Genomic DNA, 72089 nt, shown 5'->3' with positions numbered 1-72089 from the left:
ATCACATCACCATGGGTGGGTGCGTGCCATCGTTGGTATCACCAACTATCGCAACTTCATAGTCACGAAGATGTTGGTTGACTGTGGGGCCGGCCTGAACCTGATTTCGCCCAATGTTAGCAAGTGATTGCAGATCCCCGATTCGGATCTTGAACCAACGGTCTCCTTCCAAGGAGTGTACGGGAGGAGATCTCATCCAAAGGGGAGGATAACCCTTCCGGTCACATTTGGTTGTGAGCTCAATTTTTGGACACAAAGGGTCTTCCTCAACGTCGCCAAGATGTCGCTGCCGTATAATGGGATCCTGGGTGATCCGTCACTAGAAAAGGTCATGGTTGTGTCCCACCATGACTACAACACTCTTAAGATGCCACGACCGACGAGCATCATCACCATCCAGTTGCAACATTTGTTGATGAGGCACTCGCTGCTGCCATTAAAACCCTGGGGGGAGAACAAGTCCAAGACCTCTAGCAAGACTCTGAAGAAACCGAGAAGCGCAACGCTGAGCGCAACAAACCCATCGACGACTCACCTGAGACTTCTATCACCGGGAACAAGAAATGTAAAGGGACCATCCCCAAGACGAAGCAAGTGGTTGCACGAGAGGACGGCAAGGGTGGTACTTTCACCATAAGTGCCACCCTCGACAACAAATTGGAAAGCGCACTCATCTCCTTTCTACGGGCAAATGTCAACATGTTTGCCTGGAAACCGTGTGACATCCCCGGTGTTCCGAGGGAGGTGATCGAGCAACACTTTGTCGTTTGTCCTCATGCCTGCCGTGTCAAGTAGAAGGTTTGAAAACAGGCACTAGAGAGGCAAGAATTTATTGCTGAAGAGATTAAAATATGGAAGCAGCATCGCTGGTCAGGGGTGTGCTCCACCCAACATGGCTGGCAAATCCCTTGGTGGTCTGCAAGGCAAGTGGGAAGTGGAGGTTCTGCATTGACTTAACAAATGTCCACAAGGCTTGCCCAAGAGAACCCTCTCTCTTGCCGCACATCGACCATATAGTGGACTCAACTGCTAGCTGCGACCTGTTGTCCTTCCTTGACACCTACTATAGTTATCATCAGATCTTCATGGCTGAGGAGGATAAAGTGAAAATAACATTCATCACCCCTTATGGCACATACTACTTCAGCCGCATGCCTTTCGGCTTGAAGTGTGTAGGTTCAACATTTGCAAGGGACATCTAGATTAGTCTGGGATAACAGTTGCATTGAAATGTGGAGACCTACATGGATGACATCATAGTCAAGACCAAGGACAACACCACACTGGTACGAGATCTAGAAGATACCTTTGCGAACCTGCACAAAATCAACTAGAAGCTTGTCGGCGTTCTGCGAATGGGGGTATGATGTCAGCTGTGCTTCCCCGGCAGCGGCGCCAGAAAAATGTTGACTCCGTAACATCAGACCTTCCCTTGCAACGGCACCAGAAGAATGCAGCTAGCACTCTACGGCAATCGAAACTAGAAGAATGTTGTTGACGGCCCACCAGCGCGTGGGATCGTAGCAGTTTTCGAGGGTAGAGTATTCGACCCAAATTTGTTGATCGCCAAACAGGAGGTGAGAGAATACTCTCGAGTATTAGCATCTGAATTTGTCAGATTCAACCACACCTGAAAGATTAGTATCTGCAAGCAAAGTAGTAACAGGAAAATAGTGAGTAACGGCAGTGGCGAGGAACAACGGTAGTGACAGCAGTAGCAAGTAGCAACAGTAGCAAGCGACAGTAGTAGCAACAGTAGCAGCAGAGCAAGACAAGTAACAACAGTAGCAACAGTAGTAACAGCAGTAGAGCAAGAAAAGTAACAACGGTAGCAACAGTAGTAGCAGCAGCGGAGCAAGACAAGTAACAGCAATAGCAACAGTAGTAACAGCAGCAGAGCAAGACAAGTAACAGCAGTAGCAACAACAGTAGTAGGACAAACTCGTAGGCAATGGGTCGGTGATTTATTTGGATGATATTCATCATGCAACAGTTATAACATGGAGAGATATGTGGCTAGCTCCAGTTCGTCAATGTGATGTAGGCATGCATTCCGTGTGTCGTCATACGTGCTTAGGGAAAAGAACTTGCATGACATCTATTGTCCATCCCTCCCGTGGCAGCGGGGTCCAAAAGGAAACTACGAGATATTAAGGTTCTCCTATAAATAAAGAACCGGACCAATGCATTAGCACTTGGTGAACATATGAACTCCTCAAACTATGGTCATCACCGGGAGTGGTTCCGGTTATTGTCACTCCGGGGTTGCCGTATCATAACACATAGCAAGTAACTACAACTTGCAAGATCGGATCTAAAACACACATATATTGGTGACAACATAATAATTTCAGATCTGAAATCATGGCACTCGGGCCCTAGTGACAAGCATTAAGTATGGCAAAGTAGTAGCAACATCAATCTCAGAATATAGTGGATACTAGGGATCAATCCCCATCAAAACTAACTCGATTACATGATAGATCTCATCCTACTCATCACCGCCCAGCGAGCCTACAAATAGATTACTCATGAACGACGAATAGCTTCATGGAATTGGAGAGGGAAGAAGGATGATGATGAAGATGGCAACGATTTCCCCTCTCCGGAGCCCAAGACAGACTCCAGATCTGCCCTCCAGATGAAGAACAGGTGGTGGCGGCCCACCCCCTCAGGTGGAACTTGGCGTCGATATTTTTCATATTTTCCAAAAATGCTCCCCGTAAATTTTCAGGACGTTTGGAGAACTTTGATTTCTGCACAAAAATAACACCAAGGCAATTCTACTGAAAACTGCGTCAGTCGGGGTTAGTTTCATTCAAATAATGCAAATTAGAGTCCAAAACAAGGGCTAAAGAGTTTGGAAAAGTAGATACGATGGAGACGTATCAGGGTACCCAGAGCTGCGTGCCTGTGGCCCAGGGCTGGCCCACTTCATCAAGGAAGCACAATCGGGCACAACACCACTCAAGGCAAGGTTCTCGCAATGGCCCGAGCCTCACGAGGAGGCGCAACACCCATACCCGCAGGGGGCATCCTCAGGACCACTCCGGAGCGACGGAGATTCTGAGGCAAGACCCGGCCTCAGGAGTAAAGGATGACGCAGGAAAGGACATGCGAGTAGCGGATTGTAGGACGATGGAGTTTCACCTTTCGTGCAAAGGAGGGAAGGACGTACGCGGGTTCCCAAGGCATCTTCCAAAGGTTTCCATTCTCGTGCAACAAGGCCACCACCGCCCGCCAGCATGACGGACGTCATCCCTGGACCCGTCCCTGCTGCGTTGGCAGTCACTTTGCACGCAAAGACTACCTTTGGGTAGGGGAGCATGTTCCCCTGTTCCCCTTCAAAATTAGCCATTGTGGGATCCCTTCCCGCCCTTGTGATAAGGGAAGAGGACCTGGGCCGCCACTATATATAGAGGATAGGTTATTTCATAGAGGGGGGGGTCCGATCCATTCATTCGCACACCCACACCAGACAAAGGCCACCTAGCCACCGGAGGCCCTTGAATATGGAACTAGTTCATCCACCAACCTCCAAGAGAGGCAATCCACCAAAGCAGGAGTCGGGTATTACGCTTCTCAGCGGCACGAACCTGGGTAAACTTCCGTGTTCTATGTCTTGCTCACCATCGAGTGAGTTCTCTGCCATCCCCAGCGAGTAGCGAGTTAGGTGAGGCGAGCCCAAGAGAGATCTTCACAAACGCCCCTGAGTTCAAATCTTTAGGGTTTTGCGGAGCCCGAAATCCGACATTTGACGCGCCAGGTTGGGGTCGTGGCAAGGTTTCCTCCAAGCTCCACCTTCACCAAGCTTCGTCGCTCTGATGGCTTACGCTCGTCGGGCTCTCACCGAGCGCCGCGCCACCGCGTTGCTTAGACGGCGCCCATGGGCCCCGCCGTCACGCGCCGATCACCATCGCCCATGGCGAACGCCACCATGGGCCCCAACGCTCAAAAACAACAAGGTTCCTCCCAGGCGGCTACCGAGCAGCCCGACGGCCGCACGGCCACTCCGTCGCTCGTCCGGGATTCCTGATCGGCCTCGCGCGCCTGGCTGGAGATGCCGCATGGCCACTGAGCTGCTCCACTTTCGGCCCGGCACTGACCGCCACAACAAATGGCTCCAGCGCATAGAGGAGCTCGTCGCTGCTGTCGGTGATCCTATGGCGTTCTCCTGCTCGTTTCGACCCCAACCGTCCCTGGCACGCACCCCAAGCCCACGCAGGAAGTGCATCCCCGTGACAGGCCTCATGAACCCAGGGCGGGGACAAGAGATGAAGCAAGCTGTCAGATGGTTCCTCGGAAACGCGTCGAAGCGTGCGCGCTCCCGGCGCTGCAAATCCCGTGCCGCGAGCTTGCCCTGCTCGAAGCAGACCCATTGGAGCACCAGGGCCAGGTCGCCCTTGCGCGCGCTGCACCCGTAGGGCCAGTGGGATGCCTCGCCATCGCCCGGCCCTGAGCTCTACCCAACTACGTGCCCCTGCAAGTTCAATCCCGACCTACCCCCGAGCTATGATGGAACCCTCGACGCAGCCGATAGGGCGGTCGGAGGGGGCGACAAGGTCATGGCATGCTGCTTCCCCATGGCGCTCAAGGGCGGCGTGCTCTCTTGGCACCTCAACCCCCCAAGGCCGTCCATCACCTCGTGGGATGATCTACGCGAATGCTTCATCGCCAACTTCTAGGGCACCCGCGACCGCGCTCCCAACGTGAACGTCATGCGGCATATCAAGCAGCAGGAGGGGGAGACTCTGCACAAGTTCATATAATGCTTCACGGCCATGCGCCTCAAGATCCCCAAGGCATCGGACGAGGCCGTCATAACGGCCTTCTCCGACGTAGTCACCGACCTCAAGATGAAGGAGGAGCTCGCCATGAGTGATGAAATGAGCACTGCACTGGATATGTTCAACCTGGCAAACAAGTGTGCCAGGGCTGAAGAAGGTCGCGTGGTGCTCCTCGGGCCTCAGGTAGTGGAACCAGAACAGAAGAAGACCAAGGCCAAGTAGGCGAAGCGCAAGGCCTTGGTGGTGCTCGCATCCGAGCCTGAGGCGAAGCACGACAGAGGGGGAGAGCACCTGTCAGGAGGGGGGCCAACTTGCATCTTCCATGGCACCAACGGCCATGCTACCTCCGAGTGCCACGATCTCCGACTGGTCTGTGACGAGCACTTCAGCACGCGTCCTGGACGGGGAGATAGAGGCCCTGCGCACGGTCGTGGTGGAAGTGGAGGCTGCTGGGATGACCGGGAGCGGCGTCAAGGGTGGCATGAACATCCTCATGAAGAACGTTGGCGTGGCCAGCATCAGGAAGACCGATGGCGCGGCCAGTCTCAGGAGGACCATTCGCGCGACGATCTTCAGGAGGGGCAACGACGCGGTCGGCCTCGTGAGGTTTGCCCTCGTGAGGCTGGGCACCCTCCGCTGCCTCCGCCAACCAGAAGGAGGGCCGAAGACAGACAGAATCATGGGGCTGGGGGCTTCCAGGAGGTTAGGGTGGTGGCCTCCATCCTAGGCGGAGCCCAGACCCCGGCCTCGAACCGCGCCTTCAAGCAGTTCGCCCGGTAGGTGAATGCCGCTCTCCTGAAGCCTTAAGCGATGCGCCACCTCAACTGTTCCCGTACCACCATCACCTTCGACACAAGTGATCATCTCAGGTGCTCGTTCATGGCCGGCAAGCTCCCCATGATGTGCACCCTGACCATCAGCAACGTCCTTGTCACCAAGACCCTTATCGACAGTGAAGAGGGGCTCAAGGTCCTCTTGGTCGAGACCTTCGAGACACTCCAGCTGCTGTACGAACAACTCATGTCGACCAAGCCCTTCTCAGGAGTCACAGAAGGGTCCACCGTGCCCATCGGGCAGGTGCGTCTACCAGTCACATTCGGTGAGCGCAAGAACTACCACACTGAGATCATCGTCTTTGACATCGCGCACATTGAACTACAGTACAACGCGATCCTTGGGTAACTGGCTCTCGCCAAGTTCATGGCACTGACCCACCATGTCTACAACGTCCTCAAGATGCCATGGAGCAGCGTGGTCATCACCATCGCTTGCAATGAGAAGGATGCCATCTGTACACTCGAGCGTGCCTACCGCACTGCGACGGCGGAACGCTCGGACGACGAAGAAGACGAGCCACATCGCGAGTACTCATGCAAAAAGAAGAAGTAGCTCCCCCCATGGAGCACCCTGGGACTTTGGGCTCCATTCCCGGGGACGGGGTCTTACCTCCCATCGCCTAGGTAGGCGCGCTCGGTACCCCGTTTGGGTCAGGACTTGGGGCTCCCAACGGGGAGGTTCCCGGCCTGACCAGCGAACGAGGGTGGTGCTCGAGCACAACCTGAGGGTGCATGTCGGCGTGCGTGAGTCTGTCATAAGAGCAATCCAAGAACATCGAGAGGCCGAGGCCGTGCGAGGCGGGGACTGCCCTACATCACCAATCGCAGGCAGCATCGTCAGCACGGTCGATCGGCCCCGCATTTGCATCAACGCACCCGCAATCGACAGTCGCGTTTCAAGGCCCCTTTTAACCCGCGCGAGCTGACCACCAGTGGGTGTGCCCAGGCGCCGGCACCCTCATGCCCTTCGGGCTAGGGAACGCGACTGCTACTTACCGGGGGCTCAAGCAGGCCATGCTCATGCCTTGTTTGCTGGGGCGTGGTGAGGAAGAGGAGCAGATGCTCGGGCCAAGTGAAGGTCCCGAGCCTCGTGAGACGGCGGACCCGTCAGGGTCAAGATCGTGGAAGCAGCAGGTCGGGCGACGACGGCGCCCTTGACACTTCAGCGGCATGGCCACCAGGTGACTTTTTGTTTGCTGCTGCGAGGTAACTTTTGAGCTCACTCTGTGCGAGGGCGCTCATAGGGCCATGTGGCCTCTACGAGTACAGGGCACTCCCCAGCCGCCACTTTCATTTACACACCCTTCAGTTGTTTATATCGCGCCACTTCGAATCCTAATGTTCTACATTTCTTGCATGTTTCTGTGGTCGCCCCCCCCCCCCCCGCTTGGGGGCTCCGGCCGAAGCTTATCCTTGCGCGCCTCCTTAGGCAGCAGACACCCTGCCTCACTCCCGAAGAAGAAGAAGTCAGCAGGGTTTACCAATGACCGAAAAACAATCAGGCGCCTATGCCCCGGGGTTAGGGACACTCGTGAGGCCAAACCGTCCTCGCGACCTCCCAGATAGACCCCCACCGTGACACTCTCATGTAATAACGAGCTGCGGCTCTATATGCGCGGGCCCCTTGAGGACATGGAGGGGTCCCTCCCGTGCTGATGGAATGACCTATGCTCAGTGCTAGTTGAAGACTTAAAAGGAATCAGGCGCCTATGCCTCAGGTGTAGGGACACTCGCGAGGCCAAAGCGTCCTCGCGACCTCCCAGATACACCACCACCGTGACACACTCACGTAATAACGAGCTGTGGCCGTATACGCCCGAGGCCCCCCGAGGATGCTGAGGGGTCCCTCCCACCCCTAATGGAAGCCCTATGCTCCGCGCTGGGGAGAAGACGGAGGCAATCAACTCAGTTTGCCAATGACTATGCCCGCAGATGGCAAGGAAATCAACACAGTCCACAAATGACTATGCCCGCAGCTGTCAAGGAAATCAACACAGTCCACCAATGACTATGCCCGTAGCTGGCAAGGAAGTCACCCTAGTCCACCCGTGACTACGCCCACGCCCAGTGTGGGGGACAGACAACTGGAGGTACGGAGCCGCTCGTACATCAAGGGGGACACCTGAGCATCGCGGCTGAGGGGCCTAATTGCGCCCGTAGCCCCTTCCCTCTTGCATCGTCCTGGAATCCGGTTGGTTCAAGGAAGTGGAGGTACGCGTGGGGTGGGCCCTGCCAACACGGAGCCCAGTGCACTCAACAAGCTATTCGAAACCTCTTAGGGAGAACGCTGGAGTCACTCGTACGTCAAGGGGGACTCGTGACCATCGCGACTCAGGAGCCTGAACTACGCCTGTAGCCCCTTCCCTCTTGGGCTACCCAGACGATCCAACGGCGGTGGAGGTATGCGTGGGGCGGCCCCTACCAACGTAGAGTGCTGAAGGGCTTTGGGAGGGACATTGGAGTCACTCGTACGTCAAGGGGGACTCCTTAGCATTGCGACTCAAGGACCTAACTATGCTCGTAGCCCCTTCCCCCTTTGGGTCATCCTGGTATCCGGTCGGTCCACTGGCGGCGGACGTACGTGCGGGGCGGGACCTGCCGACACTGATTGTTGAAGGTGTTCTGAAGTTTCAAAATCCTCGCCACGTTCCCCTCATGAGCGCGGCTTGCACGTCAAGGGGGACTCCTGAGCATCCCGACTCCGGAGCCTAACTGGACCCATAGCCCCTCACCTCTTGGGCCTTCCTGGAACCGGTCGATTCAATGGCGGCTTAGGTATGCACGGGTCCTGCCCTGCCGAAACAGAGTATCACAGCAAACATGAAAGAAACGAGGCGACGAAAACATACAAGCAGTCAGCCAGTTAAGCCTTAACAAATTCTTGAAAACACAAATGAGTTTGACGCCTCCACGAGGCAAGCTGTGCGTTGCAGGCAAAAACAGGGGGGAGAAATCAGGAGGAACCGCCACCGCTGGTCGCTTCATCTTTAGGGGGCTTATCGTCGGTGTCAGTGGTGTCGCCTTCCCCGCCATCGGCTTTCAGCAGCATCCAAAGATGGGGGAACTGCGACGTGGGCGAGCCTCTTCACCAACGCCCACACGGGGCCCTTCACCGCCCCGCAGCACTGTCGCGGGCCTCAGTAGGGACATGCCAGATTAAAGAGTTGAAGACAAACCCCCACTCACGAGGAAGAAGGTGACTGAAGACGCGTGTCGCGGCCTCAGAAAAGTGGTCGCGGCACTCACTGTCCAATATCTTGTCCACCTGGATGACGGCATCCTCCAACGCCACGGCGAGCTCCACCGCAAGCACGGCGAAGCCGCCCTCTAGGCTCGTCGAACACGTCCTGGCAGAGTGTGTGGAGCATCATGTGAAGCCTGAGGTCAACGTCAAGGAAGCCGACCAGCAATGCGGCCTTCTTCTTCTCAGCCGCAGCGAGGGCTTCCCGCTCGGCATCGAGAAGGGTGTTCTTCAAGACAATCTCCTTCTCCTACTCATTCAAGCACGCCTGCTTCGTGCCCAGGCAAGTTTTTTCCTGGGATAACTCTTCTTCCCGGGTGGCGAGCTTGGTCTTGAGGGCCTCGAGTTCTTCCTCCCGCAGGCGAAGCTGCTTGGCTAGCTTGGGTTGTTCTTCTTGGAAGGCCTTGAGGCGAACCTCCGCCTCTTCGTAGCGTTTTGCAGCCGTCACGGTCTCTTTCATCGCCTCCTCACGTGCGGTGCGAGTGGATCCGGCTTCCTCGAGCACCTCCTCGCGTGCAGCGCAAACGGCCTTGGCCTCCTTCTCGGCCTCCGCCATCACGACCGCGACCTTGCCCAGGGCAGCGAAGGCCATGTTCAGGACGCCCTGGACGTAGCCCGGAGTCCTTTGGATCTCCTCCTGAGTTGCCTCTAGTGCTGTCGCGGGAGGTGTTGTTAGGGAGGCAGCGTCACGAGGGATAGGGAGCTCCGTTGGTTGCTCGGAGATTGCGAACATAGGAGCATCAGTGGGCTGAGGGGCCTTAAGAGTCTGCCCCTCGGGCAACGGCGCTGCCACGACCGCCTCAGGATGCTTCGAAGGCTTGGGGGGCTCGGCGACCAAGGCCTGAGAGGTCACCACGCGAGCATCCCCTTCTTCATCGGCATGCGGCGACGCGTTGGGGATGGCTAGTGGTGCATTTGGAGTCCCCTTTGGCTTGACGCCCGCGTTCTTCTTCTTCGCCACCAGCAAGGAAAGGCCCCTGGACATCAGGCAAAAAGGGAATCAGCCATACATGGAAGATGGACGCGCAGGGCATGCCCAGACGAGTCACTTACTCTTCGAAGTCGACTCATCTCCTCTTCCTCTCCGCCCTGGCGATGGTAGGGGCGACAGGGGCCCCGATGGAGGGGGGCGAGCCCGGCGCCTCAGACTTCCCGCCGGTGGAGGTAGGATGCGCCAAGGGCGACCTAGCCCCGTGCTTCCGGGGGGCGAGCACGCTCGCGGACCGTGTGGCGCGCGGGGCCGACGCGGGTCCCCTAGAGATCCTAGTCAGGCGCGAGGAGATCACCGCGGAGACTTCGCCAGTTACATCATCATCTTCAAGATCCACAGAAGGACAACCTGTGACGGGAGAGGCGCGCTCGCCGGGCAGTCGTCGACGGTCTTCTCCGAGTCCTTCCCACCGGAGGTGTTGTCCGATGACACCTCTACCGGAGCAGAGCCCTCGGGCGGAGGAGCCCCCGCTCATCGAAGATAGGCAGCGCGGCGATCTGATCATCCTCGTCGTGGAGACGGTAAAGCGGAACCAGAGCATCGGGAAAGTCACCAGGGTCACCGCCCAGCAGGGTCGCCACGACCCTGTTCAGCTCCTCAGCAGGAAGGTCCTGGATCCGGAGCCTGAGCTTGTCATCACCGATCTAGTAGTCCCACAGGGGCCTGGAATGGGCCTGAAGGGGCGCCAGGCGCTGCGGCAAGAATTCCTTCGCTATCATCCCACCGGTCAGCCTCTTGGCGTTGATGTCGCGGGAGAAGCACTCCAGGATGGGTACGACCCGTGGGTCACAGAGCTTCGCTGATCTCCACGCAGAAGTCTTCTACGGCATCCCCTTCGGTGCCTTATGCGGAGGGTTGGCGTCCTTGTGGTCCATGAGAACCCAATGGTGCTTGAAGATTTCCACCTTCTTCCCGGCCTTGAGGAGAAAATTGCTGCTCTGGGCCGCTACGAAAGAGAAGCATGCCGACATATGGGCGTCGTCGTGCTAGAGTAGGATGAAGGAATGGTGGAAGAGGGCTACTGAAGTCCGCACGCCCAAGAAGGCCTCGCAGTAGAAAGCAAAGACGTACACAAGCAAGATGGAGTTGGGCTGGAGGTGAAGGGCCTGGATCCGATAGTGGTTCAGGATGGCGGTGAAGAACGAGGAGAAGGGCGGCACCGGCCCGACGAAGACGCTATGGAGGAAGAAGGGGTATACCGCCTTCGACGCGGACGGTTCGCTATGGCGCTGGGCCAGATCAGGCTCCGCCCATGCTCGCTGGACTCGGCCGCTGTCCATGGGAGCATGGGAGCAAGATCCACATCCTTGGAGAGGGCGCACTCCAGGAGCGCAGGAGCCGGGGCAGGACCTTGCGTCTCTGGCTTCTGCTTGTCGGTAGTTGCCATCACTGAACCGACAAGGGAACGACATGATGCTGGATCGGGGAGACGCCGGTTGGACTTGGAGACCGAGGAGGAAGAGCCAGTGCGGGAGAAAGGAAAGCAATAATGGACCAACACAATGAGTCAGGGTCCTAATAGCTCGGGTGGAGACGGAAGGCAAGGGAGACCCTACATCAGCCACATGACGTGCACCGGCCTAGCCCACAGGCATTTAGGGCCCACGGCGCCTCAGGCCGTCCCCGAGGCTTCGCCCAGAAGCCAACACGAGCACGTCGTTGGATGGGGCAACTATCGGTGTTCTGGGAATGGTGGTACCCTGACCTGCCTGCCAGTAGCCCAGGGCTGGCCCACTTCATCAAGCAAGCACAACCGGGCACGGTACCGCTCAAGGGAAGATCCTCGCCAGGGCCCGAGCCTTGCGAGGATGAGCAGCACCAAGACCCGTAGGGGCTCTCCTCAGGACACTCCTGAGTAGCGGAGATTATGAGGCAAGACCCGGCCTGAGGAGTTAAGGATGACGTGGGGAAAGGACAGGTGAGCAACAAATTATAAGACGGTGCAGTTTCGCCTTTCGTGCAATGGAGGGAAGGACGTACGCAGGTTCCCAAGGCATCTTCCAAAGGTTTCCATTCTGGTGCAACAAGGACACCACCGCCCACCAGCACGATGGACGTCATCCGTGGACCCGTCCCTGCTGCGTTGGCAACCACTTTTCAGGCAAAGACCATCTTCGGGCACGGGAGCATGTTCCCCTGTTCCGCTTCAAAATTGGCCATTGTGGGATCCTTTCACACCCTTGCGATAAGGGAAGAGGACCCGGGCCGCCACTATATATAGAGGATATGTTATTTCGTAGAGGGGGATCCAATCCATTCATTCACACCCACGCCAGACAAAGGCCACCACAGCCATCCGAGGCCCTTGAACACTGTACTAGTCCTTGGCAACCTACTGGATTGTTGAGTGGGCCCCCGAACTGGCCAGTTTTTATCTAAACTTTCAAAGCGCGACAACCATCAAGAACCAAGCACTTACAGAGCTTGTTGTCGAATGGACAGCAACACCAGATGAACAAATCCCCAAAATAGCCCTTCATGGCAAGGAAACACCCCAGGCATAGGTCATGTACGTTCATGGAGCTTTCTCGTTGTAAGGCGTCGGTGCGGGAGTGGTTCTCATAGCACCCACCGGAGAGCATCTCAAGTATGTGATCCAAATGCACTTCCCCGGGAGGTGTCGTCCAACAACATAGCTAAGTACGAGGATTTGCTTGCTGGGCTTTGGATAGCAGTAGAGTTGGGGATCAAGAGGTTAATATTCTGAGGGGACTCGCAGTTGTTTGTGCGCCGATTAAATAAGGATTATCAAATCCCACTGATGGAAGCATATGTTGATGTACACGTCCCCAGGACAGAGAGCGACATCGCTAACGACATGTCGAAATGAGCAGCTCATAAGTCGCTAGTGGAGCCAGGCACCTTCATGCTCCGACTCACTCAGCCTTCGATTACACCATCAGGGTGGCAAGCTAAGAAGAGGAAATTCAGCTCCGACGACTATTCGCCGGCAGAGCCACCAGTGGCCGTCAAGAAGGTTGTCGGGGGTGACGTAGTGCTCGGCGGTGAATGCCAAGCTCTAGCGGGAGAGGCGGTCCTTGTCGTCGAAGCTATCACTCATGCGGAAGAAGAGATGCCTTTAATAATTGTGGTCTAGCCACCGGCTCCGGCATAGGCGTAGCACATTGTCCAATACCTCCAGACATGAGGCCTCCCTGAAGAGCAAGAGGAAGCCGAAAGAGTAGCCCGATGGCCGAGCATGTATGAGTTCATGGACAACGATCTATATAGGAGGATACACAATGGTGTGAAATTAAGGTGCATCCCTGGGGATGAAGGACAACAACTCCTGGTGGAGATACACGAGGGGATTTGTGGCCCACATGTAGGATCATGAGCCCTTATTGAGAAAGCATTCTGGCAAGGCTTGTACTGGCCCACAACACTTCAATAAGACTTGGCAATGGTGACAACATATGAATCATACCAATACTGCGCCAAGAAGATACACCAACCAGCACAAGCCCTTCAAACCCTACCGCTCTCATGTCCATTTCCGATCTGGGGGCTCAATATCGTCAGTCCTCTCCCCCATCAAAAATTTCACGAAGTGGACCGAGGGCTTCAAGTTCCTCACCATCGAGTTCTTGTTCTTCACCATTGAAAATTTCATGAAGTGGACCGAGGTTGAGAGAGTGAGAAATGTAACGGCGCTGCCAGCAGTCAAGTTCCTCATAGGGATTGTTTGTCGTGTTAGCGTCCCAAACAGGATCATCGCCGATAATGAGACGCAGTTCACCACCAGCACATTCATGCAATAATGTCAAAATATTGGCACAAAGTCTGCTTCTCCTTAGTTGCTCACCCCAGGAGCATCGGGCAAGTGTATAGGGCAAATGCTGAAATGTTGCAGGGTCACAAGACGAGGACTTTCGACAAGCTACGCAAGCACGGAAGGCATTGGATTGATGAACACGAATGGTTCTTTGGTCAATTAGAAAGATGCCAAATTGAAGCACCGGCGATACACCCTTCGCCCTAGTCTACAGGGTGGAGGCAATTCTCCCGTCGGAACTCACGTATGGGTCATCGAGAGTGCAGGACTTCGATGAGGGCTAGAAAGAGCGGCTACGGCATGATGGTGCCACGCTCCTCGAGGATTGTTGAGGAAGGTGACCTTGTCCTTCGACGGATTAAGTCCGCGAAGGAATCAAACAAGTTGACGCCGAAGTGGGAAGGCCCTTACCTAGCGATGGCCATTTTATCCATGGATCTGAATACCCGTGGGTACCCGACCCGGTTGGGCAAGGGTATGGAGCGCATTTCATTCCATAGATCTGTTGATCTGGATACCCACGAACAATCGGGTTGGGCACGGTTGTAATTTTTGCTCCATAGATATCCAATGGATACCCGTATGACCCGTATGGTAGTGATACAAAACTAAAAAAATGTTCAACCCCAAGTCACTTGCGGTCAAAGAAGGTCAAAGTCCGGCCCATGTTCCCTAATCCCCCACAACTCCACTAACATGATTATTGAACCTAATCTTAGTTAACGAAAGATGATGAGTTAATTTTTTCTTTGGGAAGGCTTCATGTTGATTTTCCGATGCCCATGGAGCTCCATGGGTATTGTTATATCCAGTGGATTTGGGCATGGACACAATTTGTGCCCATGGATGCTTTGGTGGATGGGTAGAGGGTAGGAAGATGGGCCATGTGTTGGACTTGTACCAGCTCCACCCACCCCAAACCTGACACATTCCCATCCCTACCCTTACTGGGTACTACAAGTCACCTGGCCTGGCAAAGTCCACATGGAGACCGAGGATGGCACCTCGGTGCAAAACTCGTGGAATATCGAGCATCTTTGCAAGTTTAACCCATGAGGCGCGGTTGTCGGGCTCCCCGGCAACCACTTTTGTACAAGTCTCATAGCAATGTGTGTCTTCCTTTGTACAAAGCGAGGTGATGACCCTGTGTGGAGTTAATAAAACTAGATATCCCGCAAGTTTTTCTGCCCAAGTACATATTTGCATTATTTTCATTTTAGGTTATTTCGGTAGTTCATTGCCAATATAAGATCCTTTTCAAATCACTAAAAGTTCCTAACACAGCCTATTTTTCTCTTCCTTCTTTTTCTCAAAAGAAAGAAGGGTTCTCCTGAAAGGGCGCTCCCCACGCACAAGTGATGTCGGGGGAAGGAGCAGCGACACGGGAGATGCGTTCGAGGTAACCACTCGGTAGAGGAAGGAAAAGGTAAGTAAATTCTTTCCCTACTACATAGTTACCGCATGTATGAGAAGACCTATGCATGGTTGGGCCCTTGTCATAATTGTTGCGCACCGAGGGATGGGAGCATGACCAACTCCCCGGGTGGTCGCGGCAAACATAACGAGTCAACGTTGTCGGGTGTAGCACCGCTAATAGGATGCTCGGGATCTATCCTTAGAGGCGTCCCATGGCAAGATGGTGCACACAAGCAAGCTTTCCCGTTAAGCGTCGAGGTCGGAAGGGCGCACGGGCATAACCTTTGCATTCGGAAAGAAGTCAACACACATAGATGCAAAGAAGCAACACAAATCCTTGACACCAATGGTACCCAATATTTTTCTTTGATTTTATTTCAGGACTACACTGGGTACTGGTCAAATACAAAATGTGCACCCCGAGGTTAGCGCGACTGTGAAGAGGTCAAGTCGGAGTACGATTTCCTCCAACGTGACCGTCGGCGTCTGGTAGGACATCTCCCACTATGATGTGGCGATTGATCCAGAAATGGCGCCATAGGAAGGGCCTCGCTTTCCCGATCCCTCCACGACACCGGACACGCTACTCGGAGTCGTCGCCCTCCAGCTTGATGTCATGGACGTTGTTGTCGTCATCGCTGTTGCTGGAGGAATCAAAATTGTTGTCACTCCAACTTTTGGTGCAACACTCTAGTCGGACGAGAGTCGCTCCTAACAACTCCACGGATAGGGCGGCGGAGCCGCCAAACCTAAAGTGGAGAAGATGCCCGAGCTGAGTTCCTCGGAGGAGCGAACAAATTTCACCCCTACGTCAAGAACATGGCGCTTCCAGGGGAGAGGTCAACCCCCACCCACATGGGCCCATTGCAGCAACCGTCCGCCGGGAGCAACAAGCCACGGGATCAGCTGCCATCAATTGCCCTCGCAAAAGAGTTAGGAAGTCGCAGCCAACTCCGGTGCCGCCGGGGGCAGCACGACAAACTCTTGTTCCTCTTCCCCGCATGGATCCCCGCATGGGACTGCAGGAGAGAAGCGCCACCACTACTGCCACGATTCGATGGGGCCTCACCCATGCGACCTCGGGACGGCATCCTTCCGTTGGAGCTAGAGCCGGCCCCCGCCGCCATCACCATAGTGCGCATCAAGCTCTGGGGGCTGCCCTCCCGGCGGCCTTGCAACCTCGGGCACGCCCACTACCCCTCGCCATCGTAGAGGGAGCGCGCTGGGAGAAGTGGTGGAGAAAGGAAATGGAGGTACTGAACAGCGGAGAGGACAAATAGACCACGGATGAGCTGCTCCCACTTGGATCCTTCCCTATTTATAGGGCCCAAGTGTAAGTAGAAGGAGAGGGGGCTCACTCCTCACAGTCCAAGATGAGTGTGCATTGGTTCATGCGGCCCAAGCGGCTGTCCACTTCCACCAATACCAAATCACCCGTGCGATGTGCATCACCCAAGGCATAGTAAAGAAAGAAGGTGTAATGACGCCATTTAATGGTGAAAGGTGGACGAGCGCCACATTATTTCCCGACTACTTTCCCAGAGGAATGTCGGGGGGCTGGCCTCCTATTTACCAACGTCACTTCTCACTGCTAAGCATGTTGTTTGGGCGACCGCCCCTCTCCACCAATGTCATCCCACGCGGGACTACACATTGTTGGAAAGGTCATCAAAAGTCATCATAACCGCAGGGAAGTGTGGCCACGCATGCATGTGCACTGTTTTGGGACTATCCCAACAACGTGGCGAGCGTGCGTGTATGGCCCAGGCTTGAGGGATATTGTCGGTGTACTAAGAAATGGGTTCCTTAGCACCCACACTTAGTCACGGGCAACTACAGGCCTCAGGCCCGCAACTCCTTGTTGAGTTCACACCGACACTCGATGCAAGCCAAACCCAAGGCTGAAATGGGGTGGCAAGACTCTCACCAGTCAATCAAGCCACCTACAAGAAACACCCGGCAAGATTCCAGCCCGTGAAGCCATCGCTCCACGTCACCAGATGGCTGATTATTTACATCACCTGAGGTGTCGAGTGGGCAGACGGACGGGCGGGGCTGGGAGGGGCACGTTGCCACAACTTCGGGCTTGATGCACGTTTAATGACACCCTCCCTACGGCGTAGTAGGAGAATAGGAGGTAGCTAGGGGACGACACAGAAGGAGAGCCAAGCCTTGTCGAGGAACGTCGCCAGTGCGCCACCTTAAGGCGCATTCAATGTGCCTCTCCTAGTCCTTTAGAGCTAGGTCTTTCCCACTACCTATCTTGACAAGAAGTCTTTGTAGCTTCAGTACACACTGTACACCCAGGAAAATACCATTATGTCCATCGTGGTGACCCCTTGAACTATAAAAAGAGGCCCGTGGTTACCTTTTAAGGGGTCGACACTCTGTTCAATGGCACGCATAGCTGCAGTTCTCGAGCATCATTGCATAGTTGTTGCGCTCCTCTACTCGAACCCACATAATCAAGCAACCATAAACTGGACGTAGGGTCTTATGCTCCCGAGCAGCCCGAACCTGTATAGATCCCACGCGCAATCTGATCGACTGGTGCTCTTTGTGCACTTGGAGCCACCTGCAGAACCGTAAAGGGACCTCTAGGTCCCATAGATCATCGTTTCTCCCCCGACAACAGGTGGCCCGCACCTGTCGTCACTAACCCTGTGACGAGAGGGTAGGGGAGCTCAATGTTCACGTTCCAGGCTATGGTGAGGTGAACTAGGGGCACGACTGGACATAGGGGGTTGCTGCTGATCGGGGGAGGTGGAGGAGGTCGCCACAGCCTAGGGGTTCGCCGGCGACGAGGGAGCCACGTCAAAGAGGCTTGCAAAGAGGTCAACAACATCGAATCTTAGCTGCAACCGAATGGGGGAGAGAGGGTTTTGCATGAGAGAGTTGCGACGGTCGCGGGTGAAGAAAGAACAGATGTAGAGGAGGATCGTACTGCGTATTCTTTGGGAATCCGTAGCTTCTCGGTTCGGCTCAATCCCGAGAACAAAGTGGGGGGGGAGGATAAATTGGCATCACATGAGCTTGAATGGGAGTGGGGGAGAGGGTCCATATGAGAGAGATGGCCTCGGGTGGCTTTAAATAGCCATGGGGCCGAGCACCGTGGACGTGGTGCGCCGGAGCTGTCCTGCGAGGCGTTGGAGGCCACCGGGAGCTCGGCTTTGAGTCAGGGGAGCTCGTGGGCGTGGTTCACGTCGAGCGAGAGAGAGAGGGGGAGTGAGGTGAGTCCATGGGCTATTACTTGTGGAGCTTCCATTTGGCCGAGCTCGTGGTGTGCGTCACGCGGCGGAGGGGATATAAAGAGAAGTGGACATGGGTATTGTGTGTCCCTCACGTTGAGGTAAGTCAGCAGGTGAGAGGGGGAAGCTTGAGGAGGTCGGGAGCCTTGGAATGGGGGCAGCTATAGTGTGGGAGCGCACTGTAGCATGCTCCAGAGCGTGCGTATTGCATGCCATGGCATGTAGCACGCATTCTGGGCATGTCCCCCTTGTCCACTAGCTGCTGGTGATTGTCGAGATGCCCTTTGGATGCTTAGATCATAACGAGAGGAGTAGACAGATTGAAATGAGGGGGGAAGAGATCCTGTCAAGGCTGTCCATAGGTAAAATTTGCGGTTTTACCCTATCAATCATTGAGCTGCTGAGGAGAGGGAGTTACTCGTGTGCACGATAACTAGGAAGACTTGTGGTAAAAAGATGGGGTGAAGGAGAAGGGTCGAATTGCAGAAAATAATTAATTTACCAAATCACTAGAAAGTGTTTGGTGCAGTTTTGGAAAATATAAATTTGCCCACTTATTGTGATATTTAACAGGGTCTAATAATGAAACATGGAAAACCCTAGAAATAGACATAATCAGGTTTCTGTAGATCCAACCATGCAAAACCATTCCTCCCAATGCATAACTTCGTGTGGAGGCATAATTTCATTATTAGAGAATTCCCAAAAAGTTTCGGATTAATTGAGAAAACTTGGTAATGTAGAGTTGCTAAAATTTGGTTCTAGACAAAGAAGGTTTTGGAATATTTTGGTGAATCAAATCAATTTGGATTGAGATAAAACTCAGCAAGATCATTACATATATCATATGTGACATCCTAGAATTTTCTTGGAATTATTTGACAATATTTCTTATAGAAGTATTTAAATTTTTTGAAATAGGAAGAAAGTAATTTGGAGGGTTTTCTCCAATATTTTGAACATGACCATGTGTTGAAACTCTTATATATGGAAAATATATGTCCATCGAGTTTCTGTAATTTTCTCAAATATTTTGGAAGCAAGAAAATATTTTTTCTTCACAAAACACCATTTCTGGCATTAGAAAAAGGTATTTAATTAAAATAGAAAAATAACTTACAAAATAAAAATTTACGGTTTTGGAAAGTCTTTATGATAATAGGATCCAAATAAAGAATTTGGGGCAAACCATCTACCGTAATGTGAGGACTTGTAGTTCAAACCTCAATTCATGTGTTTTTGAAAACTTGAATTAATGAAAAGATTTTTGGGTCAAAATATTTTTTTATTAAACTAATTTTATTCCTACAAATCCTTGCATGCATGGTATGGTCATTGGGCAAGGATTTGTAGCAAGAAGATGAGTTTTGAGAGAAGGGAAAATTGTGTGAATAAATATTCAAATAGACAACAAGGAAATAGAAATCAATTCAAGGACACCAAAAGTTTTAAATGGTTCTAATTATTTATAAAATCATAATATGGCCAAGTGGTACAAATATAGGGTGTGACACGAGTGATCATGGAGTACGTGAAGACCCAAAAGCTAGGCTCGGTCTAATTTCTACAAGCATGACGAGGTACACCTTGATGTGCAAAGCATGTGGTAACAAGATGATCAGTTGGTACTCCATCAACATGCTGCACCATATATACACTTACACCAGGATTAGGGTGATGGACCTGATTGTAGAGACAATTAGAAGGATTGCTTCTTACCACAAGAGGTCTTGTGGATATGCTCCTTACATACAGATGTTGACGAACTCCAAGATAGGGAAGAATGTGTATCTACTTGATCATCAACACCTTACACTCACGCGAGACTGCAAAGATAATGTTGTGGTGATGAATCCAAGTCATCCCACTTTAGCTACTGCATAGGCACGGTTAGAGGCTAAGGCCCACGGAGAGGCAACCAGAGCCGCTAGTACTCTAGTGATGAGATCCAAGAGTGATCAAATGGCATTCATTAGCAGCACCATCCAAGGGAGGGATAAGAACATCAAAGATATTCTGTTGAATCAGAAGAGTCTCGAGACGATCGTGGAAACCAAGTTTCATGACTTGGACATTAAGGTGACTAAGCTAAGTACAACAGTAAATTAGTTGAAGCATGAGGTTGATGGAGTGCCCACTCCCAGCTCTAGTAGTGATGATGATGAGGGTCCTTGTCATCAGACTTCTACTCATGTGGGGACCCCGACTTACGAGTCAAGATTGCCGAAATGAACGTGCTCAGTGATCCCATAGTTCAATGCTCACCAAACACACATATACGGAATATTAAGAGTCTTACATCCGTACATACCGTTTAATAAAATAAATGACCATTGCGGTCAAGTCTTACATATATAGGGCCTTGAGGGCCAACACACCAAACTTGAACAATAGCGGAAATATTGGTTAAAAGCGTAAACCCATGCCATCAGCCTTAACCTAGAGGCATTCTGACTCGGAAGCATCCTAGCTCGCAGGAACGTCACCAAATTACTCCTCACGTTATCCTGATCTCTCATACGTGGTCAATAATATAAACAATGGCAATCCAATGAGTACTTTGAATGTACTCGCAAACATCCCATGATATGGATAATGCAGTTGGTATGGTAATTAGTAATATGCAGTATTGGTGGATAACAACTTAACTGTAAATAAACATGATCATAGATGGATATGCAACATAAGCTAGATGGTATTTAGAAGAACATGTTACAGACATCAACATATTTGTTAAGGGCAGAACACTCCGGGTTCACCCGATATCCCAAGTCACCGAACTTGGTCATATCAACTCTTTCTCAGATAACACCATTAATCACACACACACAAACACACTTGGTTTATGTGGAAACGACGAGACATAGTTTTAGCAGGATTACCCAATTGTCCTTGACCGTGGACATGGCTATTCGAATAGATTTACACTCTGCAGAGGTTGTACGCTATACCCACGAGATCCGGGAAACTTCTGTGTCATCCACGACTCGCGATATTTAACATACCCGAGGTAAGTACCCGATCAATGCCTTTCCCTGGATGATACTAGACAAGAGGTCCAGTCAATTGGTACCCAGCCCACATGATGTACATCTTGCGAGCACCGACTCTGGACAGTATCATCCATGCTGGGACCAACTGTCGTGGTTTTGTCACGACGGATGTCCTCGTGAAAGGACTTAGTGAAGGAGCCATGGCACCTTGGTGGCGACTCAAAGGGGGTAAGCGAAAGCAAGACTCAGATTTACCCTGGTTCGGCCCCTCATGTGAAGGTAAAAGCCTACGTCCTGCTTTGCGTTGATTGATGATGGATTCGATGACAAGGAGGGCGTACCTCGCATCACCTAGCTCTCGATGATTTCTAACCTGCCCTATGTGCCCCAAAGACTCGCATTTATATACAGGTCGAGGCCCAAGGGTTTACAAGAGTCCCGACCACGCTACACATCGTGGTCTTTCATATTTCTAAGTCGCCGTGCTTTCCAAGACTGGAAACCTCCTTGGCAGCTTACCTTCTGCATCAATCCTGAACCGCTATCCGGTTCATGAGCCCTTGGGCTAAGGTTTGTATTAGCAAAGTATGAGCCGCCCCTTCCGTGACCCGGCCTAGTTAGGGCGGGTTACACGGTAGGTAATATCCCCAACACCAACGGTGTGCCCGAAACATGTAAAAACGGCATAGTCACCCTACCTGGCACGACCGTATCACGAGAGTGACCACACATCACTCCCGCCACTAGTAATGTGGCTCTTTGCTAGCACCGACCAGAGTAATCAACAAAGCCCCGTCCCATAAAGGGGGTAACGTGGTCGTACATGTGAGGTTGGGACGGTCGACACATCATAAATCTACACCCAGTGCACCACTTCTCCAAAAGTGGCCACATATCTGATCATCACCCTCGGGCATTAGTGTCACCCGACGGGGTTTTCATAAACATTTGATATATACCATCAGCATGCTCATGCTTCTACTATGCTTAGTTCTACTTGTCAACATGATATTAGTGTGATCCTCATAGGTTGTAGGATCATGCTCAAAAATGCAAGTGCTCCCGAGGAGCCATCTGTAACATCATATCGATGATTTACCGAATACTTATGATCACATGCTATGGAAATATTTGTTCTACTTAGCATGCAATATAAAATATGCTCATACATAGTCAAAGGGATGCTTGCCTTTGCTCACATAAGTCCTCGGGGTCTTCGAGGTCTTCTGATCCAACTCCGAGTACTCCATCTACTCCATCAACTACTGTCAGAAACAAACACAGTAAGCCAACAACAAGCAGAAATAGAAGTGCTACATAAATAGGAGTTCTATTTTTCTTGGACCCCTGTGGTCATAATCAAAATACCTGAAGCTTGTTATAGGAGATTTGGACCATCAAGGATTTTTGAATGGATGAAAGGAACGATAGGTGATCTTAAAAGAAGCCTACAGAAAATATCATGATAAAAATGAGTGGAGGTACTCATTTAACAAAGTACAATTCTAGAAACATTTGGGAAGTTGTTTCACTGGATTTGGACTAGAGGTAAATATTCTAGGGATTTTCTAATATTGGATAAATAGCAAAAGAGGGCTATTTATTTATTGCAACAGAAATATGCCATATGAAATTGTTGACCAAGGCTTCAAAAATAGGGTATGATATAATAAGGCTTTGGAATTTGGGATCCCTCCATTTGGAGTTGATTTGAACCCTATAGGGTTTTGCAAAGGTGGGGTTTAAAGTATTCAAATGGGCATTTGAATATTAATTCCCACAGAAAGTCTTCTGGAAAAATGTGCAATGCACATATATGGATAGGTCCTGATTTTTAGGACGTGCTGAAATTTAAATCATTAATATTGGAGTTGATATGATTTAACTAACGATTTTTGCAGTTCCTGATAAAATTGAAAAAACAAGAAAGGCTTGGACCAGAGGGCTATAACTGCCCTAGGCGCTGGATAGAACTTGGGCCGGCCCATCAGCTCAGCCTCGCGGGCAGGCCGACCATGTCGAAGGCGTATTCGAAAGAATACGCCTTCACATGGGGAAGGCAGTATTTAGCCGAAGGCGCGGCCACTTATTGCCTAAGCTCCAGCCGCGGAGGATGACAAGGGGCCCTGCTTGCCACGGGTCTTCTTCCGCCTCTGCTTGGACAGAGAGGGAGCACGGGAGCGGGAGGCAGGCCACGCCGAAACTTGCCCCGGTGGTTCCCACGATGGCTTGCGATGCCGCAGCCACCGTCGAGCTCAGGGAGGAGCTCCAGACCCGTCTGGTGGCCCAGCCCCGTAGGAGAGCTTCGGGGAGCCCTGGCCAAGGCGGAGGCCGCAGGGGCTTGGACCTGGCTGGGGATGCTTCGCCGATGGGAGGGAAAGGAGGGATAATAGGGGGGTTTGCGAAGATCTCTGAGGAGCTAGAAGGGAAGGAGGTAGCAGCACGAGACCGAAGTGGAAGCTGCTCCCTCAGGGAATGCTCCGGCCATTGGAGGGGTAGGAGGAGGTGGAGAGCCTGGGAGAGAAGGGGAGGTGCTCAGGAGGTTGCTGGGAGGGAGGAGAAGCTTAGTGGGAGCCATAGAGGCTCGAGGGAGAGGAGATAAGAGGGGGAGAGGGAGAGAGAGAGTTTGAGAACTCTCGGGTGTTCCTGCCATGCTCCCTAGAGGGAACTTGGAAGCTATTTGGTGATGGGGACTGCTTGGAACGGTCAAAAGGAGATGTTGAGACATGCTGAGACATGGAGTTGCTACCTGATTCGAGCTGTGGGGCAAGGTTGAGGTGCAGAGCACGAGTTTAGCATGCCAGGGTGGTGGTCACCATGGCCACCTGTGCCTACACCGGCAGCTTGACCCTTCAAAGGTGTCTGGGATGTGGGGCATGTTATCTCGGGGGTGAGTGAGAAGTTTCGTCTCTAGTGGAGTTAGTTTGAATGGTTTTTGACTAAGGTTAAGTTTGTAACAACAAACTTAGTGCTAATAAAAGTGGGTCTCAAATGGAGAGTCCCGGGAAAAAACAATGGTTGGTTGTGTTAGCTATGCAAGGACTACAACACTGCCAAGTTTGAGCTCAAGAAGAATAGGGTAGCTTGTACTTGGTGTACAAAGCTACTTTTCAGCCTGAAATCTAGTTGTAGATGTGTTGCTCATTTTCTCCACATGAGCATGCCATATCTTCGTTTGAAATGATTCCTTGGGATGTTAGAGACCCTCTGGAAACAGGTGGGGGCTTTGGAATAAAAGAAGTGGGGCAACAAGGGTAAAAATGGTGATCCAAGGGTAAAAATCAGAAGTGGTTACATGGAGCCTCTCTCTAATAATTGACCAGAGGTCAGGCAATGCTACTGGAGGTAAAATGTAACTATATAGAGCTGTGGTAAAAGTTTAAGATCAAGGGTAAATGTGGAAGGGGCCAAACTAGCCATTAAGGTGAGTGCACAGAAGGTGTTTGATGAGTGTCAGAGCTACCAGATTGACTTCAATCGATATGAAACTTAATAGGATCAAATAATAGATGAAAATAAGCTTGAACACCAAATTTGGGATTTGGTGGAGAAGGTTTCCAATGTAGACTTGGAAAACCCATGAAATGGGCAGAAATAGCCTTCTGCCTCAAAGCTATTGAAATCAATTCCCACAAATCCAATATTTGGTTTGGGGGCATTATTTGGGCATTTAAGCATGCCCAAAAAGTTTGGGGTCAACTGGAGAAACTTTATAATGTAACGTCTCCCAAAGTCACAAATCAACAAAGAGGGTTTTGGGGGGCTTGGGATAAGTTTTCTATTCCCCTTGATGCACCACTTGGTGTGGCTGCATTATTGGAGTATCGGAACATGTCTACGAAATTTGAGCACAATTAGAGACACTTCGCAAAGTAGAGTTGCTCAAATTTGGATCTGGACAGATAGGGTTTTAGAATAATTAGGGGAGTCAAATCAACTTGGATTGAGATGAAACTTGGCAGCATCATCACATATATCATATGTGACATGCTAGAATTTTAGGGGAATTAATTGAGAATATTTCTTATAGAAATATTCCAAAAGCTTGAAATATGGTTTTGAAGGGGTTTGCCCAATATTTTGAACATGACCATGTATTGAAACTCATATATATGTAATATATATGTCTAATGAGTTTCCCTAAATTTTCTTAAATATTTTGAAAGCAATAAAAATAACTTTCCTTCATAAGAGACCATTTTTGACCTCACAGGAAGGCATTTAAATAATATAGTAAAATAACTTTTAAAATAATAATATTGTTGTTTTGGGAATACATTTTGATAATGGGTTTAAATAAAATAATTGGTGCAAAATAAATTCCCTAATTTGAGGACTTGTAGTACAAATCCCATCTCACGGGTTTTGAAAGCTTAATTCAAAGAAATGCTTTTTGGTGGAAATAATATTTGGTAAAAATAGATTCTGGTTCGACACACATGGCATGATCATTAGGCAAGGGTTTGGGTCACGGAGCTGAGTCTGGAGAGTAGCGGGAGCATTGGATTCCAACACAAGCAACATGCAAGCAAGCAAACATCACATCAAGCATCATAAGCATTCACAAAAATTTTAATTGGTCCTAATTTTTGAGAAAAGTAAAACCAGTTATTAAAAACAGGGTGTTACAACTCACTTCATGATTGAGGCGAGATCTGTTGCAGTGTCAGTTCCACAGTCAAGACCATCTTCATCAGCCCGAGCATCATCTCCAACAGCTCCTACACCTTGAGTGTCTACACCACCACCTCATAGAAAATCTGTTGAAGCCTTGGTCGACGCTCTCCTTTCGACTCATTGAACAGCTACCGAGGGAGACCGAGCCTAGAGAGACGCGTAGCTCTATATCCTTGAACTTTTTGGTAACTTTTCCCAAGGGGGAGAAGTGTATAGATTATTAGGGATTCGATCGAGAGAGAGAGTGTGTTGCTCTCTTTGGTTTCTCAAATATTTGGTTTCCTTTTGGATGTGTTAAACATTGATGTGTTTGATCATATGCTTTGATTGTTGATACTTTTATGTCCTATCCTTGACATATGTACGCGATGATCATTCACTCATTTTTTGTTGTTATGCGCATTGTAATTCATTCATACCATTTATGCGCACAACCAAGATATATGTGCCATGGAAGAGTGACCCATGATCCCAATCGATTGTGCATTTGCATTCAAACCAAAAATTAAAATATAGCATAAATTTAGGGGAGCTATTTCTTATCACATACTTATCAAATAGACAATGATACTCATTGATTATATCTTATGTCGAAGCATTGATCTATATGTTGTCATCAATTATGAAAAAGGGGGAGATTGAAAACACAACTTCTTCATAGGTGGTTTAGGTAATTAATAACAACATATATGTCATTGGACCAATGATTCTATCTAGTATATTTCAGGAAAATTTCAATTATGAATTGTCTAAGAATTGTGAGGAGAACCCCTAGATGCAAGGGAGATCTATTGGCAACAAGCTTGAATAGTCTACATTTTATATTTTGTAAGAAATCCAATTTGAGTCCATAGGAAAGGCAATACTATTAAAAGGGGATGATGTGACTATGATGATCTAGTTTCTCGAGTGCTTAGAGGTTACCCACCAAAAATACTCATGATATTCTCCCACAAATATTCTGTCCAAACCACTAAGTCAAATTCGGTGCCACCAAGTTTTCCATTTTGGCCCCACTGTGTTTACCCTAGACATATCGAGAGCAAAATCCTAGAATCTTGGTACTACCAAGTCCAGTTTTGATCCAACCAAAAATAGTGGCCAACATACTGATGTCGATTTGTTTAAAACAAGAATTTCTGATTTTAGCTAATCGGTGTCACCAGTTTGCTATCTGCCTAGGCCAGCCAAATTGGACCCTCCGAGATTTCCATATGGTCTGACCGAAAAGCAAAAGGTTGCCACAATTTAGACTAGTCGGTGCAACCGAGATTTTTCACTTCGATTTCACTGATTTGGGAAATAATGTTGTAATATTTGATTCTTGGAGATTCATAAATATGCCCCTCCACCAACCTCTCTTCATAGGGGAAGCACTCAGCACGAACCAACACTTGCCCCATCCGTTGTTTTGCGAGAAACTCACCTACTCATGTGTTGAGATCAAGATATTCCATTACTACCATATGAATCTTGATTTCTAGCCTCCCCAAGTTGACTTACATCCAATCAATATTTTCTACCCTAGCAAAATACGTGAGAGAGTGATTGAGTGTTGAGGAGACTATCTTTTCAAGCGCAAGAGCAAGGAGTTCATCATACTACCACATCTATTACCTTTTGTAGAGTGATGTCTGCTAGATTGGTTAGGTATCGCTTGGGAGCCTCCAACTTCGTGTGGAGTTGAACCAAGAAGTTTTTAAGGGCGAGGAGATCGACTACTTCGTGAAGATGTATGCCGAATGAGGCTATTCCTTCATGGATGTATAACATGGTGGAATAGACAAGGATTCTTCTTCGTGGATCCTTCGTGGGTTGAGCCCATCATGGACTCTCGTGGCCGATACTCTCTATGGGTTTACGTCCATCAACATGGACGTATGATAGCACCACCTATCAAAACCATGCCAAAAATCTTCGTGTCATCTTTGCATTTGATCTTCCTATCCCAACCTTCTACTTACATGTGCATGTCTTTACTTTCCGGTGCTATACTCTTGGACATGCATGTGTAGGGTGTGCTTCACTTGCTACAATTGCTAAAACTTTCCCACAACTAAAATTGGGAAAACGCTAAGTTTTTATTTTGTAAAGTAGTCTAATCAACCCCCCCCCTAGACATACTTCGGATCCTACACCATTCTAACCGTGGAAATTTGGACCAAAATTTGCCACCATATCCCCATTATATCTTCCAATTGAAAATGAAATTCATGTTCATCACACAAAAATTTTTGGCACGAACCGTGTGCAATGTAGTATCCAATCTTACGTTGGAAGCTTGGAGACAAAAATTTGCGCGTTCAAGGTCAGCACACACACATGATATAGCACATGATTTGTTTGTGATATATAGATATCAAACACTATTCTGAATAATTTGCACGATCAAGTGCATCACACACGAGGTAAAGTACATGTTTCATTTGCGATGTTTAAGTATCGCACACTTTTCTGAATAAGCTATTATGTCCGATGATACTTTCCCTGACTGTTTTCGCTTCACCGACCAAAAAAGTTGCGCTGCTGCGGAAATATCTATCTCCTTGACGCCCCGGTACCAATCAAAATCCACATTTCTCCCTTTTCCTTGTTCCTTTCCTAGTTCAAACCTTCACTGCTTGCTTGAAGTGTCGCCTCCTCGCCAACAACGCTCCTTCCTGCTGCTCGACCTCGTCCATCTTGTTAGGTAATATACACCTCCCTAATAGCCCTTGTCTCCCACCCCATCCTCCTCAATCCCACATGGCCCGACCGCCGACACGACACCTTCCACCCAAATCACCGCCTCATCCTCCAAATAATCGCCGTCAAAAGCCATGGTGCACTCACTATAGCCAGAATCTCGTGAAGTATTTGGCAGCGGAGAAGCAAATCACGGCTGCATGCACAGATGAGGCAACGATGGCTGCCATGCATGCTGACCCCTGGATCTTGGAGAAGCACCTCACCATCAAGGCCACCATTGATGGCTCGCGCACGGCCGCCACCACACAGTTGGCTGTTATAAACGATAGCCCATGTTATTTTTTCAAGGCCACCTTTGATGCATTCGACGACGACTCCAATGTGTTCTCTTAGAGTGCCCATGCTTACCTCCCCTCCAAAGCTAGCATGTTGGTACCGGGGCAAGATCAGCCCACTCACCACTACAAGGGGTGCACCCATCGTGTGGAGGCGTTGCCCTCTTCCAAGTTGAAGGAGCCCATCGTCATCAAAAGCTCCGATGATTGGGGAATAGCTTGTTTTTCTTAGCTTTATCACTAAGGACCTATGTTCCGCTAGCTATGCAAGTTAAGCATGTTTGGCTTACCTGTTGCATCTGTTGCTCCTTCCTTTCATTTGAAAATTCCAGTGAAATGCCCAATGTAATGCTACTTGCAATCTTACCTTCTAGTATATGTTCTATTGTGCAATATGGTGCTTAGTTAATTGTTTCATTCATTTGTTGTGGCAATCATTTAACTAGTTAGTTCCATTCTGCATGTTCAATTGTTGTTGGTACAATTTTGTAAAGTTATGCATGTGAGAAATAAATTGAATTTAGATGTGCTAAATACATGTGAAACATATATAGTTTCTTTATTTCATAGTTCTCAACATGATTGGTTTAGATAACTAGCTTTTCCATGTGGCTCGAATTAATATATTGGATCCGCAATATGTTTATTTTCCATTAACATATTTCACTCATAGTATGCCAAATATCAATTATAACGTAATCAATACTTGTCTTAATAGGTTGTAGGTGGAAATAATGTGAGACACTAAAGTTTACCATCGAGGTTTGCACATACATGGTCCTTGGGCTAATACCACATTACTGTGCAATTGCAGGCACCATTCTAATGTTAAGGTTTTTAATAATTTGTTCTTGCACATGTAGGTCCAACAGTAAGAGGTTTAGATCCACTATTTGACCCTTTTTGCATGCGGGGAAATCAGGTGTCCTTGAATATCGGTCAAATCAAGAAACTCAGAATGATTTTTAAGATAAAAAAAACTAGCTATGAAAAACAACAAGATGTTTGCAAGCACAATGAAGAAGACATCAGTCAACTATAGAATGGTACCATCTCTTTAACCTTGTCCTTTTACCTTTGCGCCATTTCAAATTCTAGAAAAGATATTTATTAATATGTTTGTTTTTAGTACTTTCCAAGGCAGTTCATCGATGATTATGTCTCAAACCACACGTATGGTCAAGATGCATGGAAGGTATTCATACATCACCCACTGTAAAATCTTGATGTCTTCCTCAAGAGGATGATGCATGGGCAGACAATCATCCACGGGCACTGGCCTAAAGTTGCAAGGACTTTCAACATCACTAAAGGCTCAGTATTTGCCTTCCACTTCAATAGTTTTCTAGATGAGACTCATCTCTCCATTTAACATCTATGATGATACTTAATTTCCAAAGATTTTACATGTTAGATTTAAAACTTTGTACTATTGTGCAATTGGGTAGCTAGGTAATATATTCCTATACAATGTTGTAACCTGATGAAATTCAATTATGAAATCATGGTTGCCATAATACGAATATGAAATATATTTTATGCTTGATATGAAATATTAATTTTATTACTAAATGTTTTATAAATAATAGAGCAATTAGGCTGATAACTGTGGTTCCTATTACAGACGGTTTCTAAGACAACACCATGGGCGATGACCTCAACAAACCCACAAGGTTTCTAGAAAGTTAGCATGTTGGATCAGTGAAAAATCACACACAAGTTCCGGTCGACAACTCTGTATTAGGACACCCTATCACAAACGTTGTCACACAACAAGTGTGTGTGATGGACAGGCCAATGCCAAATAGTTACTTCTAGGAACCGTGAGTGATGTATTGAACAACACAATCTACAGAATTGTGACTACTGTCTGTGATGGCCAGCCCTATCACAAACGATGTGATGCATAAAATTGTGTGTGATGTGTTGTACAAATGGAGGCATGTCTTTGGGATTCCCTGTGTGGGATGCGAAGCACATCTTGCATGACTTATTTAGTATGTTTCTTTGTGATCGTCCTCCTAATCGCACATGCTCTATTTTTTCCTGGCGTGTGTGACCGTACGGAGGCATCACCGACGTATCTGTGTTGTGTGGGATAGCCCCCCAATCTCCCGCACGTGCAATGTGATGGTTTAGAATTACATTGCGGAAAGGGGGTAAAACCGTTTGTAAAGCACGCGGCTGCACTAGTGTGAGATTGCCACCATAGTTTTCTCTCATGTTATTGGAGCTTTTGACATCTCTCATGTGAAGTGTGCTTTCCTTCCTTGTTCGCACCATATGCCTAGTGCCATGGATATTGCAGTTGCTGCATCATATTACTGATGCACTTGTGATCCTCATGGTTATGTGCAAGAGAAGAAAATCATCATGATAGATGATGTGTTTATCTACCATGCACATACATTATTTCCTTTTTGTGTGCAAGTGTAGGAAGCTTAAACTACATGCCAACCTACGCTTCACGTGAGTTGACAACTTGAGATCTTGAGAGCGAGCCACGCTACAACGACATGCTTCTACGTCACATTTTCTTGTGTTTTGGCATTGTGAATAACGCACAAGGACATGCTTTTGAGGTGACATCCTTCTTGAGCATGGATGTGCTGGATCATCCTACTTGTGTTGCCTGCACCATGACATATATTGGTCATCTTGGACCACCTATTTGCACACATGTTAATGTTATTTCTTCTGCTCATGATTGCCACATTGTCATGCCTCATGACACATATACCTTGTATGTTGCATCCAACTTGTGGATTAATTGCTCCTATCATAAGTTGGGTTGCAACAATATCATCTCTTTTCATATGCCAGGCCACATTGCTTTCTACAAGCTTGCCTTGATTGCCTCACACATATTGAACAATTGCTCTTTCCATTGTATTGCATGCCCCAATATCTTCACTACACCATTTGCACAATATGCTTAGATTGTCTTGCCCCATCTGTTTAGACATTTCATTTTCCTTGGTGTTGTGAATGATTCGTATGCATACAATAGACCATTTTTTGAGCACTTTGTGCATGCTTATTATTACTTTGAGCTAGATGCTTGTTCACTTGTCATACGTATTTGCATCCCTACCACACTGTTGCACGCTTTTCTCATAATGATTATGCTTGTGCTCAGTTTATGTGCTTACATGACTTGCCTCATTCCTATGTCGAACCATGTTTTATTCATGATGCCTTTACTTGTATGGTGAATAACTGCTTTAATTCTTGGTTTTCCACTCATTCTGACCACATTTGTTTTTCCAAGTGTTTGTCGTGTTTGCTCCTTTTGAACGCATTACTATATGGTGCAACATTAGAGACTGCCCATTTCGAGCTTGACAATGATAAGTGCTTGGTGATTGTACACTTCTACACGGTGATGCCATCTCTTTCCCATGGTGATTTGGATTTTGATTCGAGGACTGCTCTTTCTTAAGGAGGAGGGGATGATGTGGAGCATCCTACGGACACACCATGACGAGACTTCATTTGGCAAGTAACACCTTGGTACTCGTGATCCTTGTTGGGTTTTTTGTGAAGAGGAACGGGTTATCGCAACACAAAGTAGGTAACTATTTCCCTCAGTTATGAAATCAAGGGTTATCGAACCAATAGGAATATCAACCACAATTGTCTTCAGCGGCTTTACAGAAATGAACAAGCACCTTGCACCCAACGCGGGCAAGAGGGTTGTCAATCCCTTTGGTCTCATTATTTGCAAGCGAATGACGTGTGTAGCTAATTGTAAAATGCAAAATAAAATAAAAGCAAATAAATGGTAGAAAGGTATTGGAGGTTTTAATAATATGTTGTGAATAGACATGGGGACCATATCTATCCCTAATGGCATCTCTCATAAAAATAGCACACTGTGGGTAAACAAATTACCGTTGGGCAATTGATAGAAGAGCGGATAGTTATGTGCTTTTTACGGAAATGATCATGTAAATATAGGCATCACGTCCATAAACAAATAGATCGGCTCCTGCCTGCACCTATTACTATTACTTCACTTCAAGAGCTCTTCTATGCTTCCCTATCTACATATTAAGTTCATGACAAACCAACTAATTCTTGGAGTAAGATGACATGATGTAGACACATCATATGGATCAAAGCGAAGATACGATGCCACACCTTGTTTTCACTTGGTTTCAACTCTAGTTTTTTCAAATTGGAGTTTATTGAAAACTTTTTTAGCAAATGCCATGAGTGCCATGATTTTCATTGTTTGTGTGTATGATTGAGCGTGTGGATCTAAAAACAACATTTTTATAACATAATACTATCAAAAAGAACCTTTTTCTCACTTTGATTAATTCAAAACCTTGCTTTGGGGTTTGCACTAGAAGTCCCTGATTCCAAGGGGCTGCCTTCACCCAAAGATTGAATTCAGATTTTAGCACTATTGTAACTCTCCAAAATCATAAAATGATTATTTTATAAAATATTTTTCTATTTTATTTGCATGTCCTTTTGTGAGGTCATAAATGACATTTCTGATAGAAAAATTATTTTTCTGCCATAGAAATATCTTGGAAAATTTGGGGATACTCATATGACATATATTTTTTATACATAATATTTTCAACCCCTATTTATGTTAAAAATATTTGAGAAAACCTTTGAAAACCTATTCTGGTTCTTTTGACCTTTTGAAATATTTCCAAAGGAAATATTCTCAATAAATTTCCAGAAAATTCCAGCATGGTTCCCAAGCTATAATTGGTGGTCATGCCAAATTTCACCTCATTCCAAGGTGATTTGGTTCACCAAATAGTCATAAAACCCTTCTTGTCCAGAATCAAGTTGAAGCAACTCAACATAGCAAAGTTTGTCCAAATGGCCTCAAACTTTGCAGAGTGCTCAATACCCCAAATGAGGACACCTTGGCAAGAATTGGATTTGTGGGGATTTATTTGCTCGCATACACCTTTAATAAGGAACAACTGTCCATTTGGGGGTGTTTTCAAGTTTACATTGTCAAACTTGTCCAATGGACCGCAAATTTGGTAGAGCATCCTATTTTTGCCTAAACCCAATCCTGTTAATTTTCAGCATCATTCCTAAAGGCTAGCTACCCCAAACCCAGATCAAACACCTTCAGCCAGATTGGTAAAACAACACCTCGCACTCTCTGCACCCACACCCTTCTCTCCAAACTCCCAGCACAGGTTGCCAGCACCACTCCTCAACTTCAGGTGAGTGGCCCCTCTTTATTTTGATGTGAGTAAGCCAAAATCACCAATTTAGTTTCTGGTTCAAAGCTAACAACATCTCTTTAGGCCTCTCCCATTGACCAGGTCCAACCTTGTTTGTAAAGGTCCGTTCGCCGCCTTCAAGGGCACCAATACTCGAATCACGGCACCTCGCATTGTAAAGGTCAGGTCGCCGCCTTCAAGGGCACCAATAGTGGAATCAAGGTCCAACGGAGATGTACTTCCTGTCAAAGGGAAGGAATTTCGGTAACACATCCTCTTCTCCACCGGTTCCACTTGCGGTTATCTCTTACGTTTATTTTGTACTTGTTGTAGTTGTGGTGAATTATTTGCTTGCACTTATTATCATTGTAGTTAGTATCCTATAGGTTGCTCACCTAGTAATTCATATAGAGAACCTTTTGTTGCTAACGTCAATTTGTTAAGACAAGCTATAAATTGGTAGTTGCCTATTCACCCCCCTATAGTCAACCATATCGATCCTTTCAGCAGTGCATACCCCGGGGGTAGTACTTAAAACCAACCTAGAATGTAGAGGAGTTGGGATCAGCATTAATGGGATAAGCTTCATAGCAGATCTCATCGTCCGTAAGTCTCACGGCTTAGACGTGGTCCTTGGTATGGACTGGTTGGCCAGGCACCAAAGCATACTCGACTGCACCAAGAGGGCTATTACCATAACAAGTGACCAAGGGGTCAAAGTCAAATATGTCCCTAAGCTTTCCTCCGCTCTAGTCCCTCAGGTTAATTGCCTTTCAAAAACAGAGTTGGACCGAGTACCAGTGGTATGCAAATACCCGGACGTCTTTCCTGATGACCTGCCTGGGATGCCTCCTAACCGAGACATCGAGTTCATCATTGAGATCATGCCCGGATCAAGGACTATCTATAAGAAGCCCTGTAGGATGGGATCTGAAGAGCTGGCAGAGTTGAAGAAGTAGTTGGATGAGCAACTCAGGAAGGGATTCATCTGTCCGAGTGCATCACCTTGGGGATCACCTGTTCTATTCGTGTCCAAGAAGGATGGGACTATCAGGGTCTACGTACATTACCATTCCCTCAATGAAGTCATGATAAAGAACAAGTACCCAGTCCCCAAGATTGAAGACCTATTTGACCAGTTAAATGGTGCCAAGGTATTTTCCAAGATCGATCAGGGATCTGGGTATTACCAACTAAAGATTCGGCCTGAGGACAAAACTAAGACGACATTAGTGACCAGGTACGGTTTGTATGAGTGGATGGTCATGTCGTTTGGGTTGACCAATGCCCTAGCATACTTCAAGTACCTCGTGAACAAAGTCTTCATGGCATACCTGGATAAGTTTGTTGTCGTCTTCATCGGTGACATCCTAATCTTCTCCAAATCCGAAGAAGAACATGAGCAACACTTGAGGCTAGTGATGGAAAAACTTCGAGAGCACCAACTTTATGCGAAGTTTAGCAAATGCGAATTCTGGCTGCATGAAGTTGGATTCTTGGGTCATAACATGACGGCAGAATGATTGGTAGTCGATCCCACCAAGGTTACTACGGTAACTAACTGGGAGTCACCAATCAATGTAAAGGAAGTTAGAAGCTCACTCGAACTTGCGAGATACTACCGTAAGTTCGTGGAAGGGTTCTCCCGCATCGCCCGACCAATGAGTCAGCTCTTGAAAAAGGGAAAAAAGTTCGAGTGGACGCTGGAGTGCGAAGAAAGCTTCCAGGAACTGAAGAAGAGACTCACCACCGCCCCGGTAATGGCCACTCCAGATATGAACAAGGAGTTTCTGATATACTATGATGCCTCAGTAGTTGGGACCGAAGGCGTCCTAATGCAAGACGGCACGGTCGTGGCTTATCTCTCACGACAACTATGCCCGCATGAGGAAAACTACAGCACTCATGACATTGAATTGGCAGCCATAGTGCATGACTTGAAGACATGGCGACTGATACGTCTCTAACGTATCTATAATTTTTGATAGTTCCATGCTGTTATATTCTCATTCTTGGATGTTTTACAATCATTTTATAGTCATTTTATATCATTTTTTGGTACTAACCTATTGACATAGTGCCAAGTGCCAGTTGCTGTTTTCTACATGTTTTCTACATTGTAGGAAATCAATACCAAATAGAGTCCAAATGAAGCGAAACTTTTGTTGTACTTTCTTTGGCCAGAAGACATCCAGTGGGCTACGCACGCACCTTAGGGGAGCTCCGATGGGATCACAACCCACCAGGGCGCACCTGGGGGTCCAGGCGCGCCACAGTGGGTTGTGCCCTCCTCGTTGGCCTCCCGCACCACCTATTTTCTCTATAAATATCCCAATATTCCATAAACCCTAAGGGGGATGAAAATCAATTCCATCCGCCGCAAAGTCCAGAAACACCAGATCCAATCTAGACACCATCATGGAGGGGTTCATCATGTCCATTGGTGCCTCTCTGATGATACGTGAGTAGTTCTTTGTAGACCTATGGGTCCGTAGTTAGTGGCTAGATGGCTTCCTCTCTCTCTCTATTGATTATCAATATAATGGTCTCTTGGAGATCCATATGATGTAAGTCTTTTTGCAGTGTCTTTGTTGGGATCCGGTGAACTTTGAGTTTATGATCAGATCTATGTTTTTATCTATGAAAGTTATTTGAGTCTTCTTTTATCTCTTATATGCGTGATTGATTATAGCCCCGTATTTCTTCTCCGATATTTTACTTTCGTTTGGACAACTTGATCTATTTATCTTGTAATGGGAACAGGTACTTTGTGATGGGTTTGATCTTACGGTGCTTGATCCCAGTGACAGAAAGGGAAACGACACATATGTATCGTTGCTATTAAGGATAACAAGATGTGGTCTATATCTACATAAATAGATCTTGTCTACATCATGTCATCGTTCTTATTGCATTACTCCATTTTGCCATGAACTTAATACTCTACATGCATGCTGGATAGCGGTCGATATGTGGAGTAATAGTAGTAGATGGAGGTAGCAGTGGGTCTACTAATCATGGACGTGATGCATATATAGTGATCATTGCCTAGATATCATCATGATTATTTGAAGTTCTATCAATTTCCCAACATTAATTGTTTTCCCACCGTTTACTATATTTCTCGAGAGAAGCCACAAGTGAAACCTACGTCCCCCGGTCTCTTTTCATCATATTTGCCTTTACAATCTATTTTCTTTTGCTTTTATTTTTAGATCTATTAAACTAAGAATACAAAAATAACTTGCTGCAATTTGTTTGTTCCGCGATCTATTTATCCTAGCTAGCACTTTTACCTCACGTTATTTGCCTATCTTGAGGCGTCGTACCCAAAAGGGATTGACAACCCGTTTAACACGATGGGTTGCAAGTATTTGTTATTTGTGTGCAGGTGTTGTTTACGTGGTGTAATGAGGTTCTCCTGCTGGTTCGATAACCTTGGTCTCATCACTGAGGGAAATACCTACCATCGCTATACTTCATCATCCCTTCCTCTTTGGGGAAATGCCGACGTAGTTCTAGCAAGCATCAAAAGGAATTTCTAGTGCTGCTGTGTCGGGACCCCGATCCTAAGCCATAGGAATCCAGCCTGTAACACATCGCATCCCTTTGTGGTCTCACGCACGGTTAACTCCATGGCTGCAGCCTTACCTTAGCCGGGACCGTTTGCGTCTTTTGACTCACGTATGCGATAGTGTCGCTAGCATTCCAATGTCAAAGAACCCGGATCGACATGTCTAGTCATAAGCCAAAGTGGCAGTTCCGCACAAGGACAGGCATACATGACCCAACAAAGCAGGTGTCGGTCATCAACGAACGTAGACGAGTCGTAGCAAGTTACAAGGACTCCATTACGTCGCGTGACATTTCCCCAAAGGGGACAGACACAACAGCTAAGAAGGACACATGCCGGTCAACCAATGTGTCCGGAGCAGTAGCGAACTACCAAGGCTCGCTGGATCACAACGGGGCATTTCCTTGTAGGGAGTGCTACTAAAGTTCACGACTAGGTATTCGAACCCCATACATATCAAGTAAGACACACGTACGCATGGCATACCGATATGTATAGATACATCGATGGCATCACAACATAACCATAAACATACAAACTTTATTTAGGAGGCTCGGAAGAGCCACACACATAATATTACACATCAAGGGTCTCACGACCCATAATAGCAGTCATACAATACAAGCCAGCGAAAGAATTATAAACTGTCTGGGTACAGACAGAGCAACTAGAAGGCACATGGCCTGACTATACTACAGAGCCGACGTAGGGCCAGATCGTAGCTGGGACACCAGCTACTCGTCGTCGTCGATGTCTACGAAGAACCCTCCATTAGGGTCATTAGCAACCTGTGCAACATTTATTAAGCAAACATGAGTACGAAGGTACTCAGCAAGACTTCAGGATGACTAACTACTCATGCAAGGTATCAAGAAGGTATTGTGGGGTTTCATGCAGAAAGCCAGCATTTGACTCGTGGCTAGACAACTTGCTTTTGAAATTAGTTTTGACAACTTGATTTCTCGCACACGAGTCCACTAACACCACAACAATACACTATCGTGGAATCATTCCGTCTCCATACGGAAATGCCGTCCACGACACTCACGCTTATCTTGACAATTTTATGAGTAGCCATTGAAGTTATCTATGAACAACATATGTCTCCAAGTAGTCCATATCCGCGGACGCGGCTATTCGAATAGATCATAACCCTGCAGGGGTGTACTTCATCACACACGCTCCCGCCACTTATCGCCATGTGCACGTCATGCACCTCGGCAACCTTCAAGCGGAAGCCCAGCGAGGGAGTCGGCCACGACCGTTAACCACACTAGTACCTAGTCCAGGTTTATCGCCTATCTGAGAGTAACCCGTACGGAAGTCCGGCCGAGGTTCCCGCCACGGCCTCAAACGATGTGCGCAGGGTTCCCAAGCCCACCATCCGGGTGCCACTTGGTACACCGTGCCACTGCCTACCGCATCACGGTCCACCTCTCAGGTCAACACCATGCACGGCCTCCAGCATTACTATAAACACCAGAAACTATTTGCAACTCCTGGACCGAGTACTACGCGATTAATAGGCCGAGCGGGGTCATATTTCAGGGCCCAGCATGTGGTAGTATCTAGTCTTGGATTACATACACGGAACTCAGTTCCTAAGGACGGTTCCAATGAAAAAACCCGCCATGTACTCCTACACAGCCTTTCACCGGTACCTTTACCAAATCAAGTTCAACACACGACCTTTGCTTACCGAACACATTCCACATTTCTGTTCATCGCCCAGATGACAGACCATACACAACTTTAAGCATAGCATGCATAGCAGGATAAGGCACATCATAGCTCAAGCAATTACCAGGTATGCTAGGTTGCAAGGTTCGGCTATTTACTGTGACAAGGTTAAGTCATGCAAAGGTAGTGGGTCCAACTATCGTGGCAAAAGAAGTTGAAGCATTTGATCCTAATGCATTAAATAGGTGCAGGAGCAAGAACATAGGTGTTATCGGGATGATCAAAAGGGGTGCTTGCCTTGTTGCTCAGAGGAGGAACGATATCCGTCGGACGGATATTCGGTGGAATCCGGGGGTGCGGAGCCTACCGAAATGAACGGCAACATTCAATAACAATCATATGCAATAAAAATGATGCATGAGCATGGCATGAGAATGCAAGGTGATAAGTTATTATAATCAAGATGTTTTAGGTTTAGAGTTGATCTGAATCACATTCGAATAGCAATTCAAACGGGTATTTTCGGATACCAGTTTAATTGATTCGACCTGATGCTCAGATCAACCTAATGTTAACATGCATGAAATGTCATGTTATGGTACTGGTTTATATCTAGGGCAGTGTGTGATCATTGCATTTATAATGAAATTTGGATATCTTTGCAAATTCCATTTATAAAGTGATTAAAGAATTGAATTATTCCTTATTTCACAATTTAGGGTTCTGTAACCTTTTCAAACATAGCTGAAAATAGCATAATCAGAATCCTTGAATTTTTCTGATACTTTTTCATATATAAATTATTTTCATTGGAGTTACAGATTAATTTCTATGATTTTTGCAATTTTTAGCAATTTCCTGAATTATTTTTATACTGGAAATTCCATTTATTGCATCAGGCTCACGTCAGCAGGTCAGCCGACCTGTGCAGGTCAAACCTGACAGGGGGGCCCCACTGGTCAGCCTCTCTGGGACTAATCCCGCGCTAACCAGCCCCTAATTGGGGTTTGACCAGGCGTGGGGCCCTCTGTCAGCGACTCAGAGGAGGGCGATTAGGCCCTAATGGCCGGCCACGTCGACGGCCACCTGAGGGTGGTCGCCGGCGACCAAACCGGCGGCGGAGGGCTCGCCGGAGGCGACCTAGACGGCGCTGCACCGCACAAAAACGTACGCGGTTGGCAGCTAAAGCAAGCTCGCGAAGTGGCCGATCTGGCAGGACCAACTGGGGAGGCTAGGGTCGCCGGAGGAGGCGTCGGCGACGAGCCGGAGCGGCGGCCGAAGCTCGGGCGTCGTCGGGGGCTTTGAATCAGAGGGATCAATGCTTAGATCTTAGCTGCTACGGCATCTACGCGTCGTCCTGGAGCTTCTGGTGCTCACGGGAGGACGAGGTGGACATCGAAGGGCTACCGGCGACGAGCGGCAGCGGCGGTGCTCGTCGGGCTCCGGTGAAACTAGGGCTAGAGGAGGGGATCGACGGGGAAAGCTTAGGGAAAACCACCGCATGCTCACAGGGAGTGCAGAGCAGAGCTCAGATGGCTCGGGGAAGGCCTGGGGGCGACGAATCGACGGGAGAGGTCCGACGGCCGGAGGAAGAAGACGACGGCGTTGCGGGCGTTGCAGGGCTCGAGGGGACTTCGGCTTCTGCAGAGACGACCAAGGCGACAAGGCGGAGCTAATGGCGTGCTCGCGGGGGAGATCCTATGGCCAGGGGCACGGCCAGCTCGAGCTCGAGCTCGGCTCTAATGGCGGCAGCAGGGAGGGGGAGGAGATCCGGGCGGAGGGGAAGAACCGAGGCGGGGAATGGATAGGGGAGGCTCTGGGGAGCTTATCCCCGTCGTCGCCAGCGCGAACCAGCGGCCAGGCAGGCACGCAGGTGCGTGGCCGCGCCGGAGGAGGCAGCGGCCACCTCCTACTGCCTACTGGCGCGGGGAAGGGGACGAGTGGCGAGATGGGCTGGGCCTGGCTTGGGCGTCAGGTAAGTCTTTTCCTTTTTCTTCTGCTTTTGTTTTTCTTTTTTGCTATCTATTGCTTTGCTAATTATTTCAGCTCCAAAACGAAAAGTAAAAACTAATTTTGACCTCGCGAAATATTTGTTATAATATCCCCACTCATTTCCAAGACTTTCAACATTTTTGGAAAATTATAGTTTCTGATTTCAAATTTTTAAATTTGAAACAAGTGGCTTTCGCATTTATTTAAAATGCTTAAAGTGTCAAGAAAATAGTTTTCTCTAATGCTCATTTACTTTCATGATTTATCAGAAAGTTTGAACATTTCTTTAGGCCATTTTGGGTTCATTGATTTTGAACTAGTTGAATTTTCCTTTAATTGAAATGGTGGCTAGGGTTTAGAGTTTTTCCTTTGCCACTTTGTTGTTTTTGTTGGAACTTCTTGGATGCAAATGCAAAGAAGACATGAGCACAATGCTATCTAGCTTAAGGTTTAGGGATGTGACAACTCACCCCCACTCAAAAGAATCTCGTCCCAAGATTTAGAAGTCGTCGGGAATAACGCAGGATATTCAAGTCGGAGACGATCCTCTGTTTCCCAAGTTGCCTCCTTTTCAGAATGATTTGACCATTGAACTTTAAGAAACTTGAGATTTCGACGTCGAGTGGTACGCTCACCTTGATCAAGAATACGCACGGGGTATTCTCGGTAAGAAAGGTTATCTTGGAGATCAAGCGTTTCGTGGTCCACTTCACGGATAGGATCCGAAAACCAACGCCTGAGTTGCGAGACGTGGAAAACATCATGAACTTTGGAAAGATGCGGAGGAAGTTCCAACTGGTAGGCAACTTCTCCTCGTTTGGCAAGAATGCGAAAAGGTACAATGTAACGAGTACTTGCCCTTGATACCGAAACGATGGGTACCCTTCAAAGGTGTAACCCGAAGATAAGCCTTCTCGTCAACTTCAAAGGTCACAGCCTTATGATGACGATCATATTGGCTCTTTTTACGAGACTGGGCTGTTTTCAACTTTTCACGAATAATGCGAACCTGCTCTTCTGCATCCTGGATCATGTCCGGGCCAAAGAGTTGCCTCTCTCCGGTTTCTGACCAATTAAGAGGTGTTCGACATCTTCGTCCATAGAGAACTTCAAAAGGGGCTTTGCCCAAGCCTTATTGATAACTATTGTTATAAGCGAATTTGGCGAATGGAAGGCACTTCTCCCAATTCATACCGAACGAAATAACACAAGCTCGGAGAATATCTTCTAGGATTTGATTCACTCTTTCTACTTGACCACTTGACTGGGGATGGAAAGCAGTGCTAAAAGATAAGTGAGTCCCCATGGCATTCTGAAAACTTTCCCAGAAGAGAGAAGTAAAGATACTTCCACGGTCCGAGTTAATTTCCAGGGGAACACCATGAAGAGACACTATTCGAGAGATATATAACTCCGCTAGCTGGCTAGCTGTTATACTCTCACGAACAGGAAGAAAATGAGCCACTTTGGAAAGACGGTCAATGACCACAAAGATAGCATTGTTTCCTTTCTTAGTCTTGGGAAATCCGGTAATGAAATCCATGCTAACTTTATCCCATTTCCATTCAGGAATAGCTAAAGGTTGAAGGGTGCCAGCAGGCCTTTGATGTTCTGCCTTAACTCGACGACAAACGTCGCAGTTAGCAACGAACTCAGCAATTTCTCTCTTCGTCCTAGTTCACCAGAACCTCTGGCGTAGGTCCTGATACATCTTAGTACTACCGGGATGAATGGTGAGAGGAGAATCATGAGCCTCCTTAAGGATTAACTGCCTTAGATGTGGGTTCTTAGGAACCACTAAACGATTCTGGAAGAACACCACACCTTGATCATTCATGGAAAATTCTATAGCGTTTCCGCTAAAAATATTCTCCTTGATCCGTGATATACCCTTGTCACGCTTTTGGCCAGCTATAATTTGATCCTTAAGAGTAGGCTTCGCCACCAGGGTAGAAAGTAATCCTTGAGGAACGATATGAAGATTCAACTTCCGAAAGTCCTCATGGAGAAGTGGTTGACCTTGTTGTACCATCAAATTGTTACAATAAGATTTACGACTTAGTGCATCGGCCATAACATTGGCCTTCCCCGGGGTGTAAGTTATCCCTAAGTCGTAATCCGAGATCAACTCAACCCACCGTCTTTGCCTGAGATTCAAATCCGGCTGGGTGAAGATATATTTCAGACTTTGGTGATGAGTGAATATTTCGCCACGATTACCCAGAAGGTAATGTCGCCAGGTTTTTAGTGCATGGACCACAGCTGCAAGCTCAAGGTCATGTGTGGGATAATTATCCTCATGTGGACGCAACTGTCGAGATGCGTATGCGATCACATGACGATCTTGCATGCGAATGCAACCTAATCCCTGTCGCGAGGCGTCGCTATAGATAACAAAGTCCTTCGAAAAATCTGGTCGTAGCAACACAGGTGCGGAAGTCAGGCGTCTTTTCAGTTCCTGAAAACTATGCTCACACTGTGGTGTCCACTCGAACTTTTTATCCTTCTTGAGGAGTTCAGTCAGAGGCTTTGCAACCTTGGAGAAATTCTCGACGAAGCGGCGACAATAGCTCGCTAGACCAAGAAAACTCCTAACTTGCTTAACCGATTCAGGTTGAGTCCAATCAAGGACAGCTTGAACTCTCTCGGGATTGACAGCAATACCCTTACCGGAGATAACGTGGCCTAGATAGGTCACTTCTGGTAACCAGAATTCAATTTTGAGAATTTGGCATAAAGGCGATGCTCTCGAAGTTTCATCAATTCCAGCCTTAGATGCTCGGCATGTTCTTGTTCATTCTTGGAGTAGATGAGAATATCATCGAGGTATACTACGACGAATTTATCCAAATACTCCATGAAGATTGAATTCATCAGCCGAGAGAAGGTGGCTGGGGCATTGGTTAAACCGAAGGACATGACGGTGTACTCATATTGGCCGTAACGAGTAACAAAAGCCGTTTTTGGAATGTCCCCGTTCTTAATATTGATTTGATGGTATCCCAACCTCAAATCCATTTTGGAGAAGACTGGGGATCCAGCGAGCTGATCGTACAAGTCGTTGATCCTGGGGAGCGGATACTTGTTCTTTATGGTGACCAGGTTAACTCGTCGGTAATCTACAACCATCCAATCCGTTCCGTCTTTCTTCTTGAAGAAGAGGACGGGACAAGCCCAAGGAGAAGAGCTAGGACGAATGAAACCTTTGCTCAAGGCCTCATCTAATTGCTTCTTAAGTTCGGCTAGCTCCAGGGGTGCCATCTTATAAGGTCTTCTAGCTATTGGGACGGTTCCCGGAACAAGATCTATCACAAACTCTACATCTCTGTGAGGTGGAATTCCTGGCAGTTCCTCGGGAAAAACATCCGGGAAGTCACGGACTACCGGAATGTCTTCAAGTTCCGGAAGAGGGTTAGCATTTAGGGAATAGAGCTGGCATTTGGCAACTCGAGTAGAGACATTTACTATCTCACCCGAGGGATGGGTAAGCTGGACATTTCTAGAGCGAGTATCAATCTTGGCATAGTGAGCTGACATCCAGTCCATGCCCAAGATGATATTAATATCCGAAGATTTCAATGCTATCAATGAGGCTAGAAAAACTAGCCTGTCTACTAGAATTTCATTGTCATAGGTTATCCTATAGGTTTGCCATTTACTACCAGGGGTTTGGACAACCAATGGGATTGGAATATCACAAAATGACATGTTATGCAACTGTGCATGACTCTCTGAAACGAAGGAATGAGAAGACCCAGTGTCAAAGAGAACGGACGCTGGGTGATGATTAACAAGAAGCGTACCCAGCATGACGTCGGGATCCTCTGCAGCTTCTTCTGCTCACACATAGTTCACACGGCCACGTGCAGGAGTTGGCTTCACATAAAACGCTTTGCCCGACTTGGCTTGCCCGACGGACTTTCCGGGTTGCTTGGCACCCACATTCTGAGGACACTCACGGGAATAATGCCCTGGTTCTCCACACTTGTACCATATCACCTGGTTGGCACGTGGTGCAGCATTGCCAGCTGGACCACCATAAGCTTTTGCTGGAGGGTTGGCCTGATTCGTCTGAGGCGCCACATAGGATGGCCTCGGAGTGTATCTTGGTGGCAGAGAACTGTTTGGAACCCACAGCCTGCGTTTTGGAAACGCGGAACCAGAAGACGAGCCAAAGTCACGGGAGTGCTTTCTTGTGGCTTCAAAGTCAGTATGACCAGTCTCCGCACTGATCGCTTTGTTGACCAGGGCTTGAAAGCTTGCACACTCATGGAGGCACAGATCTCGACGGAGCTCAGGGCTCAGACCCTTACGGAATCTTGCTTGCTTCTTGGCGTCAGTAGACACCTCCTCTGTTGCATAGCGGGCGAGGTTACCGAACTCGCGGCTATAGGCATCCACAGAAAACTTGCCCTGAGTGAAGGCACAGAACTCCTCTCTCTTTCTGTCCATCAGACCCTCTGGGATGTGGTGCAGACGAAAAGCTGCACTGAAGTCTGCCCATGTGGCCACTGGTTCAGCGGGACGCATAGCTTCAAAATTCTCCCACCACAGATTGGCGGGTCCCTCCAGGAAATACGTCGCGAAGGTCACCTTGTCGGCTTCAGATACATTTGCCGAGCGAATCTTGCGTGAGATGCTGCATAGCCAGTAATCAGCGTCGAGGGGATCGACGGAATGATGAAACTTTGGAGGATTCAGCTTCACAAAGTCATTGAGGGATACTGCAGCAATCCTAGGTTGTCGAGCCGTATTCTGCTCAATACGCTCTAGCAGTCGGTTGGTCTCCCTTTTGTTTCTTTCTGCCTCAAGCATCACTTCTACCAGAGAAGGTGGGTGAGGCAGGTCTTCCTGCGACGCTTGACTACCCCCACCTTGCTTATGAGCTGGGGCACGGTTCAACCTGGTGAACACCATCCTGACAAACAAAATCATAGCTTAGACCAATATCATATCATTACTAGCTATGGATTAAGAATGTACTGAACACACGGAATGCGGAAATGAATATCCGAACAACATGGTAACAAGCAACTGCTATATATACACCATGGTTCATACACACCCTTACATAGTTCAGTACAAACTTACTCGAAGAGCAAACTACTGAAATGGTGGAACTACTCATCAGAGGCTTACAAGCTTCCTATACATTATTTATCTAGGCCTCCTGAATTCGTTTCACATTACTACCATAATCCACAAGTCACACAGGACTGTGGACGTACGGCTACTACCATACTATCCTTCCGCTCACAGCTCAGGCATCCGCATAGAACATCTCATAGAGATTACCTCCATGACCTGGAAGCTCAACCTGCGGATCAGGAAACACTCTAGCCTGAGATCCCTGGGATCCATAAGGACACGGATGTGGCCTTGGTCCCCTGACTGGTGGTAAGAGGGGTCCCCGAAGAGGTGTGACTCCTCCTCTAGCTGGCCAGTCAACGTAGGCCGAAAGATGGGTCCTAACAGGGTTCAGCATCTCCATCTCTCCAAACCCTGTCTGGACTACCGGTGCCAGCTGCGTCAAAGCTGTCCACAGGCGGGCACGGGTAGCGTAAAGCTCCATGCGGAGAGCACGAGCATCCCTGTCTCTGTTCTCTAGCATCTCAACAGTGGTCTGGAGAAGTGGATCCTCCATAGATGAATCAAAATAGACTCCACTGTGGTATCCCTCTTCACCAGACTGAGAGGCCGGAACATAGCAGAACTCTGAATTCTGCAGCAGTGCATGTCTCGCTCTCATAATAGTCAGCATTGAATAGGCAGCATCTTGTACTGCCATGTCAACAGTGACTCCCAACCCATAGGACCAATGGATTGGCTTCTCCGCTCCAGGGTAGTCTGGAAATACCCTAACAGTGCAGATGTACTGGCTCTGGTTGAAGTCTCGGTACTGTTCCTCCACTGTGTACTCGGGGTACCAGCGGTAACCGCACACCGACATCATCCTGACTAGCATGGCCGTATGACCCGGTACATCAATGCACCTGGTCAGACGTACCACCTGACGAGAAGGACGGCCACGCATCTGTAAATAGAGAGTAATGCAAAAAGCATTAGAGCTCTGAATGCAAAATTGGGAAGCATAACGGCTGTAAATGCTCAAAAAAAATTTTGAGACAACCCAAAAATGAAATAGCGTCACCACTCAACTATCAAGTTCAACTCTCTGATCATCAAACTTACTTCCTGCTTCCTAGGAATAAAAGAAACCCAATATCTCTCGACCTGTAGTCCTATAATCTACCGATCAAAAATCCGAGCCTAGGAGAAGATGAGTAACCTAGTCCTTAATTCCTGCAGAAAAGACGAGGATGACCAGAATAGAATACCTTGAGAAGATAACAAGAGTGTTACGTTCCCTTCCACAAACAATTCCCTTATATATATAACTAAAGCAATTCTAGACTCAACTTCGACCAGTTTGGCTTAGTAATCCTACAGTCAGTCAGGCTCTGATACCAACGCTGTCGGGACCCCGATCCTAAGCCATAGGAATCCAGCCTGTAACACATCGCATCCCTTTCTGGTCTCACGCACGGTTAACTCCACGGCTACAGCCTTACCTTAGCCGGGACCGTTTGCGTCTTTTGACTCACGTATGCGATAGTGTCGCTAGCATTCCAATGTCAAAGAACCCGGATCGACATGTCTAGTCATAAGCCAAAGTGGCAGTTCCGCACAAGGACAGGCATACATGACCCAACAAAGCAGGTATCGGTCATCAACGAACGTAGACGAGTCGTAGCAAGTTACAAGGACTCCATTACGTCGCGTGACATTTCCCCAAAGGGGACACACACAGCAGCTAAGAAGAACACATGCCGGTCAACCAATGTGTCCGGAGCAATAGCGAACTACCAAGGCTCGCTGGATCACAACGGGGCATTTCCTTGTAGGGAGTGCTACTAAAGTTGACGACTAGGTATTCGAACCCCATACATATCAAGTAAGACACACGTACGCATGGCATACCGATATGTATAGATACATCGATGGCATCACAACATAACCATAAACATACAAACTTTATTTAGGAGGCTCGGAAGAGCCACACACATAATATTACACGTCAAGGGTCTCGCGACCCATAATAGCAGTCATACAATACAAGCCAGCGAAAGAATTATAAACTGTCTGGGTACAGACAAAGCAACTAGAAGGCACACGGCCTGACTATACTACAGAGCCGACGTAGGGCCAGATCGTAGCTGGGACACCAGCTACTCGTCGTCGTCGATGTCTACGAAGAACCCTCCATTAGGGTCATTCGCAACCTGTGCAACATTTATTAAGCAAACATGAGTACGAAGGTACTCAGCAAGACTTCAGGATGACTAACTACTCATGCAAGGTATCAAGAAGGTATTGTGGGGTTTCATGCAGAAAGCCAGCATTTGACTCGTGGCTAGACAACTTGCTTTTGAAATTAGTTTTGACAACTTGATTTCTCGCACACGAGTCCACTAACACCACAACAATACACTATCGTGGAATCATTCCGTCTCCATACGGAAATGCCGTCCACGACACTCACGCTTATCTTGACAATTTTATGAGTAGCCATTGAAGTCATCTATGAACAACATATGTCTCCAAGTAGTCCATATCCGCGGACGCGGCTATTCGAAAAGATCATAACCCTGCAGGGGTGTACTTCGTCACACACGATCCCGCCACTTATCGCCATGTGCACGCCATGCACCTCGGCAACCTTCAAGCAGAAGCCCAGCGAGGGAGTCGGCCAAGACCGTTAACCACACTAGTACCTAGTCCAGGTTTATCGCCTATCTGAGAGTAACCCGTACGGAAGTCCGGCCGAGGTTCCCGCCACGGCCTCAAACGATGTGTGCAGGGTTCCCAAGCCCACCATCCGGGTGCCACTTGGTACACCGTGCCACTGCCTACCGCATCACGGTCCACCTCTCAGGTCAGCACCATGCACGGCCTCCAGCATTACTATAAACACCAGAAACTACTTGCAACTCCTGGACCGAGTACTACGCGATTAATAGGCCGAGCGGGGTCATATTTCAGGGCCTAGCATGTGGTAGTATCTAGTCTTGGATTACATACACGGAACTCAGTTCCTAAGGACGGTTCCAATGAAACAACCCGCCATGTACTCCTACACAGCCTTTCACCGGTACCTTTACCAAATCAAGTTCAACACACGACCTTTGCTTACCGAACACATTCCACATTTCTGTTCATCTCCCAGATGACAGACCATACACAACTCTAAGCATAGCATGGATAGTAGGATAAGGCACATCATAGCTCAAGCAACTACCAGGTATGCTAGGTTGCAAGGTTCGGCTATTTACTGTGACAAGGTTAAGTCATGCAAAGGAAGTGGGTCCAACTATTGTGGCAAAAGCAGTTGAAGCATTTGATCCTAATGCATTAAATAGGTGCAGGAGCAAGAACATAGGTGTTATCGGGATCATCAAAAGGGGTGCTTGCCTTGTTGCTCAGAGGAGGAACGATATCCGTCGGACGGATATTCAGTGGAATCCGGGGGTGCGGAGCCTACCGAAATGAACGGCAACATTCAATAACAATCATATGCAATCAAAATGATGCATGAGCATGGCATGAGAATGCAAGGTGATAAGTTATTATAATCAAGATGTTTTAGGTTTAGAGTTGATTTGAATCACATTCGAATAGCAATTCAAACGGGTATTTTCGGATACCGGTTTAATTGATTCGACCTGATGCTCAGATCAACCTAATGTTAACATGCATGAAATGTCATGTTATGGTACTGGTTTATATCTAGGGCAGTGTGTGATCATTGCATTTATAATGAAATTTGGATATCTTTGCAAATTCCATTTATAAAGTGATTAAAGAATTGAATTATTCCTTATTTCACAATTTAGGGTTCTGTAACCTTTTCAAACATAGCTGTAAATAGCATAATCAGAATCCTTGAATTTTTCTGATACTTTTTGATATATAAATTATTTTCATTGGAGTTACAGATTAATTTCTATGATTTTTGCAATTTTTAGCAATTTCCTGAATTATTTTTATACTTGAAATTCCATATATTGCATCAGGCTCACGTCAGCAGGTCAGCCGACCTGTGCAGGTCAAACCTGACAGGGGGGCCCCACTGGTCAGCCTCTCTGGGACTAATCCCGCGCTGACCAGCCCCTAATTGGGGTTTGACCAGGCGTGGGGCCCTCTGTAAGTGACTCAGAGGAGGGCGATTAGGCCCTAATGGCCGGCCACGTCGACGGCCACCGGAGGGTAGTCGCCGGCGACCAAACCCGCGGCGGAGGGCTCGCCGGAGGCGACCTAGACGGCGCTGCACCGCACGAAAACGCACGCGGTTGGCAGCTAAAGCAAGCTCGCGAAGTGGCCGATCTAGCAGGACCAACTGGGGAGGCTAGGGTCGCCGGAAGAGGCGTCGGCGACGAGCCGGAGCGGCGGCCGAAGCTCGGGCGTCGTCGGGGGCTTTGAATCAGAGGGATCCACGCTTAGATCTTAGCTGCTACAGCATCTACGTGTCGTCCTGGAGCTTCTGGTGCTCACGGGAGGACGAGCTGGACATCGGAGGGCTACCGGCGACGAGCGGCAGCGGCGGTGCTCGTCGGGCTCCGGTGAAACTAGGGCTAGAGGAGGGGATCGACGGGGAAAGCTTAGGGAAAACCACCGCATGCTCATAGGGAGTGCAGAGCAGAGCTCAGACGGCTCGGGGAAGGCCTGGGGGCGACGAATCGACGGGAGAGGTCCGGCGGCCAGAGGAAGAAGACGACGGCGTTGCGGGCGTTGCAGGGCTCGAGGGGACTTCGGCTTCTACAGAGACGACCAGGGTGACGAGGCGGAGCTAATGGCGTGCTCGCGGAGGAGATCCTATGGCCAGGGGCAGGGCCAGCTCGAGCTCGAGCTCGGCTCTAATGGCGGCAGCAGGGAGGGGGAGGAGATCCGGGCGGAGGGGAAGAACCGAGGCGGGGAATGGATAGGGGAGGCTCTGGGGAGCTTATCCCCGTCGTCGCCAGCGCGAACCGGTGGCCAGGCAGGCACGCAGGTGCGTGGCCGCGCCGGAGGAGGCAGCGGCCACCTCCTGCTGCCTACTGGCGCGGGGAAGGGGACGAGCGGCGAGATGGGCTGGTCCTGGCTTGGGCGTCAGGTAAGTCTTTTCCTTTTTCTTCTGCTTTTGTTTTTCTGTTTTGCTATTTATTGCTTTGCTAATTATTTCAGCTGCAAAACAAAAAGTAAAAACTAATTTTGACCTCCTGAAATATTTGTTATAATATCCCCACTCATTTCCAAGACTTTCAACATTTTTGGAAAATTATAGTTTCTGATTTCAAATTTTGAAATTTGAAACCAGTGGCTTTTGCATTTATTTAAAATGCTTAAAGTGTCAAGAAAATAGTTTTCTCTAATGCTCATTTACTTTCATGATTTATCAGAAAGTTTGAACATTTCTTGAGGCCATTTTGGGTTCATTGATTTTGAACTAGTTGAATTTTCCTTTAATTGAAATGGTGGCTAGGGTTTAGAGTTTTTCCTTTGCCACTTTATTGTTTTTGTTGGAACTTCTTGGATGCAAATGCAAAGAAGACATGAGCACAATGCTATCTAGCTTAAGGTTTAGGGATGTGACATGCTGCCGGGGAAGATCAAGTCAAGATAGTATCCCGCCAACGTGCCAATTTCTGGCGCCGTTGCCATGGAGGATCGTCAACATAAACCAGGTTCCTAATCGAAAATCTCATCTCCTCGCAATTTACATTATTTGCCATTTGCCTCTTGTTTTCCTCTCCCCCACTTCAGAAAAATTTGTCCTTTTATTCGCTCTCTTTTTTGTTCGCCGTTTTTTCGTCAGATCTGTTTTTGTGTGCAATCTTGTTTGCGTAGTCATGATGCCTCAAAGAAAGTATTATGATGATCCTTACCCAAATATTTTTCTTGAAATGGAGAAAATCACTAAGGAATATATGACTGCACAGTTTGAGCATAATAACTATTTTACTAAAGAACTTAAGGAACACTCCGTTGTGTTAGAGGCTATAATGAAATAACTTGATGATATTAGTAGAGAAGTTCGCAATCTGCAATCTAATTATGCTTTTGCTGAAAGTTTGCTTGGAAAATATCCGATGCACAAGCTACTTTAGTGAATCAAATGGCTGCCAAACCAATCTCGTTAGAAAATAAAAATGAAGATCTTAAAATGATTGGTGTTTGTTCTATTGATTCTTTGTTTAGTAAAATTAAGATTGATGAAAAAGGGACGGGAGAAGAGCCAACTTTAGTTGGAAGGTGTCCCTATGATTCAGAGGGTGAAAATCTTGTTGAGAAAATTGATAAAAGTGGGTTTGAAGAGGTCAAGGCTTTAACTGGTGATGTGCCCACTATTTTAGATTACGAAGACATTAATTATGATAGTTTCTCTTTGGTTGATTGTATTTGTTTGTTTCAATCCATGATAAATTCACCCCATGCTTATGATGTTATGATGAAATCTTTCACTAAACATATTGTTGATGCTATGATGAAAGCTTTTGAAGAAAAATTGGAATTAGAAGTTTCAATTCCTAGAGAATTGCATGATGAATGGGAACCTACTATCAAAGTCAAGATTAAAAATTATGAGTGTTTTTCTTTACGTGACTTGGGTGCTAGTGTTTCTACAATTCCAAAATCTTTATGTGATGTGCTTGGTCTTACCAATATTGAAGAATTCTCTTTAAATTTGCACTTGGCGGATTCTACTATTAAAAAGGCTATGGGAAGAATTAATGATTTTCTTATTCTTGCAAATAGGAATTATGTGCCCATAGATTTTATTGTTCTTGATATTGATTGCAATCCGTCTTGTCCAATTATACTTGGTAGACCGTTTTTACATACTATTGGTGTCGTGATTCATATAAAAGAAGGAAATATTAAATTTTAATCTCCACTAAGGAAGGGAATGGGACACTTCCCTAGAACAAGAATTAGGCCACCATATGAATCAATCATGAGGGCATCATATGGATCTAGAAACAAAGATGACAACACTTAGATCCTACGTGTTATGCCTAGATAGGGGCGTAAAACGATAGCGCTTGTTAGGAGGCAACCCAACTTGTATCTTTTTCCTTTTTGGTTTTTTTCTTGTTGTTTTCAATAAAATACACAATTAAAACTCTTTGTAGATGTGTTTTTTTGGTCTAAATTAATGTTTGTGCGAAGCAAGGCCTTTGGGATGATTTGGGTGAAAGTTCATTTGATCTTGACGAAAAACAGAAACTTTTGCGCTCACGAAATTATTTTTCGTTTTTAACAGAAGATTTCTTTTGAGTTTATTGTTTTTGCAGAAGGTTAATAAACACATTAGTCACGTCATCCTAATGTTTCAGCATTTATGGAGTTACATAAGTATTTGAAGTAGTCAGATTACTACTGACTGTTCTGTTTCTGACAGATTCTGTTTTCTTTGCGTTGTGTGCTTGTTTTGATTATTCTATGGTTTTCTTTGATGAGTTTTTGCCATAGAAAAGTTGGGATACAGTAGATGTAATAAAAAAATAAAATATGAATAGGTTTGCAACAGTACTTATAGTAGTGGTTTGCTTTCTTATACTAACGGATCTCACGAAGGTTTTGTTGAGTTTTGTGTGATTGAAGTTTTCAAGTTTTGGGTGATCTTACGATGGATGAAGGAATAAGGATTAGCGAAAGGCTAATCTTGGGGATGCCCGAGGCACCCCAAGATAGTATTCAAGAATTATCAAGCAACTAAGCTTGGGGATGCCCCGAGTGGCATCCCCTCTTTCTTCTAACAACCATCGGTATTTTACTTGAAACTATATTTTTATTCGTCACATATTATGAGATTTTCTTGGAGCGTCTTGTATGATATGAGTCTTTGCTTGTTTTTATTTGTGGTTTAACTCTTGAATCCTTGCTGGACACACCTTTTTGAGAGAGCAAAAAATTATACTATGCTTGCTCCTATGCTTCACTTAAATTTTGAGAGCCATGGATTTGCTCTAGTACTGCACTTATATCTTTTTGAGCACGGTCTGCTTTGTTATTTTTGAGGAAATGCTCTCATGCTTCACTTAGATTTATTTGGGAGTTAGTAATTTTTTAACAAAATATATCTTGCTTCACTTAGATTATTTTGAGATAAAGAAAAATTATGCTCATGTTCTTCACTTTAATTTGTTTGAGCTTATCAAAAGCAGCATATAAAAATAGTCCCGAAATGATAGATATCTAAGGAGGATATAATAAAAACTTTCATGAACATCATTGGACAAAATAAGTAATGGTTTTGAGAGATGGAGATATGATATGTGAGTCATGTTGATGAGTAATTGTGCTTTAGTAAGAATATTGTTGTTAAGGTTTGTGATTCCCTATGCAAGCACGAAAGTCAATAGTTATCCAATGACATTTATATCCTACTTGTGGTGCATTATTCGTTGTTACTTATGCTTATGCTTGGGTACTAATTTTTTTGTTTCTTGGTTGGTTTCTTCTCAATCTTTTTGCTAGCCTTCATTTTGCACTAAGTATGATCACTACTTCTGCATCCAAAACACTTTAAACCAGTTTTGCCATATGAGTCCACTATACCTACCAATATGCGGTATTTCCATGATGTCCTAAGCAAATTTGCATGTGCCATCTCTAATTTCATGCTAGATGTGTTGATTCACTTGTCATTGCACGAGAGTACGGCAAAGGTATTAGGGGTGCCCAGTCCCGAAATGAAAAAAATGAATTTAATTTTTGTTGTCATATAATAAATTCCTTGGAAAGTGTTGATATGGAGGGCACCCATGGATACGGACAAGCCATGGAAAGTGGAAGTAATGGTGGAAAAAGGAATAAACTTTATTTCCTGTTTGGGAACCGCCTATGATGTATTTAGCATGGAAAGGGTTGGGAGCTCTAAGTCGTTTTATTTGGTTGGAAAAGTATGCCTACCAAAATGGTTTTATCTCTCAATTTTCTCTTTGAGCTCTGGCACCTCTACAAATCCCTACTTCTCTCTGTGAAAGGCCATTCTTTTACTTATATAATTTTTATTTTGAATTTGAGTCTCCATCTTATCTCATAAAGCACCAACTAAGGGGCACTATGATCGTGCTTGAGCATTGGGTGTAGCTAATATTCGAGTGTGTTTCATGAATGGATCAATGATTGAGCATAATGGGCTAGGGATAACTTGCTTTAGTGTTGATATTTTGAAAGACATGGTGCTTGTTGGTATGCTTGAGTATTAAAGTCTTCATGTCAAAACTAGACTATTGCTTTGAACCATATAAAAGTCCAAATGTCCATGCTATAAAGAAAAGAAATGTGATGAACATGTTAGGCAGCATTCCACATCAAAAATTCTGTTTTTATCATTTACCTACTCGAGGACGACAAGGAATTAAGCTTGGGGACAACCAGGAATTAAGCTTGGTAAAGCAACACCTAGCACTCTCTGCACCCACACCCTTCTCTCCAAATTCCCAGCACAGGTTGCCTGCATCACTCGTCAACTGCAGATGAGTGCACTCTCTTTAGTTTGATATGAGTAAGCCAAAATCAGCAATTTAGTTTCTAGATCAAAGCTCACATGATCTCTTTAGACCTTCTTGCTACCTCTTGAGCTTGCGTTGGTTTTTCCCTTGAAGAGGAAAGGGTGATGCAGCACAGTAGTAGTAAGTATTTCCCTTAGTTTGAGAACCAAGGTATCAATCCGGTAGGAGTATCAAGGCAAGTCTCCAAAGTACCTGCGCAAAAACAAACGAACTTGTACCCAACGCTATAAAGGGGTTGTGAATCCCTTCACGATTGATTGCAAGGTGAGATCTGAAGCCGGAAAGTGCAACAAATTGAAAGTGTAGAGCTGAAAATATGAAGTGAAGTAGACCCGGGGGCCATAGTGTTCACTAGAGGCTTCTCTCATGATAGCAAATATTACGGTGGATGAACGAATTACTGTCGAGCAATTGATAGAACCGCGCAAAGTTATGATGATATCTAAGGCAATGATCATACATATAGGCATCACGTCCGAGACAAGTAGACCGATACTGTCTGCATCCACAACTATTACTCCACACATCGACCGCTATCCAGCATGCATCTAGTGTATTCAGTTCATAACAAACAGAGTAACGCCTTAACCAAGATGACATGATGTAGAGCGATAAGTTCATGCAATACTCCTGAATTCATCGGATCTGTCACTGGGTGAGGTCACCGCACAACATGAACCAAAAACCAAGCACTTCTCCCATTGCAAGAATTATAGATCAAGTTGGCCAAACGAAACCCACAACTCGAAGAGAATTAGAAGGATATGAAATCATGCATATAAGAGATCAGAGGAAACTCAAATAACATTCATACATAATCTGATCATAAATCCACAATTCATCGGATCTCGACAAACACACCGCAAAAGAATATTACATCGGATAGATCTCCATGAAGATCATGGAGAACTTTGTATTGAAGATAGAAAAAAGAAAAGAAGCCATCTAGCTACTAGCTATGGACCCGAAGGTCTGTGGTGAACTACTCACGCATCATCGAAGAGGCAATGGTGTTGATGAAGAAGCCCTCCGTGTTCGAATCCCCCTCCGGCAGGGCACCAGAACGGTCCCCAGATGGGATCTTGCGGAGACAGAAGCTTGCAGCGGCGAAAAGTATTTTCATGGCTCTCTCCCGTGGTTTCAGATTTTTAGGGAATTTATAGGCGGAAGAAGTAGGGCAAAGGAGCGTCGGGGGGCCCACATGCCTGCTAGGCGCCCCCCAGACCATGCCTAGGGGGCTTGTGGCCTCCCCGGAGTCCTTTGCCTTGGTTCTCAAGTTCCCTGCGTATCCTTTATTATGGAAAAAATCATTCCGAAGATTTATTCCGTTTGGACTCCGTTTAATATTCTTCTCCGAAAAGTGTCAAAAACACGGAAAAAACAGGAACTGGCACTTGGCACTGAGTTAATAGGTTAGTCCCAAAAAAGATATAAAACGCATACAAAACATCCAAAGCTGATAAGATATTGCATCAGGCTGACGTCAGCAACTTTTGCAATTTTTAGCAATTTCCTGAATTATTTTTATACTTGAAATTCCATATATTGCATCAGGCTGACGTCAGCAGGTCAGCCGACCTGTGCAGGTCAAACCTGACAGGGGGGCCCCACTGGTCAGCCTCTCTGGGACTAATCCCGCGCTGACCAGCCCCTAATTGGGGTTTTACCAGGCGTGGGGCCCTCTGTAAGTGACTCAGAGGAGGGCGATTAGGCCCTAATGGCCGGCCACGTCGACGGCCACCGGAGGGTAGTCGCCGGCGACCAAACCCGCGGCGGAGGGCTCGCCGGAGGCGACCTAGACGGCGCTGCACCGCACGAAAACGCACGCGGTTGGCAGCTAAAGCAAGCTCGCGAAGTGGCCGATCTAGCAGGACCAACTGGGGAGGCTAGGGTCGCCGGAAGAGGCGTCGGCGACGAGCCGGAGCGGCGGCCGAAGCTCGGGCGTCGTCGGGGGCTTTGAATCAGAGGGATCCACGCTTAGATCTTAGCTGCTACAGCATCTACGCGTCGTCCTGGAGCTTCTGGTGCTCACGGGAGGACCAGCTGGACATCGGAGGGCTACCGGCGACGAGCGGCAGCGGCGGTGCTCGTCGGGCTCCGGTGAAACTAGGGCTAGAGGAGGGGATCGACGGGGAAAGCTTAGGGAAAACCACCGCATGCTCATAGGGAGTGCAGAGCAGAGCTCAGACGGCTCGGGGAAGGCCTGGGGGCGACGAATCGACGGGAGAGGTCCGGCGGCCAGAGGAAGAAGACGACGGCGTTGCGGGTGTTGCAGGGCTCGAGGGGACTTCGGCTTCTGCAGAGACGACCAGGGTGACGAGGCGGAGCTAATGGCGTGCTCGCGGAGGAGATCCTATGGCCAGGGGCAGGGCCAGCTCGAGCTCGAGCTCGGCTCTAATGGCGGCAGCAGGGAGGGGGAGGAGATCCGGGCGGAGGGGAAGAACCGAGGCGGGGAATGGATAGGGGAGGCTCTGGGGAGCTTATCCCCGTCGTCGCCAGCGCGAACCGGTGGCCAGGCAGGCACGCAGGTGCGTGGCCGCGCCGGAGGAGGCAGCGGCCACCTCCTGCTGCCTACTGGCGCGGGGAAGGGGACGAGCGGCGAGATGGGCTGGTCCTGGCTTGGGCGTCAGGTAAGTCTTTTCCTTTTTCTTCTGCTTTTGATTTTCTGTTTTGCTATTTATTGCTTTGCTAATTATTTCAGCTCCAAAACAAAAAAGTAAAAACTAATTTTGACCTCCTGAAATATTTGTTATAATATCCCCACTCATTTCCAAGACTTTCAACATTTTTGGAAAATTATAGTTTCTGATTTCAAATTTTGAAATTTGAAACCAATGGCTTTTGCATTTATTTAAAATGCTTAAAGTGTCAAGAAAATAGTTTTCTCTAATGCTCATTTACTTTCATGATTTATCAGAAAGTTTGAACATTTCTTGAGGCCATTTTGGGTTCATTGATTTTGAACTAGTTGAATTTTCCTTTAATTGAAATGGTGGCTAGGGTTTAGAGTTTTTCCTTTGCCACTTTATTGTTTTTGTTGGAACTTCTTGGATGTAAATGCAAAGAAGACATGAGCACAATGCTATCTAGCTTAAGGTTTAGGGATGTGACATGCTGCCGGGGAAGATCAAGTCAAGATAGTATCCCGCCAACGTGCCAATTTCTGGCGCCGTTGCCATGGAGGATCGTCAACATAAACCAGGTTCCTAATCGAAAATCTCATCTCCTCGCAATTTACATTATTTGCCATTTGCCTCTTGTTTTCCTCTCCCCCACTTCAGAAAAATTTGTCCTTTTATTCGCTCTCTTTTTTGTTCGCCGTTTTTTCGTCAGATCTGTTTTTGTGTGCAATCTTGTTTGCGTAGTCATGATGCCTCAAAGAAAGTATTATGATGATCCTTACCCAAATATTTTTCTTGAAATGGAGAAAATCACTAAGGAATATATGACTGCACAGTTTGAGCATAATAACTATTTTACTAAAGAACTTAAGGAACACTCCGTTGTGTTAGAGGCTATAATGAAATAACTTGATGATATTAGTAGAGAAGTTCGCAATCTGCAATCTAATTATGCTTTTGCTGAAAGTTTGTTTGGAAAATATCCGATGCACAAGCTACTTTAGTGAATCAAATGGCTGCCAAACCAATCTCGTTAGAAAATAAAAATGAAGATCTTAAAATGATTGGTGTTTGTTCTATTGATTCTTTGTTTAGTAAAATTAATATTGATGAAAAAGGGACGGGAGAAGAGCCAACTTTAGTTGGAAGGTGTCCCTATGATTTAGAGGGTGAAAATCTTGTTGAGAAAATTGATAAAAGTGGGTTTGAAGAGGTCAAGGCTTTAACTGGTGATGTGCCCACTATTTTAGATTACGAAGACATTAATTATGATAGTTTCTCTTTGGTTGATTGTATTTATTTGTTTCAATCCATGATAAATTCACCCCATGCTTATGATGTTATGATGAAATCTTTCACTAAACATATTGTTGATGCTATGATGAAAGCTTTTGAAGAAAAATTGGAATTAGAAGTTTCAATTCCTAGAGAATTGCATGATGAATGGGAACCTACTATCAAAGTCAAGATTAAAAATTATGAGTGTTTTTCTTTACGTGACTTGGGTGCTAGTGTTTCTACAATTCCAAAATCTTTATGTGATGTGCTTGGTCTTACCAATATTGAAGAATTCTCTTTAAATTTGCACTTGGCGGATTCTACTATTAAAAAGGCTATGGGAAGAATTAATGATTTTCTTATTCTTGCAAATAGGAATTATGTGCCCATAGATTTTATTGTTCTTGATATTGATTGCAATCCGTCTTGTCCAATTATACTTGGTAGACCGTTTTTACGTACTATTGGTGTCGTGATTCATATAAAAGAAGGAAATATTAAATTTTAATCTCCACTAAGGAAGGGAATGGGACACTTCCCTAGAAAAAGAATTAGGCCACCATATGAATCAATCATGAGGGCATCATATGGATCTAGAAACAAAGATGACAACACTTAGATCCTACGTGTTATGCCTAGCTAGGGGCGTAAAACGATAGCGCTTGTTAGGAGGCAACCCAACTTGTATCTTTTTCCTTTTTGGTTTTTTTCTTGTTGTTTTCAATAAAATACACAATTAAAACTCTTTGTAGATGTGTTTTTTTGGTCTAAATTAATGTTTGTGCGAAGCAAGGCCTTTGGGATGATTTGGGTGAAAGTTCATTTGATCTTGACGAAAAACAGAAACTTTTGCGCTCACGAAATTATTTTTCGTTTTTAACAGAAGATTTCTTTTGAGTTTATTGTTTTTGCAGAAGGTTAATAAACACATTAGTCACGTCATCCTAATGTTGTAGCATTTATGGAGTTACATAAGTATTTGAAGTAGTCAGATTACTACTGACTGTTCTGTTTCTGACAGATTCTGTTTTCTTTGCGTTGTGTGCTTGTTTTGATTATTCTATGGTTTTCTTTGATGAGTTTTTGCCATAGAAAAGTTGGGATACAGTAGATGTAATAAAAAAATAAAATATGAATAGGTTTGCAACAGTACTTATAGTAGTGGTTTGCTTTCTTATACTAACGGATCTCACGAAGGTTTTGTTGAGTTTTGTGTGATTGAAGTTTTCAAGTTTTGGGTGATCTTACGATGGATGAAGGAATAAGGATTAGCGAAAGGCTAATCTTGGGGATGCCCGAGGCACCCCAAGATAGTATTCAAGAATTATCAAGCAACTAAGCTTGGGGATGCCCCGAGTGGCATCCCCTCTTTCTTCTAACAACCATCGGTATTTTACTTGAAACTATATTTTTATTCGTCACATATTATGAGATTTTCTTGGAGCGTCTTGTATGATATGAGTCTTTGCTTGTTTTTATTTGTGGTTTAACTCTTGAATCCTTGCTGGACACACCTTTTTGAGAGAGCAAAAAATTATACTATGCTTGCTCCTATGCTTCACTTAAATTTTGAGAGCCATGGATTTGCTCTAGTACTGCACTTATATCTTTTTGAGCACGGTCTGCTTTGTTATTTTTGAGGAAATGCTCTCATGCTTCACTTAGATTTATTTGGGAGTTAGTAATTTTTTAACAAAATATATCTTGCTTCACTTAGATTATTTTGAGATAAAGAAAAATTATGCTCATGTTCTTCACTTTAATTTGTTTGAGCTTATCAAAAGCAGCATATAAAAATAGTCCCGAAATGATAGATATCTAAGGAGGATATAATAAAAACTTTCATGAACATCATTGGACAAAATAAGTAATGGTTTTGAGAGATGGAGATATGATATGTGAGTCATGTTGATGAGTAATTGTGCTTTAGTAAGAATATTGTTGTTAAGGTTTGTGATTCCCTATGCAAGCACGAAAGTCAATAGTTATCCAATGACATTTATATCCTACTTGTGGTGCATTATTCGTTGTTACTTATGCTTATGCTTGGGTACTAATTTTTTTGTTTCTTGGTTGGTTTCTTCTCAATCTTTTTGCTAGCCTTCATTTTGCACTAAGTATGATCACTACTTCTGCATCCAAAACACTTTAAACCAGTTTTGCCATATGAGTCCACTATACCTACCAATATGCGGTATTTCCATGATGTCCTAAGCAAATTTGCATGTGCCATCTCTAATTTCATGCTAGATGTGTTGATTCACTTGTCATTGCACGAGAGTACGGCAAAGGTATTAGGGGTGCCCAGTCCCGAAATGAAAAAAATGAATTTAATTTTTGTTGTCATATAATAAATTCCTTGGAAAGTGTTGATATGGAGGGCACCCATGGATACGGACAAGCCATGGAAAGTGGAAGTAATGGTGGAAAAAGGAATAAACTTTATTTCCTGTTTGGGAACCGCCTATGATGTATTTAGCATGGAAAGGGTTGGGAGCTCTAAGTCGTTTTATTTGGTTGGAAAAGTATGCCTACCAAAATGGTTTTATCTCTCAATTTTCTCTTTGAGCTCTGGCACCTCTACAAATCCCTACTTCTCTCTGTGAAAGGCCATTCTTTTACTTATATAATTTTTATTTTGAATTTGAGTCTCCATCTTATCTCATAAAGCACCAACTAAGGGGCACTATGATCGTGCTTGAGCATTGGGTGTAGCTAATATTCGAGTGTGTTTCATGAATGGATCAATGATTGAGCATAATGGGCTAGGGATAACTTGCTTTAGTGTTGATATTTTGAAAGACAGGGTGCTTGTTGGTATGCTTGAGTATTAAAGTCTTCATGTCAAAACTAGACTATTGATTTGAACCATATAAAAGTCCAAATGTCCATGCTATAAAGAAAAGAAATGTGATGAACATGTTAGGCAGCATTCCACATCAAAAATTCTGTTTTTATCATTTACCTACTCGAGGACGACAAGGAATTAAGCTTGGGGACAACCAGGAATTAAGCTTGGTAAAGCAACACCTAGCACTCTCTGCACCCACACCCTTCTCTCCAAATTCCCAGCACAGGTTGCCTGCATCACTCGTCAACTGCAGATGAGTGCACTCTCTTTAGTTTGATATGAGTAAGCCAAAATCTGCAATTTAGTTTCTAGATCAAAGCTCACATGATCTCTTTAGACCTTCTTGCTACCTCTTGAGCTTGCGTTGGTTTTTCCCTTGAAGAGGAAAGGGTGATGCAGCACAGTAGTAGTAAGTATTTCCCTTAGTTTGAGAACCAAGGTATCAATCCGGTAGGAGTATCAAGGCAAGTCTCCAAAGTACCTGCGCAAAAACAAACGAACTTGTACCCAACGCTATAAAGGGGTTGTGAATCCCTTCACGATTGATTGCAAGGTGAGATCTGAAGCCGGAAAGTGCAACAAATTGAAAGTGTAGAGCTGAAAATATGAAGTGAAGTAGACCCGGGGGCCATAGTGTTCACTAGAGGCTTCTCTCATGATAGCAAATATTACGGTGGATGAACGAATTACTGTCGAGCAATTGATAGAACCGCGCAAAGTTATGATGATATCTAAGGCAATGATCATACATATAGGCATCACGTCCGAGACAAGTAGACCGATACTGTCTCCATCCACAACTATTACTCCACACATCGACCGCTATCCAGCATGCATCTAGTGTATTCAGTTCATAACAAACAGAGTAACGCCTTAACCAAGATGACATGATGTAGAGCGATAAGTTCATGCAATACTCCTGAATTCATCGGATCTGTCACTGGGTGAGGTCACCGCACAACATGAACCAAAAACAAAGCACTTCTCCCATTGCAAGAATTATAGATCAAGTTGGCCAAACGAAACCCACAACTCGAAGAGAATTAGAAGGATATGAAATCATGCATATAAGAGATCAGAGGAAACTCAAATAACATTCATACATAATCTGATCATAAATCCACAATTCATCGGATCTCGACAAACACACCGCAAAAGAATATTACATCGGATAGATCTCCATGAAGATCATGGAGAACTTTGTATTGAAGATAGAAAAAAGAAAAGAAGCCATCTAGCTACTAGCTATGGACCCGAAGGTCTGTGGTGAACTACTCACGCATCATCGAAGAGGCAATGGTGTTGATGAAGAAGCCCTCCGTGTTCGAATCCCCCTCCGGCAGGGCACCAGAACGGTCCCCAGATGGGATCTTGCGGAGACAGAAGCTTGCAGCGGCGAAAAGTATTTTCATGGCTCTCTCCCGTGGTTTCAGATTTTTAGGGAATTTATAGGCGGAAGAAGTAGGGCAAAGGAGCGTCGGGGGGCCCACATGCCTGCTAGGCGCCCCCCAGACCATGCCTAGGGGGCTTGTGGCCTCCCCGGAGTCCTTTGCCTTGGTTCTCAAGTTCCCTGCGTATCCTTTATTATGGAAAAAATCATTCCGAAGATTTATTCCGTTTGGACTCCGTTTAATATTCTTCTCCGAAAAGTGTCAAAAACACGGAAAAAACAGGAACTGGCACTTGGCACTGAGTTAATAGGTTAGTCCCAAAAAAGATATAAAACGCATACAAAACATCCAAAGTTGATAAGATAATAGCATGGAACCATAAAAAATTATAGATACGTTGGAGACGTATCAAGCATCCCCAAGCTTAACTCCTGCTCGTCCTCGAGTAGGGAAGTGATAAAGACTGAATTTTTGATGCGGATTGCTACCTAACATATTTGTCCTTTGTAACTTCTTTCATGTGACATGAATGTTCAGATCCGTAAGATTCAAAACAATAGTTTTCTATTGAAATGAAAACAATAATACTTCAAGCAAACTAGCAACGTAATCATGAACTTTTGAAATAACAAGGCCAAAGAAAGTTATCCCTACAAAATCATATAGTCTCGCTATGGTCCATCATCCCCACACAACGAATTTAAATCATGCACAACCCCGTTATTGGCCAAGTAATTTTTTTTGCACTCTTACTTTCTCAAACCTTTTTCAACTCTCACGGAATATATGAGCGTGAGCCATGGATATAGCACTATAGGTGGAATAGAGTGTGGTAGAGGTTGTGAGGCAAAAAGGAGGAGATGGTCACATCAACTCGGCGTATCAACGAGCTTATGGAGATGCCCATCAATAGATATCAATGTGAATGAGTAGGGATTACCATGCAATGGATGCACTTAGAGCTATAAGTGTGTGAAAGCTCAAAAGGAGAACTAGTGGGTGTGCACCCAACTTGCTTGCTCACGAAGACCTAGGGCAATTTTGAGGAAGCCCATCATTGGAATATACAAGCCAAGTTATATAATGAAGATCCCCACTACTATAAGGAAGTGTCAAAACGAGAGACTCTCTATCATGAAGATCATGGTGCTATTGTGAAGCACAAGCATGGTAAAACATAGTAGCATTGTCCCTTCTCCCTTTTTCTCTCTTTTTTGTTTGGGATCTTTGGCCTCTTTTCATTTTTTTTGGTGGGCATCTTTGGCCTCTTTTATTTCCTCACATGGGACAATGCTCTAATAATGATGATCATCACACTTTTATTTACTCGCAACTCAATGCTTAGAGCAATAATGACTATAGGAGATGCCTCCGGCAGTGTACCGGGCTGTGCAACGATCTAGCTTGGCGTGTGACGTTGAAACATCTCGCTAGCTATCCTACGATCATGCAATGGAAATATAAAAGTGATGGCACAAGTCATGAGATGGAACTATGGGAGTTGCATGGGAATATATCTCGGAATGGCTATGAAAATGCCATAATAGGTAGGTATGGTGGCTGTTTTGAGGAAGGTATATGGTGGGTTTGTGCACCGGCAAAAGTTGCGCGGCATTAGAGAGGCTAGCAATGGTGGAAGGTGAAAGTGCATCTATACCATGGACTCACATTAGTCATGAAAAACTCATATACTTATTGCGAAAGTTTTGTTAGTTATCGAAACAAAGTGCTAAACGCAAACTCCTAGGGGAAGGGTTGGTAGGTGTTAACCATCGCGCGATCCCGACCGCAACACAAAGGATGACAACCAATAAATCAATTATGCTCCGACTTCCTAACATAGCGGTTCACCATACGTGCATGATACGGGAATCACTAACTTCAGCACAAGTATTTCTAGATTCACAAGACTCTACTAACATAACTCTAATATTACCATATCCATGTCTCAAAACTAATTGAGAGGAATCAAACATCTCTTACTAATCAATGCACATGAATATGGAAGTTTTTATTATATCCTCTTTGCATGCCTATCATCTTTAGGACTATTTTCATAGCACAAGCCAATTACCAAGTTACTCAGAGAGAGCACTCTCAAAAAGATATAAGTGAAGATCGAGAGTTCTAATTTCTCCAAAATATGACACCGCCATTCTCTAAAAATATCTAAGTGACGCACTAGAGAAAAGTTATCTAGACAAAAGATATAAGTGAAGCACGTGCGAGCTTAATTGCCTAACTCAAAATATATAAGCGAAGCTCAATGAGTATTCTAGAAAAATCATGATGACTGCATGTATCTCTCAAAAAGGTGTGCAGCAAGGATGATTATGACACAACAAAAAGAAAATACTCCTATAATACACGACGCTCCAAGCAAAACACATATCATGTGGTGAATAAAAATATAGCTCCAAGTAACGTTAATGATGGATTGAAGACGAAAGAGGGGATGCCTTCCCGGGGCATCGCCAAGCTTAGGATTTTTGGTGTCCTTGAATTTGGCTTGGGATGGCTAGGGCATACCCAAGCTTGATCTCTTTCCACTCTTTATCCCATTGTCCATGAAAACATCACCCAAAACTTGAAAACTTCACAACACAAAACTTAAACAGAAACTCGTGATATCTTTAGCACAAGAAAACAAACCACCACTTCTTTAGGTACTGTAGCAAACTTCATTTATATTTATATTAGTGTTAGATTAATGTATTCTCACTTTTCCATGGCTAGTACGCTCCCCCCCCAACACTATCCATATTTTCATCAAAATAAGCAATCAACACAACAAAAACAGAATCTGTCAAAAACATACCAGTCTGTAGCAATCAGTATACTTTGTATACTTATGCTATCTCAAAAATTCTGAGAAATTATGACAATGAGTGAAATTGGCATATCAACTAGCAGAAAAAAGAATCAACTCAAAAGCTCTTTCTGGATAGGGATTAAAAATAATTTCGTGAGCGCAAAGTTTCTGTCTTTTTCAGCAAGATCAAACAACCATCACCAAAACTAGTCATAAAGGTTTTACTTGCCTCAAACACAAAAAGGAACACAAAAAACACAATCATAACAGAATTATGATGGTGTGGACACAACAAACCAGAAACAAAAAATCAAAGATAAATTCATTAGGTTGCTTCCCAACAACGCTATTGTTTAACGCCCTTAGCTAGGCATAAGGTGATAGAATTATGTATCGTCGTCTTTGGTGCTCAAACCATAAGTAGCCCTCATCATGGATTCATAAGGCAATCTTATTTTCTTTCTAGGAAAGTGTTCCATGACCTTCTTTAATGGGAATTGAAATCTAATATTCCCTTCCTTCATATCGATGACAGCACCAATAGTCCTTAGGAAAGGTCTCCCAAGAATGATAGGACTTGTCGGATTGCAATCAATATCAAGCACAATGAAATCTATGGGTACATAGTTCCTATTTGAAATAATAAGAACATCATTGTTCCTTCCCATAGGTTTCATAATAGTAGAATCCGCAAGATGCAAATTAAGAGAGCACTCATCAATCCCATTGAAGCCTAGAACATCACACAAAGCATTGCATTCATAGTTTTTAATCTTGATTTTGATAGTAGGTTCCCACTCATCATGAAGTTTTCTAGGAATAGAAACTTCCAACTCAAGTTTATTTTCAAGAGATTTCATCATAGCATCGATGATATGATCGGTAAAGGCCTTGTTTTGGCTATAAGCGTGTGGAGAGTTTAGCATGGATTGCATCAAGGAAATACATTCAATCAAAGAGGAACTATCATAATTGAATTCCTTGAAATCCAAAGTAGTAATTTCATTACTACTCAAAGTTTTGATATCCTCTACTCCACTTTCAATGCTTTTAGCATCAAGATAGATAGACTCCGAATCATTGGGGCGTTTCTCAACTAAAGTGGATTCATATCCAGACCCATCATCATTAGGTTTGACATTAGGAAACAAGGATGCAATGGGAGTCACAACAAGCACTTTAAGATCTTCATGATTCTCATCACGAGAACACGCCTTTTTAAGCCATTCATGTATAGCACGAATTTGGGCGGTTCTTTCTTTACTCTCATTCATGGAAACACGCATTGCTTTTAGAGTTTCATCCGTATTGACCTTGGGAGGAGCACATCTCAATTTCAAAGCATCAATATCAAGAGACATTCTATCAACGGTCCTAGCCAAGTCATCAATTTTGAGCAGTTTTTCTTCTATGGACGCATTGAAAATCTTTTGTGAGTTGATAAACTCTTTAATATTACTCTCTAGATCAGAGGGTAATTTATTGTAATTTCCATGAGCATTGTTGTAGGAATTGCCAAAGTTATTAGAGGGATTACAGGAAAAGCCCTAGGAATAAAGTTTCCTCTATAAGCATTGTTGTTGCCAAATTTATTCCTACCAACAAAATTAACATCCAATCTCTCATTGCTACTCTCAATCAAGGAAGACAAGGGCATATCATTTGGATATAATGGAGCACCTTTACTAGCAAACAATTTCATTAACTCATCCATCTTAGCACTCGAAGAGTTAATTTCTTATATAGCATGCACTCTCTTACTAGTAGGTGACCTTTCAGTGTGCCATTGAGAATAGTTTGTCATGATATTGTCTAGGACTTTTGTGGCTTCTCCTAATGTGATTTCCATGAATGTTCCACCGGAGGCGGAATCCAAGATATTTCTGGAAGCAAAATTCAAGCTAGCATAGAAGATTTGTATAATCATCCAATGACTCTAGAGAGGAGCGGGACAATTTGTAATCATCAATTTCATTCTCTCCCAAGATTGTGCAACATGTTCATGATCTTGTTGATTAAAATTCATGATATCATTATGGAGAGAAATAATCATAGACGGTGGAAATACTTGGATATATAAGCATCTTTACACTTGTTCCAAGAATCAATGCTATTTTTGGGTAAAGATGAAAACCAAGTTTTTTCTCGATCTCGCAATGAGAACGGAAATAGCTTCAATTTAATCACATCATTATCCACATCTTTTTTATTTTGCATATCACATAAATCAATGAAGGTATTAAGATGGGATGCGGCATTTCACTAGGAAGGCCGGAAAATTGCTCTTTCGTAACAAGATTCAGGAAAGCAGCATTGATTTCATATGATTCCGCACTAGTGGCGGGAGCAATCGGAGTAGTAATAAAATCATTATAATTAGTATTCGAGAAGTCACAAAGTTTGGTGTTTTCAGTCATGGTGACTTTAGCAGGCAGACAAGCACACAAGCAAACAGAAAGCTAGCGAAGGAAAAGGGCGAATGAAAAAGGAAATTTTTTTTGTAAATTTTTGTTTTTCAGAAGGGGGGGACAGGAAAACGAGAGGCAAAAAGGTAAATGCAAGAGATGAGTTTGCGACAGTTACTTGGATAAGCTTCACTTAGAATAGTCCCTGGTGCCAGAAATTGACACGTTGAAGGAAGACTATTCTTTACTTGATACTCCTCGGCAACGGCGCTAGAAATTCTTCTTGCTACCTCTTGAGCTTGCGTTGGCTTTTCCCTTGAAGAGGAAAGGGTGATGCAGCACAGTAGCAGTAAGTATTTCCCTCAGTTTGAGAACCAAGGTATCAATCTAGTTGGAGTATGAAGGCAAGTCTCCAAAGTACCTGCGCAGAAACAATCAAACTTGCACCCAACGCTATAAAGGGGTTGTGAATCCCTTCACGATTGATTGCAAGGTGAGATATGAAAGCGGAAAGAGCAACAAAGTGAAAGTGTAGAGCCGAAAATATGAACTGAAGTAGACCCGGGGGCCATAGTGTTCACTAGAGGCTTCTCTCATGATAGCAAATATTACGGTGGGTGAACGAATTACTGTCGAGCAATTGATAGAACCGCGCAAAGTCATGATGATATCTAAGGCAATGATCATACATATAGGCATCATGTCCGAGACAAGTAGACCGATACTATCTGCATCTACTACTATTACTCCACACATCGACCGCTATCAAGCATGCATCTAGTGTATTGTGTTCATAACAAACAGAGTAACGCCTTAAGCAAGATGACATGATGTAGAGGGATAAATTCATGCAATAGATATAAACCCCATCTTTTTATCCTAGATGGCAACAACATGATGCGTGCCTTGCTACCCCTTCTGTAACTAGGTGAGGATACCGCACGGTATGAACCAAAACCAAGCACTTCTCCCATTGCAAGAATTGTAGATCAAGTTGGCCAAACAAAACCCACAACTCGAAGAGAATTACAAATATACGAAATCATGCATATAATAGATCAGAGGAAACTCAAATAACATTCATAGATAATCTGATCATAAATCCACAATTCATCAGATCTTGACAAACACACCGCAAAAGAAGATTATATCGGATAGATCTCCATGAAGATCATGGAGAACTTTGTATTGAAGATCCAAAATAGAGAAGAAGCCATCTAGCTACTAGCTATGGACCCGAAGGTCTGTGGTGAACTACTCATGCATCATCGGAGACGCAATGGTGTTGATAAAGAAGCCCTCCGTGTCCGAATCGCACCTCCGGCAGGGCACCAGAACAGTCCCCAGATGGGATCCTGCGGAGATAGAAGCTTGCGGCGGCGGAAAAGTATTTTCATGGCTCTCTCCCATGGTTTCGATTTTTAGGGAAATTATAGGAGGAAGAAGTAGGGAAAAGGAGCCTCGGGGGGCCCACAAGCCTGCTAGGCGCCCCCCCAGGTCGCGCCTAGGGGCTTGTGGCCTCCCCCGTGGTCCTTTCCCTTGGTTCTCAAGTTCTGTGCGTACCTTCTGTTATGGAAAAATCATTCTGAAGATTTTATTCCGTTTGGACTCGGTTTATTATTCTTCTCTGAAAAGGGTCAAAAACACGGAAAAACAGAGTTAATAGGTTAGTCCCAAAAAAGATATAAAATGCATACAAAACATCCAAAGTTGACAAGATAATAGCATGGAACCATCAAAAATTATAGATACGTTGGAGACGTATCAGGGCTCTTCCTTTGGCCAGCCTTGCTTCTCTCGGTTCCTAGTAACCAAGGGGCATCTAAGCCACCCCTCAAACAAGGAAGACAGGACCAAAGCACACTGGAGCATGCCAGTATACCGTGGCATACAAAACCTGCACTCTAGGAGCGCTACAGGGCGCACCCGAGGCAAAGGAGGCCAGCCCCGACCGGTTCTCCCCACCCCTCGGTGTCTCTACATGTCCCCGACAACCAACCGACTCAGGGCAGTCTCAGAGCCCCCTTCACCCCCCCCATCTCTACTGACTCAGGTGACGTGTGCCCGCGCACGCCCGATTCGATCAGTAGGACGCGGGCTCGTAGCACGCGCGTGCAGAGGCCCGCTCCCTCCCGTTGAGTCTCCGGAGTCTCAAACCGCGTCCACGAAACCGTGGTTTCGACCCCAAGCTCTCTTTCCCTTGCCACCAGCCGTGGTGAGAACACTGGCACTCCCCGCTCGGTACACCGCTGCTGGCCTATAAATAGGCCCTCCCCCTTCACTCCAGCACCAAACACCTCCACTCGAGCAGGAAGAGCTCCAGTGCTCGAGATCGACCGAGGCCCCGCTGCTTCGGAGCTCCATCGATCTCTGGATACAGGCCAGCTCTCGCGCTGCTCTCACCTCCTCCGCGACTGTAGTGAGCTTAGGAAGCTTCTCCACCTCTTCCCCGAGCTTTTCCCTGCCTTTAGCACCCATCTCCACCGCGACCCGAATCACTTCCGCCGCAGCCACGTCGTCGCCGGTGACTCCGGACCTCCCCTTCGAACCTTCCACCCCCACCAGGTAGGCGATGATGCAACAGTGCCATTCCTGCTATCTCCTGGCCATGAGGGTGTCGGAGTCGCCACTGTAGTGCGTCCCCTCCCCTCTGTCCACATGAGGAAGACGACCCCGACAGGCATGCCACACCCGTCGATGGCCAACCTCTTCCCCTCTCTCCTCTATGTGCTG

This window comes from Hordeum vulgare, chromosome 2H, assembly GCF_904849725.1.
Source record: "Hordeum vulgare subsp. vulgare chromosome 2H, MorexV3_pseudomolecules_assembly, whole genome shotgun sequence".
NCBI lineage: Eukaryota > Viridiplantae > Streptophyta > Magnoliopsida > Poales > Poaceae > Hordeum > Hordeum vulgare.
Note: the sequence above shows the minus strand (reverse complement) of the source record.